At 38.4% G+C, this 71,920-nt stretch overlaps 3 protein-coding genes and 1 pseudogene across 19 annotated transcripts; all 4 read right to left on the bottom strand.

Annotated features, from left to right (window-relative positions):
- Positions 1-33,351: 33,351 nt before the first annotated feature.
- MUTE (basic helix-loop-helix (bHLH) DNA-binding superfamily protein) lies at positions 33,352-36,010 on the bottom strand. Its single transcript, XM_088966178.1, has 3 exons — positions 35,665-36,010; positions 35,183-35,569; positions 33,352-33,656 (listed from the first exon to the last, which is right to left on the bottom strand). The coding sequence occupies exons 1-3, from the start codon at positions 35,758-35,760 to the stop codon at positions 33,567-33,569; spliced, it is 573 nt and encodes a 190-aa protein (XP_088822304.1). The 5' UTR covers positions 35,761-36,010; the 3' UTR covers positions 33,352-33,566.
- Positions 36,011-37,707: 1,697 nt separating this feature from the next.
- On the bottom strand, positions 37,708-50,216 carry LOC148879354 (dual specificity protein phosphatase 1-like). Of its 14 annotated transcripts, none has more exons than XR_016104200.1 (7): positions 50,083-50,216; positions 45,170-45,290; positions 44,906-45,050; positions 43,681-43,801; positions 40,790-40,935; positions 38,742-39,227; positions 37,708-37,936 (listed from the first exon to the last, which is right to left on the bottom strand). XR_016104200.1 is itself a non-coding variant. In XM_088960866.1 (7 exons), the coding sequence occupies exons 2-6, from the start codon at positions 45,275-45,277 to the stop codon at positions 39,160-39,162; spliced, it is 588 nt and encodes a 195-aa protein (XP_088816992.1). In that variant the 5' UTR covers positions 45,278-45,290; positions 50,083-50,216; the 3' UTR covers positions 37,708-37,936; position 39,159. The 14 variants fall into 14 exon arrangements, 8 of the variants coding, with proteins under 8 accessions (XP_088816992.1, XP_088816990.1, XP_088816991.1 ...); XR_016104196.1 differs by having other exon boundaries at positions 45,170-45,279; positions 50,083-50,214; XR_016104197.1 differs by having other exon boundaries at positions 38,895-39,227; positions 45,170-45,279; positions 50,083-50,214.
- Positions 49,539-62,695, bottom strand: LOC148879353 (dual specificity protein phosphatase 1B-like). Of its 3 annotated transcripts, none has more exons than XR_016104202.1 (7): positions 62,310-62,695; positions 60,823-61,068; positions 60,532-60,676; positions 58,936-59,056; positions 58,020-58,165; positions 50,420-50,559; positions 49,539-50,216 (listed from the first exon to the last, which is right to left on the bottom strand). XR_016104202.1 is itself a non-coding variant. In XM_088960872.1 (6 exons), the coding sequence occupies exons 2-6, from the start codon at positions 60,928-60,930 to the stop codon at positions 50,480-50,482; spliced, it is 600 nt and encodes a 199-aa protein (XP_088816998.1). In that variant the 5' UTR covers positions 60,931-61,068; positions 62,310-62,612; the 3' UTR covers positions 50,291-50,479. The 3 variants fall into 3 exon arrangements, 1 of the variants encoding a protein (XP_088816998.1); XR_016104203.1 differs by having other exon boundaries at positions 62,016-62,327; XM_088960872.1 differs by lacking the exon at positions 49,539-50,216 and having other exon boundaries at positions 50,291-50,559; positions 62,310-62,612.
- A 4,111-nt stretch (positions 62,696-66,806) lies between these two features.
- On the bottom strand, positions 66,807-68,729 carry LOC148879352 (putative aspartic proteinase GIP2 pseudogene; annotated as a pseudogene). Its single transcript, XR_016104195.1, has one exon. The product of XR_016104195.1 is annotated as a putative aspartic proteinase GIP2 pseudogene (transcript).
- Between the last annotated feature and the right edge of the window lie 3,191 nt (positions 68,730-71,920).

The raw sequence follows: 71,920 nt of genomic DNA, 5'->3' as shown, positions 1-71,920 counted from the left end.
GTTGTGGACTGATGTTTGCTCTTTTATCAGAAAATGGCAAACGGATCATTTGCAAAGCTTCTTGACGACAACAAGCTTAAGAGCCCAAACTATGCCGACTGGTACAAAAAACTTATGCTAGTCCTAGCTTCTGAAAAGCTGGACAAAGTGGCAAAGAATCCTGCTCTAGAGCGTCCGGGTGACAGGGCTTCTGAGGCCCAAAGGAGAGACTATCAGGAATGGGAGGAGAAAAACTCCCTTGCCCGGTGTTACATCATAGCCTCCTTGGACAACCCAATACAGAGGTAGTTCAATCAGATCGAACTTGCCAAGGACATATTGGACAGTCTTAGGACGATGTATGAAGAGCAGAATCATTCTACTTGACAAAAGGTCTTAAAACAGTTCATGACCGCACAAATGACCAAGGGCCAACAAGTTCACGACCATTGTCTTCGGATGATGGGATACATCAATAAACTGGAGACTCTTGGATCCAGGCTAGACCTTGCAACCCAGATAAATGCTATCCTTAATTCTTTGCCTCCTTCCTTTACTCCGTTCATTATGAATTATAATATGAACAAGCTGAATGTCAACTTGCAAGAGCTCAGCAATATGTTGCAAAGAGCCAAAGAACTGATTAGAAAGGATGAGCCTGTAGTTATGCTTGTTGAAGCTAGCAAGACAGGCAAGAGAAAGAGGAAGGCAAAGAAGCATCAGAAGAAAGCCACTAAGGGTAAGAAGCATAAGAAAGATAAAGCATCGGATGCCTGTCACTTCTACAAGAAGACCAACCACTGGAAAATGAACTGTCCTGCCTACCTAGAATCCAAGAAAGGTAATTTTGAAACTTGTGCTATAGAAACCAATTTATTGGTAGCTTCTGTGTCCTGGTGTATTGACTTCGGGGCTTCAACTCATGCGTGTAACTCACTGCAGGAGTTCAAGGTAAGCAGAAGGCTGAGTGAAGGAGAAGTCACACTCTACTTGGGGACTACTGCAACTATTGCACCCGCGGCCATAGGAACCGTGGAACTACTGTTTAGAGAAGGAACAAGTACTAAAAGATTGTCTTTATGTACAAAATTTAAGGAGAAATTTGATTTCTGTCTCAAAACTGTGTGCAAATGATTATTCTATCTTCTTTAGTAATACGATTATTATTAAAAGAAATAACAGATTCATCGCATACGGGGAACTAGGGAATGGTCTCTATGTTCTACATCCTTCTCTAGAAATTAACATAACCGAAACTACGTCGGTTGAAATCCCCAAGAAGAGAACCCGTGATATAGTTAATCCCACGTGTCTGTGGCATTACCGACTTGGCCATATCGGTTTTGACCGAATCACAAAGTTGGTAAAGGATGGTCCTTTGGATTTTCTAACTGTAGAAGATCTTCCCACCTGTGAGCCTTGCCTACAAGGCAAGATGACGAAATGGCCATTTAACGGTAAGCCTGAAAGATGTACAGGCACACTTGACCTAATACATACTGATGTATGTGGTCCCTTGAGTGTTAGGACATGAAATCAACACGTGTATTTCATCACCTTTACAGATGATTTTTCACGATATGGTTACATGTACCTAATGAGACACAAGTCTGAATCCTTTGAAAAGTTCAAAGAGTTTAGACAAGAGGTTGAGAAACAGTTAGGGAGAGAAATTAAAGCCTTTCGATCAGATCGAGGTGGCGAGTTTCTCTCTGACGAATTCAGGGACTACTTAAAGGACAATGGGATAGTATCACAATTAGCTCCTCCTATTACACCACAACTTAACGATATTTCAAAGAGGAGGAATAGGACCTTATTGGATATGGTCTGGTTGCTTCACATACACTCAGAGTTACCCACATCCTTTTGGGGTTACGCATTAGAGATTGTGATTTATGTGCTGAATCGGGTTCCAACCAAATCAGTTCTGAACACTCCATATGAACTTTGGACCGGAAAGAAACCGAGTATCAAACACTTGAAGATTTGGGGTTGTCCAGCACACGTTAAAAGAAAGAGTGCAGACAAGTTGGAATCCAAGACCAGTCGTTGCCTATTTGTAGGCTACCCAAAAGGATCTGTAGGTTACCTATTCTATGACCAAAGTGAGCAGAAAGTGTTCTGCAGTTGAAATGCACAATTCTTGGAAACCGATTTCATCTTGGACACCCATTGTCAGGAAGTTGTTCTTGATGAGGAGAGCTCAGGAGCAGTGGGAGATGTCCCATAAGTTCCGGGTAGTGGCCAACCTAGAAGATCCACTCGGGTATCCAGGCCACCAGTCCGTTATGGTTATGACCAGGATAGTTACCTGGTGGAAACCTTGACTAGTGAGAAGGATCCCGTGACTTACGCAAAAGCTATGTTGGACATAGATTCCCAAAAGTGGGTGGAGGCCATGAGAGCAGAGATGGACTCAATGGAGATTAATGGAGTCTGGACTCTAGTAGATCCACCCTTCGGGGTAAAAGCAATCGGTTGCAAATGGATTTACAAGAGGAAGAAGGGCCCCGATGGTAGGGTTGGGACCTTCAAAGCTCGTCTGGTGGCGAAAGGGTACACTCAGAAAGAGGGCATCGACTATGAGAAAACCTTTTGCCTGTGGCCATGCTTAAATCCATTAGGTCCTGCTAGCTATAGCAGCATACCATGATTATGAGATTTAGCAGATTGATGTCAAAACTGCATTCCTGAATAGAGATCTTACTGAAGATATCTATATGCAGCAGCCGCAAGGCTTCATTGCTGCAGGTCAGGAAAACATGGTACGTAAACTTAATAGATCCATTTAAGGACTTAAGCAAGCTTCTAGAAGTTGGAACATCCGTTTTGACTCTGTTGTCAAATCGTTTGACTTCGAGCAGAATTCGAATGAACCCTGTGTCTACAGGAAGTATAGTGGAGATAAGGTTACCTTCTTGGTTCTGTATGTAGATGACATTCTACTCATTGGGAATAATGTAGGAATGTTAATTACGGTGAAAGTATGGCTTTCACAGCAATTCTCCATGAAAGATCTTGGAGAAGCCTCCTATATACTAGGTCTTCGACTCTATAGAGATAGATCGAAGCAGATAATAGGATTATCCCAATCTGCCTACATTGACAAAATAGTCAAAAGATACAGCATGGAAAACTCCAAGAAAGGAAATGTTCCTTTTCGGCACGGAGTTACTCTCTCCAAGAAGATGTCTCCCAAGACTTCTGAGGAGATTGATGGCATGAAAGACGTTCCCTATGCCTCCGCCATAGAAAGCATCATGTATGCCATGCAGTGCACTCGTCCTGACATTGCTCAGGCAGTGAATGTAGTAAGTAGATTTCAGGCCAACCCAGGGCAGGAGCACTGGACTGCTATGAAAAACATACTTAAGTACCTTCGAAGGACAAAAGAGTTTTGTCTAGTATTCGATGGTAGCTCACTACAGATCCAAGGGTATACAGATGCCGATTTCCAATTGGATCCAGATGATAGAAAGTCTACATCTGGATATGTTTTCACGATAGGATCGTGTGTTGTTTGCTGGAAAAGCAGCAAACAGGGGTCCACTACAGACTCCACGACCGAGGCCGAGTACATTGCCACAAGTGAGGCTGCCAAAGAAGCCGTGTGGATGAAGAAATTCGTTCACGAGTTGGGAGTAGTCCCGTCCAGCACATTACCTATCCCATTGTTGTGTGACAACAATGGAGCCATTGCTCAGGCTAAGGAGCCACGAGCCAACTCGAAGTCAAAGCACATCTAGAGGAAGTACTACGTATTGTGGGAGATTGTTGGTAGAGGGTACGTCCTGATTCAGAAGGTAGCGTCAGCGGAAAATGTAGCAGACCCATTGATGAAGCCACTTTCATAGTAAGTGTTTGAGATACACATGGAAAGCATGGGACTCCGACTTGTATCTGATTGGACCTAAGTGCAAGTGGGAGTTGTTAGACAGTTTTGTATGCCCTTAGCTTCAATCAAGATGATGTGCTTTATGATTTTATTGTAAATGAATAAAAGTGCATATTTGATTCATGTTCCATTGGTATGTTTCTGTGTAATACCCTTAAACTGGACACTTAACAGGATTCGTGTTAGTTTAGAATGTTCACAGCTAGTGGGTCAGTCTGGGGAGACCTACCCTGACAAAGCTGACACTGTGGTGCCACCAAGTCGGTTGGGGTGGCCTGTCTCAGCTGCCAGGGTGAGACCCTAGGCACATACAGTGTAGTATTAATTGAATCTTTGAACTGGACCAGATTTCTAGTATTGCCATGGACCTTGGGGATTGATGGGCAAAAACTAGAAAATTACACCCGACCCCTAAACTCGATTATGATGCTACACTAGGTGTCGGATTGGGTTGTGTTTGATATACCAATCAGTGAGATCCTTAGCGGGGGTCAAAACCTGGGTATGTTGGGACAGTCTGATAATTCATCTGAGTGGGTGATCATAGTGATAGGATCAACTCATTTGTCGGACAAAGGTAATGATCGAGGATGCACTCTCACTGATGGAAACCAAGACTGTTGGCAGCCAATTTCAATCATTGAGATTTGTTTTGCAAAATATATTTTATATGAGATATAAAAATATATATATTATGGTTTCGAAATGATTTGCGTAAGGTTTTAATTCCCGGGATCCATATAAGCAGAGAGTGCAACACTGTTCCTTGCAGCCGAGGGAGAGGTCCTCTCTTGTCGGGCAGTGTATGATCATTATGGGCTGAGAATTTAAGTGTAAGACCATTGAGGATAATGCCTGATGGGCTAATCTTGCATTTGCCCACAGTCCCTGGGTGTTACAAGGTGGCTTGGCCCAGGGACCACTTAGGGTAAGTGTTGGGCCCATAGAGCCCATAAGATGGGTTTCGGAGCTGCACTGTCCATAACAGTGTATTCGGCCAGGCCTTGTAACAAATGCTGGGCTAAACCCATGTGGCTGATGTGTAAATCATCGTTTGGGTCCCACGCAATATAAGGAAGCCCAACTGAGCAGCAGTTTGGAAGGCTAAGTGAGTACATAACTCTAAATGGGCCTTAAGCCCATTTCGAACTAGGCTGATTTGTTCAGTCAATTAAAAATGGGCGAATTCTGTGATGGATCAGCTGATAGGATTGGGCCCAGACCCTATCCACTTAGAAAGTCCATGATCTAAATGAGATTTAGATCTGGAAGCCTCCTAATTAGATTAGAAGATGGCTGATCTGATCTGCAGATAAGATAAGGGTTATCCCTTATCACTTAAAGGGACTTCTAATCCAAATATGATTTGGATCAGCAACTCCTAATGGGATTAGGAGCTGATCCCTTTAAGATTATAAAAGGAGGAGGGGGCGGCAGTCTTTAGACATGCAATCCATAACTCCTGTCTTCAGAGCTGAAATCACAAGAAGAGAGAATTATGCACCCTGCGAATACTCTCTTGCCGCCTCCTTCCTGCAACTGCCACCTCCATTTGTTCGATCTCCTACTCTCTACAGGAGTAATCAAGATTTGATCTTGATATTTATCTTTTGGGAAAAGATTGATTGGAGCTATATTCACAAGTCATCCTGTTGATTCTTGCGAAGGGTCAAGTTCTTTTGGAAGAACACTACTGATTCTACTCCATCCTGCATTGCACCATCTTCAGTGGGAGCAGATTTTGGATCCTTCCTTGGGCGTGAACACCTTCATTGGGAGATACTATTTCTCTGTATCAGGTACATCCTCCCTCTTACTCCTTTTGGTTCAGATCTGGTTTGGTTAATGGTTCAAGATTGATCCTTGAAAAATATGTTTTTCTAAAATAGGGAATTAGATTCCCTACAAAGATGGAAGAAATTTTTGAAATTTGCCCCCTCTTATTCCGCATTCTTTGGGCGTCCATGTGATGGATATCCTATCCCTTTAGCTATGGCCTATGGGAGTATCTACGTACCCCAAGACTATGTCTTTCAGACTAGGCTCTATGCCTCTTGTTTGTTAGTTTTCTTTTAATTGGGGCCTGCATTGCAGGGGCTTAGTCATAAACTATCAGGTTCGAGCTCGATTTGAATTAGAGACTTGAGCCCGAGCTCGAGCTCGGTTTGAGTCAAAAGCTTAGAAGTTCAAGCTTGGCCATCTTTAATTACAGGTCTCTCAAGTAGTTGAGGTGTTGAGTTGAGGTTCCAAGTCGAGGTCTCCCTCAATTGCTGAGGTGCCAAATCGTGGTCTCCCTCAACTACTGAAGTGTCAAGTTGATGTTTCCTTAGCAGGTGAAGTGTCGAGCTAAGGTCTCACTTAGTTGACAAGGTGTCGAGCTGAGGTCTCCCTCAATTGTCAAGTTGCTGAGACAAGATCTCCCTTAGTGACCGAGGTGCCGAGTTGAGGTCTCCCTTAGTGGTTGAGGTGTCATCTAGCTCGAGCTCGATTCGAATTAGAGACTTGAGCTTGAGCTCAAAAGTTCGAGCTCGGCTCAGATCAAACTCGACTACCTTTGATTATGAGTCCCCTAATAGTTGAGGTGCCGAGCTGAGGTCTCCCTCAGTTGGAGAGAGAGTGACATTCTTGTAATTTATAAGGAGAGAGAGAGAGAGAGAAAGAGAGAGAGAGAGAGAGAGAGAGAGAGAGAGAGAGTTGGTAGGAGAGAGAGTGTGACAATCTTGTAATTTGAAAGAAAAAAATCAAGAGAGGGGGAGATGGCATTCTTGTAATTTGTAAGAGAGAGAGAGAGTTGATAGGAGAGAGAGTGTAACATTCTTGTAATTTTAATGAAAAAAAGGCAAAAGAGAGAGAGTTGGTAGACAGTGACATTCTTGTAATTTCTGTGAAAAAGGCAAAAAATACTATTAGATTCCATTTCATTTAGGCCTTCTTATGTACAAATTTCAGCTTAATATATTTATATAGATCTTTAGAAACATAAAAAAAAGTCAAAAGTTGCAACTTTTACGATGTGGAAAAATAAATGCTCTAACATAAAGTGTCATGTGGATCTATAATGGGTTACGTGCGTGCCATTTTTATTATAAACGGTTTATTGAATAAATCTTTAGTACATGATTGTAAATATAAAAATACAAAATAGATGTCATTAGGGGTCCATGACTCAGTGGTAGAGCATTTAATTGTAGAGCAGGAAGTCACCGGTTTGAACCCAATTGGGCCCTTTGCCAATATAACTTTTCCTTTCGCCATTCTTTCCTATACAATCACGTTTGGAACCCAAACACTTTTTTTCTTATACTTTTAATTTGAACATTTCTTTCTTTACCAACGGACTCCTTGCTGTTGCTGGCGAATCCAGATCTGCTGGCCACGCTCATGCAACCATACATTTGGAACATCGGTTTCTTAAATTATCCTATCATTTAGTTAATTGACAAACTGTGCCCTTACTATTTAATTATTGTCTTAAACCACTCCTATTGTTTCTGACAATTGTCATTTAATTAGAAATGATGAAATCTCCCATTTGCCCTTAGCCTCTACCTCATTTAACCTAATTCAAAATCTCCCATTCCTTCGATTCAACTGTTATCATCCCCAACTTCATGACGGGAACATTGTGCGTGGACAACTCCTTGTACTTCTTTTCTTCCACTCCTTATACCCCTTTTTCTAATTCTATCTCTCCATCTCTCTCTACATTACCCCCAAATGCCCATCCCAACACCGTTTTTACTACTACAACTCGTTTTGCAGCAACATACCTGGACAAAACTGGCAGATGAGAATGAAATTACAGCCCATTTAGTCCACCATGGCCCATTGTTTGGAAAACTAGATCAATCATGGCATGTTGCTGGTGGGTTATGGCACCAAGGGGTTCTCCATTCTCAAGCTTGGCTACAAGCCGTATTGGACCATGGAGGAAGGAATGGGGAGAGCAGGGGTACTACTACCTTTGCAGGGGCAAGTAAAGAGTCGCCAGAGAGAACGAAGGCATTGTTTTAGCTCTCAAAAATACTCTCAAATAGTTAAGAGAGAACATCTATTGCTTTTCCTCTAGAGACGAAGACATCAATGTTGGAAATATGGGGTCACAGAAACTTGAGGAAAAGCTCTGAGGCATGCCTAAAGATACTATCTTTAGAACGTTATTTTTTCCCACTCAAGTTTATTGAGTTTGCTATTGGGTTACAAGCAAATTCGTTCCCATGACACAACAAAGCCTTGGGCGAGAGTTTACAACCAGCAAAGTTGAAGATTCTCAAAAGAAACGTTGTGTGAAACAGTAACAGATCAAACAAAGAGAGATAAGAGTGATTTTTGAAAAGCTTGTGTGTGTATTTGCTTGATTCACGCTCCTTTAATAATTTTTGAAGGGTCATGGAACAGAGGAAGGTGTTGGTTCAAAAAAAGGCTCATTGAATAGTCACAATTTCAAACATTATGACTATTAAAAAGGTAGTTAACAGTTAATGATTGTTAACTTTGAATAGTGCCTCTTAATCACAATTGATCAAATTGTGTCCATTGAAACATTAATGGTCAACCTCACACCAAAAGTCAAGTCCGCCATTCATAAGCCACGTGGGTGCGCATGAAGTGCGGGCAAAGTGCACCTCTAAAGTTTACTTACTACAAATACAATATCAAGTCTAGTACAAAGCATAGCATACATCAAACTTTCTACTGCACTAGCATACTCAAGTTGTTTAATTGCTCTACCAGAATTTTGTACTAGCTTAATACTAGAGTCATATGGTGTGTTATATTCTTTAAATCTTAAATGTTTAAATTTCTCAAATGTTCTTTCAATATAATGTGATTGGCTTAATGCATAACTCCTACTATGTTTTTTAACTTTTCTTCCCAATGTGGTATCTACTTCTCCTAAATCTTTCATCTCAAAGGCAGAAGATAAGTAGTTTTTAGTTTCATTTATGTCAATCATATTAGTACTCATAATAAGCATGTCATTATGTCATCAACATAAAGACATACAATGACACCATAATTCTTAGTAAACTTTGAGTAAATGCATCTGCCAACACTATTATGTTTAGAACCAAAAGCTAGAATGCAAGAGTTAAATTTCTCATGCCATTGTTTGGGTGCTTATTTTAAACTATATAGTGACTTAACTAGTTTATAGACTTCCTTTTCATTTCCAGAAAGGACAAATCCCTTTGATTGTTCCATATAGACTTTTTCATTTAAATCACCATTTAAGAAAGCAGTTTTAACATCAATTTGATGAATAGATAAGTGATAAGTGGATGATAGTGGTATAAGTGTTCTAATAGAAGTTGTTCTAGACACTGGTGCATAGGTGTCAAAATAGTCAATCCCTTCTTTTTGACTGAATCCTTTAGCTACCAATCTAGCCTTAAAAATTTGTACAAATCTATCAATATTGTATTTTCTTCTAAACACTCATTTACATTTGATTGTTTTTTGTCCTAGAGGCAAGTCCATTAGTACCCATGTGTTATTTGACATTATTGAATCTTTTTCATCGTTTATACCTTTCTTCCAAAAGACAGCATCTCTAGATGTCATGGCTTCAGTATAGGTCTTTGGATCATTTTCAATGTTTAGTACAATGGGTATCTTATTTAAAATCTTTTCTCTATCAGCCTCAACCAAGAATACAACTGACTGAGTAGAGATAAACAGTATCTAAGTGTTTCTCTATTTTTTGTCTTTGACTTCTTCTAGGTTCCATTGTAGGTGATACAGTTGTCATTTCTTCTTTAAGTTTCATTGTTACCAATAGGTATTGAGATATGAGTTTCTCTTCCTAGTTTTCTACCATTTTCTATGGATTCATAGTTTATTTTCAAAGAATTCAACATCTATAGTTTCAACTATTATGTTAGACTCTAAAACTAAAATCCTATAGGCCTTGCTATATTCTACATATCCAACAAACTTACTTCTTTTTGCTCTGAGTCCTAACTTGGTTCTTTCAGGGTCTGAAACTCTGTAATATGTTAAGCACCCCCCACATTTATAATAAATCTAGAAACAATTCTATTATGTAAATGCAGGCCATTAGGAGTGCTTCCCTCAATAGGTTTAAGGGTGTATTAGATTTCATCAGTATACAATTTATCATTTCTATAAGTGTTCTATTTTTCCTTTCATCTAGGCCATTCTATTGAAAGGTATAAGGAGAAGAACTTTGATATACTATTCCATATTCTTCATAGAAATAATTAAACTCATTCTTAAAGTAGTCAACACCCCTATCACTTCTAAGGATTTTAATTTTCTTCTCCAATTAATTTTCAACTTCAGTTTTATATAATTTAAACATGTCAAAAGCTTCATCATTAGTTCTCATAAGTAGACCTATTCGTGGGCCGGGTCGGGCTTTAACTCTTCATAAACAAGATTATGTTAGGCCCAAGCCCAAGCCTAGCCCAACCAACGGGCCTACAACTTGGGCCTGAGCCTGGCCCTAATAAAAATCCCAAAGCCCGGGCCCGAGCTTGAAGCCTGGCCTAACAAAAAGATAGATCGGTGCTTGTGTTTGTGTTCGCTGCCGATGCCTGTGTCTGTGTTTGTGTTCGCTGCCGACCAAACAATAAGAGAGGAATAGAACAAAAGGGCAAAGAGAAATGACTCATTGCCGGTGCCCGAGTTCATGTCTGATAAATGAAATGGACTAAGATTCTAAGAGTGAGAAGGAGAAATGAGAAGAGGAACAACCAAACAATGAAAAGAGAGAGAAAGAGAGAGAGAGAGAGAGAGAGAGTTGGTGCCTTAGTTTGCATGACTCGCATCTGATAAATGAACTACTGAGATCGATTATGAGAGAGAAGGAGAACTGAGAAGAGGAACGAGAGAGAGAGAGAGAGAAAGAGAGAGAGAGAGAGAGAGAGAGAGAAAGAGAGAGAGAGAGAGAGAGAGAGAGGACTCACTAGTCACCGTTGGAATTCATTGGTTGTGCCGGTTTTGTCTTCCTGAGAATGTTTGGCTATGTGAGACAGTGACTGAGAAGGGAGTTTGTTCGGCTAAGAAAAAGAGATGAGTGATAAGAAAGGGATTGAGAAGAGAGAGATTAATATTTAGGGTTAGGGTTTAACTTATACGAAAGTCAGGCCGGACTGGGCTTTTTTAACAAATCCCAAGCCCAGCCCACAAAATAGTCGGTCTCGGGCTTTTAGGCTCGAGGTCAAGCCCGCGGGCTAAATTACATGCTCAAGCCCATCCGAGAGCTAGGCCGGCCCACTGAGCTACCCGGCCCATGAATAGTTCTACTCATAAGGTAGACATAGGTGTATCTTGAAAAATCATCAATAAAGGTTATGAAATATCTCTTACCTCCTCTAGTTAATACACCGTTGAGTTCACAAATATCAAAATAAATTAGTTCTACAAGTTGAGAAATTCTCTCAACACTTGGGAAAGGTTTATTGGCCATTTAAAATTTTACACATATCTCACATTTTTCATTTAATTCATTACTATAAGCAATTAAACTAAGTTTATTCATGTTTTTTATGGATCTAAAATTCAACTGTGCTAATCTATCATGCCATAAAGAGAAAGAATCAATAATATAAGCAGAACATTTTCCTTCATTAATACTCAGTTTGGACATAACATTACAACCATATACCTTTTCAACAAACATCCCATTCTTCACAAGATTAGTGTGAACATGCCACTAAAATTGGGTGTTGCTTCATGCTTAGAGAAGAGCCACCACCCATTAATGACTTGAACAAGGGAGTGATGGGCCTCCCTAGTTTGGAAAAAAAAAAACAAAACAATGATCCTAATCCAAGACAAGGACATGATTCTAGGCACCAAAGGGAGGGAGAGGGAAGGTGTTAAGCATCCCTCGCCCTTTCTTATCTCGTGAATGCCAAACCTAAACACTAATATTAAAATTCAAAACTAAATCAATATAGAGAAGGCTTCCTCTAATTCAATAAAGATGTTAACATGGAGAGAGTGTTCTCTTACATGGTTCAGTCTCATCTTTCCCTCTTTCTGGGTGTGAAAAGCCCTTAGAGGAGCAAAAGGGTGGGTGTGTACTAGGGGTGATCATTTCAGCCCGGCCCGCACAAGCCCGACCTGGAATTTACAGGCTTGGGCATGGGTTTTGTGTTCAGGCCCACATCAGGCCTGCAAATTTTAGGGTTGGGATTGGGCTTAATACTTTAAACCCAGCCCGACCCGCATATATTTAAACTTACACATTTTGTGTATAATGTATACATATGTATACATGTTATTTTATATTATATTATATATTTTATATATAAATATTATAACATGACATGTATAATTTATATTATATGTAATATTTTATATTATATTATGTATAAAATAAGTTTATGTGTGTTATGTCATTTAATATATAGATATGTAATGTTTTATATATGACTGACATTGGCACGGAATCAGGCTCGGCCCAACCCGGGCCCATATAGACCTGGGCAAAGGCTTATGTTTCAAGCCCGGAACCCCAGGCCGGGCTGGACCCGAACCAAATCTATAGCCCTTATCATAAGTGCAAAGACTGGCCCGGCCCAACCCATGATCACCCATAGTGTCTACACACCCTCCCTCTCTTTATCAAAGGCCTTCCACATTCCTACTTGAGGTAGAGAGAGAAAGGACCATGAGGAAACTTCCCTCTAAATTAGATTTACAAAATTAAAGGGGATGAGATCCAAATGTGCTACATGCTTGAAAATCACAGAAAATCGGCCTAGAAATTTTCAATTGAGAAAAGTATGAAAAGAGATTAAAACAACAAAAACAACAAAAAAATCCAATCAGCCATACTAATTCATTTTCGAACAAATTAATCAACAAAATATAATCATAGAAATCAGCCTAAACATTTTTCTATTGGCAAAAAACATAAAAAAATAATCATAAAATAAGGAGCTATAAATTCTATTGAATAGTTACCTCACTTGTGGCTTATCTTTCAAAATGGTAGAATTGTTGTGGGAAAGGCTTCATTGGACGAACTGATAAGTGTGTTCCTTTTTCAATTGACAGTAGGAAGAACCTGAAAGGGTTATGTTGAACTCACTTGAGTGTGCGGCTATAGGGCTAGAGCTGAACTTCCCCTCTTCTTTCCAGCATTCTTTCTTCTTGGGGAGGTTGAGAGTGAGCAAGGAGATTGGGTAATTCGATGGTAGAGATGCTAAGTGAGAGGAGGGAGAGGACGGTGTGGAGGGAGATTTCAGTGATCTAGGGCTATGAATGAGTGTGTGAAAGAAGAGAGGGGAATGTTTGGTGGTGGACTGAGAGATGAGTGAATGAATAAGGGAGAGTGGGAGATGGTGGTCCTATTTGCCTGGAAGAGTCGATCTTTCTCCTCTCTCTTTCTTTCTTCTTCTTGCTTCTTCTTGTTCGTTCTCTTCTTTTTTTAGTTTTTTTGGGTTAGATTGAATGGGGTGGAGGATGTCCAAAGTTTAATGGTTATTAGGTTCAGGTTAAAATGTAAGAGGGAGGAGGAGGAAGCTCTTGATCATGGAGGTTGGGGATGAGACGAAGAAGAAGATGAGAAGGAGGAGATGCATGCTGGTTCGTTTGGTTTTCATGGGGCTTTCATGGTGGAGGAAGGTGGAGGAAGATAATGAGAGAGAGGGAGAGATCTTGGTTTGGTGGTGGGAGATGAGTGTGAGAGAGCTTCAGGGAGAAGGAGATTGATGGGGAAGGTGGTTCATTTCAGGTGAGAGCTTTGAGAACCATGGAGGTTGGAGGAAGAAGAGAGGAAGAAGAAGAGAGGGAGAGTTCGATTGGAGCTTAGGAGAGAAGGGGTGTGGGAGAATGAAGAAGCCTTGGAGGGAGGGTTCAATTCAATCTTTTAGTCTAGGTTTTTTTTTTCTTTTTCTTTTTTTATTGTTTTTTTGTTTAAACCGAATGGAGTTGGTTTGGTTTGGTTTGTTGGAACCAAATTTGAGACAACCTAGTTAGGGTTTAGTTTGGGGCTTGTTAGGGTTTTTAGGGTTTAGGAAAATTAGTCTTAAAAGGATGGAAGGTTGGGATGCTTTGGTTCTAATTTAGCAAGTGGGGCTTTCCTAGAGTTTCCTCATTTTTCCTTTTTCCCTCTTTTTTATTTTTCCTCATTGTCCTCCGAATGGGGAAAGTTTTCAAATTAAAATTCAATTTTTAAATTCATAATAGCTTGACCGAAATTTTGAGAGGGAAATGGAGAGGGGGAGGCTAGGGTTTTGGGGTGTGGAAGTGAGGGTTAGGCTGATCCTAGGGTGGAGAAGAAAGGGGGGCTCAAATCTAGGGCTAGGATTGATTCTAGGTTTAGTAGGGGCTTTGGGTGATTTTCAAAAGTGTGTAGGGTCCTAATTGAAAATATGTAGGGGGGTTTTGTAATGAAAGGGCAAGTCTAAGGGGTATGATGTGTAGGATTCAAGGGTTGGGATTAAAACTCAAGATGTTAGGGTTTATCTCGAACAATGAGATCGCAAGAATTGGAATCTTCATAGATGGAGGGGTAAAATGGGGAATTTTGTAACAAAGTTTTTCAGGGGGTTCTAAGGTGTCTAAAAAGGAAAATGATGGGGTTTGACGGCCTCGAGGGGTGTGTCAAAGTGAGAAATTATGATTTGGAGTGTGTTAACCAATTTGGGCCGTCGAAACGAGATTTTTCCTGATTTTGGGTTTAAAAATTGGAGGAGGATTTATCCGGGTGTTTAAGAATGTGATGGCGCGATCTTTGTGTATCAGAGGGTGTACCGCTATGCAAATCTTAAAATAGGAGAATAGTGGCCAATGAGAGCCTTTGATTTGGAATCTTTATAGATAAAGGGGGTTTTGATAGGTTTTGGAGGTGTCAGATGATGTATAGCGATGGATATCTTAAATTTTGAGAGTATCGAGCGACAAGGATGGTCTATTTGGGATCTTTTTAAACGATGGGCAAAGTGGTTATTTTAGGGTTTGAAATGTGGTGGGTCGTCGATCGAGAGGTTTTGATAGGGTTTGGAGGAATCGGATGATGCATGACAATGGATATCTTAAATTTGGAGAGTGTCGGGTGATGTGGATAATCCATTTGGGATCTTTTTAGGTGAAAGGGTAAAATGGTCATTGGAGGGTCTGAAATGTGACAGATGGTCAATAAGAAGGTTTATGAGGGTTTTGATATAGTTTGGAGTCCTGGATAGTGTGTTGCAATGGAAATCCTGGATTTGAGTAGTGATGGCCAATAAGGATCATTGATTTAGAATCTTTTAAATGAAGGGTAAAAATGTAATTTTAAGTTCTAACATTGTATGGATGGTTGATCGGGAAGTTAATGGAGGTATTAGTAGGTTTTGAAGGTCCTAGATGATGCATCTCATGAAGATCTTTGATTTAGAAAATGGTGGCCAATAGGGATTGTCGATTTAAAATCTTTTTGGATGAAGGGCAAAATGAACATCTTGAGGTCTGAAGTTGGACAAATGGTTGATCGGGAAGTTAATGGAGGTTTTGGGGGTCTTAGATGATGTGTCTCGATGAAGATCTTGGATTCAGAGAATGGCGATCGATAAGAATAGTCGGTTTGGAATCTTTTTGAACGAAGGAGCAAAATGATCATTTTTGGGTCTAAAATTTGGTGGACGATCAATCAGGGGTCTGATAGAGGTTTTAAGAAGATTTGAGTGTCTTGAGGGAGTTTTCATGATAGATATCTATGATTTTGATAGTAGCGAGCAATGAGAATGGTTGATTTGGAGTCTTTGCGTTCGAAGGATAAAACAGACATTTTTAGGTCTGAAATTTTCTAGGTGGACAATCAGGTGGTTGATGAAAGTTTTGGTGAGGTTTATGTGTCTTAGGAGAGGTGTTATGGTAGAGATCTAAGTTTTTGAGAGTAATGAGTGACAAGAATGTTTGATTTGGAATCTTTAGATACAAGGGGTAAAATGGAGACTCTTGGATCTAAAATTTGGGCGGTGAGTATAACGGGGTCCTTGAAGTCTAATGGAAGTGTCTGATGGATTTAGAGGTTTGGGAATCATGAGGATCTAAGTTATGAGTATTTTGGCTAATAAGGGGGCTTGAAATGAAATTTTGGGTTGATTGATGGGTAAATAAGGGAATTTGAAGTTGACTTAGGTGGAGTGGCATGGATTTGAATTACCAGGTTGTTGTGAGGGATTGATCTTGTTTGGGATGTGTGGATCATAGGTTTTAGGCTCGAGAATTGTCGTAATGTTAGGTTCATTGAAATGGAATCTTTGATGAATAAATGGCAAAATCAAGGGATTTAAGGTTGAAATTTGGCATAATTAGATAATAAACAGATTTGTTTCATGTGATGGAGTCTGATCAGGTAACGTGGTGTGGCATAATTGGGATCATCGAAAGGGAATCTTGTGGATTTGATGGTGGAGTTGAGGTTATCTGAGTTGAAATTTAGTTTCCTAGGGTTTTGGCATATTCTAAAGATGTTAGTAAGGTTTGATCAGGCACTTGGAGTATAGAAAGTGGGTTAGAGAGGGGACCGAGCAAAAATTGGGTGTTGACAATTAGTTTATCGGATTCAAAGACAACTTTGAATCCCCTCATACAAACAATATTACTAAGACCAAGTTTTTTCTAATGTCAAGAACATGGAGCACATTCAAGAGAGTTAATGTCTTTTCGGAGGTGAAGTTCAATTCCATGTTGCCCCTTCCAGTAACTTTGGCACATGTTTGGTTTTCCATCTGTACCTCTTGGTCCTTAATCACTTCTTCATATGTCTTGAATAATGACTTGTCCTTACAAACATGGATTACGGTGCCTGAATTAAACCACCATCCAGAAGATGATTCCACCATATTGACTTCAGTAATCATGGCCACTAGATTGTCTTCCATCATGTTTACGGACTTGGTTCCACCTTTTTGATGTCGGTAAACTCGGGCATAGTGCCCCTTCTTTCCACAAACATAACATCATCTTTTCTTATTTGTTGCTCTTCTTGAAGTTCGCGTCCTTCTTTACTTGTAATGCAAGATTAGTCTTCTCCGATCCGTTTTTCACAAAATTAACCTTAGAGTTTAGCATACCAGCCAAGGTCTTATCTCTATTGTCTCTAATCCGAGATTCTTCTTCAATACGAAGGTGTTGCTGAATTTGCTAAAAGGTAAGTTCTTCTGCCCTGTGCAGAAGCTTCTTCCTATATTCCTTCCAAGATAGTGGAAGTTTGACAACTATTGCTCCCATTTGGAAAGATTCAGAAACAATGATATCAATGGATCAGATTCTATTGACTATCACTTGTAGTTCATGAACTTGCTCCATTATGGGCTTATGGTCGTTCTTGGTGAAGTCAAAGTATTCTATAATAAGATTATTATTCATACCTGCTTCAGCACCTTGTATTTGAATTTCAAAGCCTTCAAAATTTCTTTTAGAGATGAGAGTTCCTTGTAGAAGTTGTAAAGCCGGTTTGATAAGGCATTCAGTATATGTCATCGGCACAAAAGTGAATCATCTTCTCATTTTGCTCTTTCCTTCTATAGCTTTTTAGTGTCATTGTCAATGTGTTTATTAAGTTGTTGCAAATTCAAATCTAGGAGATAATACAGTTTCAATGTGCTTAGAAAGAAGATCATCTTGTCTTGCCATCGACTGAAATTTGCTTAATCAAACTAGTCAAGTTAAACAAGGTCTTGGTTCATTATCTTGATCGAAATCATTCTTGCTTCCGCCTTCATTACAGAATAACGTTCTAAAATTGTTGAAAATATGGGGTCACAGAAACTTGGAGGAAAAGTTCTGGGGCATGCCTAAAGACACTATCTTTAGAATGTTATTTGCTCTCACTCAGATTTACTGAGTTTGTTGTTGGGTTACTGGCAAATCCGTTCCTAGGATATAACAAAGCCTTGGGCAAGAGTCTGTAACTAGCAAAGTTGAAGATTCTTCGAAGAAACCTTTTGTGAGACAATAACATATCGAATAGAGAGAGACAAGAGTGATTTTTAAAAAGCTTGTGTGTGCATTTGCTTGATCCACACTCCTTAAATAATTTCTGAAGTCATGGAGCAGAGGAAGGTGTTGATTTAGAAAAGGTTCCATGAGCAATCACAATTTCAAACATTATGATTGTTAAAAAGGCAGTTAACAGTTAATGACTGTTAACTTTGAATAATGCTTCTTGGTCACACCTGATTGAATCGTGATCGTTGAAACATCAACAGTCAGCCTCGCACCAAAAGTCAAAGCTACCATTCGCAAACCACACGGGTACGCTCAAAGTGCGAGCAAAGTGTGCCTCTAGAGCACCTCATTGCACTGCACACATGTGCATACACATACGAGCAAATTGCGCCTCTAAAACGCCTCATTGCGTTGCACACGTGTGCACGCATGTTGCATAGTAGCAAGCCTCTATACTCTCATTTTTATTTCTAAGGAGTGTAAATAAGCTTCTATTTATAAAACTCAAAACAAGTTTTGTAATTTTCCAATGTGGGACAAGTTGAAAACGGGTTTTAGTAAGAGAAAAAATTATTTTCCAAGACATGTATGCAGGTGTGTTTTTCATGTAATTGATCAATCAAATGCCATTGGATTTAATCTATAATGAGATTAAAATCCAACAATCAAGTCCTGTTGCAACTTGGATAAAGCATTCAACAGCAACACCTCTTTTGTGCTTGCGGTTTCAAGCGGAAGCGTGGCAAACATCGTTGGAGGTGTATCTGCCATTAACGACGGTGTTGGGCTCTTGAGGTTGCTTGCACTGTGACATATTGTTCATGTTGTTACGGATCGAACCCTCGGTTACACGAACACCGAACAACACAAATCCACCAGATTTCATGGTAGCACTGAAGCCGGCCTCTGCATAAGTACGGTAGGTCAGAAGTTGCAGGGGCAACCATTGCAAGCAATGGTAATGGTGCTCCTCTACTCCGACACTTTTTTCATTTGAATTAACTTGTGACGAGGTTGAATCCTAGTGCTCTCTCTCTCTCAACGGACGTTGGAGATGATCGGTTTTAATGGTGATGGAATCTAGAGGCGGCAAGGTATCCTAGCTCTCTCTCTCTCTCTCAACGGATGCCGGAACTGGTGGGGATTCGTTTTGTGTATTGGATTTTTTAAAAAAATTATATATCACGTGTGGTATCATGTGTATGGATTTTGACAAAACATTGACGGATGTTAACCGTAGGGGTAGAGTTAGTCAATTCTAAGAAAACTTAGGAATACTCTAAGGTGGTGTTTGGCATCGATGTCGTTGCTCCAGAAAACAGTGACACATCAGTGCCATATTAGAAAAATCGGTGCTCCAGAAAACGGTAACATGTTTGGAACCGTTTTCTATAAAAAAAATGGTGCTCCAAACTACACCTTAGAAATTGAGAAGGCGTAGTCTAAGGAATGCCAAATTTGCCACTTTCTCAATTTGGAGCTCGTTACTACCAATGAAAACATAATGTTGCAGTGACATGGACTTCCTATAATGAATACCAATACTAAAAACAGATATGAAGCATTGTTACTGATGGAGCGCAATCCGGCCGGTCTTAGCTGTCAACGAACTCGCCTCTGAGCTGGAGCGTCGAGGAGCCTGAAACGGGAAAGAAGAGAGCTCCGAGGGGAACCCAGTCTGATAACTCTGAAGCTCAAGTCAGTAATCTCTCAAAGGCAGAGTGTAGACCAGATAGCGCAAAGTTCACATACCTTGTTTGTTGGGGGCAGGGGGTTCTTATAATCACTTCGCGCACTCGCTCCGAGGCCCTTGTCAGGTCGGGTATGATTACTCTTGCGTCCGTCAATTCGGTCGTCGTCCTTTCTGCTGGGACAGAACTGCCATTGCCTAACCGCCTCTCTAACTGGAGATGGCGGTGTCAAGTGGCAGTGGCAGGTGGCCGTTTTAGAGTGCGGCCGTCAAGCGTCAGATCCCAAGTTAGTCGGGTGCGGCGCCCTCGGGTACGGACTTCCTCAGTGTCAGGCATGATACGACTTGTTTGGTTTTGGTGCCCAGAAGGTGATGCGGATTGGTGAACGAGGCGAAGTCTTGAGTTCGGAGGTATGTATAGGGCGGGCCAGTTCGGCGAGGTGTATCCCGAACTGCTACAAGGTTGGCCAGTTCGGCGAGGTATATCCCGAACTGATAAGGTAGGCCAGTTCGGCGTGTACCCCAAACTGTTTACAAGGTTGGCCAGTTCGGCGAGTTGTATCCCGAACTTTTACAAGGTTGGCTAGTTCGGCGAGGTGTCCGAACTGTTACAAGATCGGCCAGTTCGGCGAGGTGTATCCCGAACTGTTACAAGGTAGGCCAGCTCGGATTACTTTCTGGTTTGGGGCCAAGGGTGAGTTCGGGCCCCTAGTAGGGAGTTCGGTCCACTGGTGTCCCCTTGGTGTTCGCTCTTTAGGCTTGCTTTTGTGTCGAATTGTTGTCTTTTCCACGTGTCGCATAACTGTGAGGTTGGGCCAAATCTTCCTTCATCAATTGCCCCCCACTCCTCGTGCCAAGGGTCTTGCCCTGGTGCGGGGAGTTTTGCGAGGTGGTAGGTGGATTTGTCCCATCCTTTGAATCTTGACTGCGCAAGTTGCTTTTGCGAGGGTTCTTCGGTTTCCGAGAAGGCGGGAAACTGACGGCGCGTTTTGAATTTCAAAAATTCACGTCGCTGGGACGTGACAGCGGGTCAAAAAAACGCGTTCCACTGCTGGACGTGCGCTGGCATTTGTTAGGGAGACGTGCGGCATAGTCAGTTTTAGAAAGACGTGTGTCAGCGCGACGTCGGTTTCAAAAAGACGTGCGCTGATGTTTCACTTTTTTCGGAAAGATGTGCGCCAATCACATCTCGACCTCAGGGGATGTGCGGTCAGCGCAAATGTGGGCCGTCGGATCACCTTTGATCTGCACGGTCGGTTCTTGGTTACTGTAGCTATAAATAGTGGGGGACCCCAATCGATTTGTCACTTCTGCGATTTGCCTATTGAGCTCGCGTCCAACTTTTCAACCCGCGTTCAAGTTTCTTCAGCTCGCGTCTAGGCTGGTTACATAGCCTCCAAGGTTTTTTGGCTTGTTCCCATCTCCGGAGCCTTCAAAACTCTCTTCCGGTGAGTACTTTCCTAAATCCACCTCCTTTCCTCAATGTCTAGATTTGATAGCTCAGATGACTCTTCAAGTAGGACTGACGTAGGTTCTACAAACTGAGTCGTATCCCCTGACTGCCTCAGTGATCCTGAGGTGGAATCCGAGGACTATGAACCAGTAGGCCGAGCCGCTTCAGGCAGTTTGGCGTCTACCTCTCGCCGAGGTCGGATGCTAGACCGGTTTGGTCCCTCGATCATGAGGCCTAGGGGGTATTCATATTTTATTCCTTCAGGTAGCTTTCCTTAGGAACACGGTCCTGATGAGATCATGATTTTTTCGAGAGCAGCTCGCTGCGGGGTTGCGACTTCCTTTCCACCCCCTTCTCGTCGAAGTCATAAACCACTTCGGTGTCACCATTGGCCAACTTCATCCGAACTCTATTCGGAACCTGGTGGGGATAGTCTCCCTTTTTTGCGAGCAGAATTTCCCTTTAGACTTAGAGATATTCTCCTCCATCTTGATGCTCAAGAGACAGGCGGGTTCTCTTCCTGGGGGAAGACGGGCGTATTACCTTTCTCCTCACCCGGGCTTTAAGCTTCTACATGATCTTCCTAATAAAGTCCTGACGTGGAAGCGGGACTACTTCGGTGTGCGAAGTGCACAAGGATGGCCCTTTCAGACCGGGTGGGGTGAGGCTGCTCCTGATTCAGGTGGTACTCTCGACAAAGAGACGGTGAAGGGCCTCTGGAAATGGGCACAACTAGGTTTGAAGTGCCATTACTACTTAACGGAGGCCAAGCTTATTGCGGTCGGCCTGAGTTCGGGTAGATTTCTAGTTCTGCGATTTCTTGTTGCTTTGTTCCTTTATTTTTTCTGATGTTGAACTCGTTTTTGCAGGTGTGATGGACATGGAGAGAACTCGTGGGGGCGTCTGTTCCAAGGTATGAAGAGGAGGAAGCGGGTCACCAAGCGAACTCGTACCGAGCTGCCCCGGAAGAGGAGCCTCAAGTTCCAGACAACACGCTGGAGGATCTGCCTAGGGAGCCCGAGGTGACTCCACCGATGCATGAAGCTGTCGGGGCGCCTTACGCTGAGACCACTTATACGGGCGCTCCTGCATACTCAAGTGCTCCTGCTCACTCTGGGTCTGCTCATACGCGGGCTGGGCCCTCGGGTTCGGGAGCTCAAGGGGAGTTCAGGAGCATGTTGACGCCGAACTACGCTCTTCAGAAGAGTAGGGAGGCTACTTTCCCTGAGGAGATCGCGACGTGGACCGATCTTCCTTTGAACCAGGTCGCCTGCCGCGCCGTAACTCATGCTATGGTGGTAAGTCAGATTTCGTCTGCCTTTTTCATTTTCTGTCGCTTTTGCTGTCATTGCTCACTTGTTTCTTTTGGTAGGTGAATTCTTCAATTCATGCCTTAGCAGCCCAAGTGGAGAGGAGCTCGCAACAGGCGCGAGCTGCTGAGGCTGCCGCTCATGCTGCTAAAGAGGCTTTCCGTACTGCAGAGACGAATACCCGAGCTGCTGAGGTGGCCGCTTATGGGGGTCGTAATGGCCAGGCAGGCGAGGTCTCTGTGTGATGCCGAGGCCATGGGGGTCGTTGTCAAGCACATGGCAGACTTGAAGTTGGATTTGCAGCATCAAGTCGAATATCTTCAGGAGGACATCAGGGAGAAAACGCAGATTTTTTCCCAAGGCATTGAAGATGCCAAGAAGAAGGTCGTTGAAGACTACATTGCCTCTCCGCGTTTTGACGATCTGATGGTGGATTCTTACAGGAGGGGGTTCAAACTGAGCCGATGGATGATCCAGAACACGTACCCCAACCTTGACGTTAGTGCCATATCCACTTCGCATATAACTCAGGAGATGGCCAATGCTGCCGATGGCGAGCCGAACTCTGAAGGAGAGGCAGGGCCTTCGGGTGTTGTTGAAGTGCCTTCTGATTGCGAAGAAGTAGATCCGGGCATGTAACAAATTTTTTTTTGTAAGTGCCTTCTGATGGCCAATGTACTGTTTCTTGCAATGGAATAGATAATCTTTTTGCCCACATGTTCCTTTTTCCCGAACTGTTTCTTTGTCGAGCTGATAATATGCCACTTGTCCGGGTTATTATACTTTCGTGACCTGTTTTGCCGCGAGTCTTTCGCAGCGAACTGATTTTTTGTCGAGCTGATAGTATGCCCTTTTCTTTGCATGTTTACACCAATGTTCCTCTTGGCTCTGCATCGTGGCCCATAGGACCTGATTTCGTCCACTTCGTTTGGCGGTTTATAGGTAGTATCGCCTTAAGTTTACGATATTCCATGCTCGAGGTACTTGTTTGCCTTCCAAGGTTTCGAGCTCGTATGCACCCCTGAGCGCTCTCTTTACTTTATAGGGCCCTTCCCAGTTTGGTCCAAGTTTGCCCACGCCAGGTTCGGGCACCATAATCTTACGAAGGACCAGGTCGCCGACTCGGAAGCTTTGTTGCTTTACTCTGGCATTGTAGTAGCGAGCTACCTGCTGCTGGTAGGCCGCTGTCCGGATATGCACGAGGTCCCTTACCTCGTCCAGTAGGTCAAGGTTGGTACGTAACTCATCTTCATTTGTCCGATCGTCGTACGTTTCTAGTTGCAATGTTGGTACTTCGATTTCCGCCGGGATCACTGCTTCAGTGTCGTAGGTGAGGTTTGAAGGGGGTTTCTCCCATGGTGGTTTTTTCTGTAGTTCGGTGAGCCCACAAGACACTTGGTAGCTCTTTGGCCCACAGTCCCTTAGCTCGATCCAGACGTGCTTTCAGTCCGCGCAGGATGGCTCTGTTCATTACTTCCGTCTGACCATTTGCCTGTGGGTGCGTGATTGATGTGAAGTTTTGTCGAATCCACATGTTCTGGCACCACTCTTGGAACTTGATATCCTCGAACTGTTTTCCGTTGTCGGAAATTAGTATCCGAGGTAACCCAAAACGACATACTATGTTCTTCCAAAAGAAGTTCTGTATGTTCCGGGTCGTAACAGTTGCTAGAGGTTCGGCTTCTATCCACTTCGTGAAGTAATCTAGTGCAACAACTAGGAATTTTCTTCCACTTGTTGCTGGCGGGAATGGTCCCAGGAGGTCAATGCCCCATTGTGCAAAGGGCCACGGGCTGGCGAGGTATTTTAGGTCGGAAGCAGGCTAATGGTGGATATTGGCGTGTTTCTGATACTTGTCGCATTTTCTGACGAGCTCGACGACTTCTGCCTTCATCGTTGGCCAATAGTATCATTGTCGAAGTGCTTTTTGGGCGAGTGCTCTGCCCCCCAAGTGTCCGCCGCACAGGCCTTCGTGAGTGTCGCGGAGTACGAACTCGGCTTCGGCAGGTCGTAGGCAACTGAAGTAGAGGAGCGTGTAGGACCGTCGGTATAACCGTTCGTCTATTATGACGTATTTGGCTGCCTGGCGCTGCACCTTCTTGGTCGCATTGCGTTCTACAGGGAGGGTTCCGTCTATCAGGAAGCTCGTGAGTGGGTCGATCCAGCTCGGCTCTGCTTCGATGACAGGAGTGACCTCCTCTGCCGCCCCGAGAATACTAGGCCGAGGTAAATCCTCTATGTACACGGTTCTCACGTTGTTGTGACTTGTGCTGGCTAACCGGGACAGAGCATCGGCCTCAGTGTTCTCTAACCTCGGAATTTGCCTGATGAAGTGTGACTGGAAGTCGAGCAGGGCCTCTTTTACTTTCGCCAAATATGCGATCATGGAGAGCTCGCGTGCTTCACACTCGCCCATAACTTGGTTGATTACGAGCTGGGAATCGCTGTAGATGACCAAGTGCTTTGCCTTTACCTTTCGCGCTAAGTTCAGCCTGGCAATCAGTGCTTCGTACTCTGCCTCATTGTTGGATGCCGCGAACTCAAAGCATAGTGCGTATTCTAATTTTGTGCCGCCCGGGCCGCATAAGACTATTCCATCCCCACTGCCTTGCTGGTTCGAGGAACCATCCACGTGAAGGATCCAGGGCTCCTCATCCCAGTTCGCATTTCGCCTGACCAGGAGAGATGCCACACTGGCTGCTACTTCACGGGGTTCAGACTCTATTGGCTCGGGAGCTCTGGGTTCGCCCGAACTGGGGACCTCGGGCTAGACCTGTAGGGCTTCGTTGCTGAAAGTGCACTCGGCGATAAAATCTGCCAGAGCTTGGGCCTTAATTGCGGTCCGGGGTTTGTACTGGAGATCGTACTCGTTGAGTTCGACGGCCCATTTCGTCAGCCTACCGGAGACCTCGGGCTTCAGCAAAACTTGTCTTAGGGGTTTGTCGATTAAGACAACGACGATGTGAGCTTGGAAGTATGTGCGAAGTTTCCAAGCTGACATCACTAGTGCGTAGGCAATTTTTTCTATCTGCGGGTACCTTGTTTCTACTCCCTGCAGAATTTTACTAACATAATAGACGGGCCACTGGACCCAATCTACTTGCTTTACTAATACTGAACTGATCACTTCGTCGCTCGCCAAGAGGTACAGTTCTAGGACTTCGCCCTCCTCGGGTTTGGCTAAGGTTGGTACGGTGGCGAGGTAAGTCTTTAGCTCGTCGAACGCGAGCTGGCAATCTCAGGTCCATTCGAACCCTTTGCTTTTGATTGCCTTGAAGAAAGGCAGGCAGCGGTTTTCTGACTTGGACATGAACATGAAGCGGCTCAGATCGGCTATGCGGCCGTTTAGCCTTTGAACTTCTTTTAGTTTCTGAGGTGGTCTCATATCAAGGATGGCCTTTATTTTGTCCGGGTTGGCCTCAATGCCGTGCCGGTTAACAATATACCCTAGGAACTTACCCGAGGTAACACCGAATACACAATTGTTTGGGTTTAGTCTCATGTTATACTGACGCAGAATTTGGAAGACAAAATCCAAGTCTCTTATTAATTCTCGCGAAAACTGTGTTTTGACGACCATGTCGTCTACATAACATTCGATTTCCGTGCCAATTAAAGGCCAAAAAAGTTTATTTACAAGTCTTTGAAAGGTCGCACCAACATTCTTTGGTCCGAAGGGCATGACCTTGTAACAGTACAGGCCAAACTCGGTAATGAAGCTAGTTTTTTCTTGGTCGGACTGGTCCATCTTAATCTGGTTGTAGCCTGAGTAGGCGTCCTGGAAGCTTAGCAGCTCGTGTCCCGAGGTCGCGTCCACGAGGTGGTCAATTCGGGGTAGGGGGAAGCAGTCTTTTGGGCAAGCTCGGTTTAGATCGGTGTAGTCGACGCACATGCACCACTTGCCGTTGGCTTTTTTCACCAGCACTGGGTTGGCTACCCAGCTCGGGTAATGAACTTCCCTTATGAAGTTCGCTGCGATGAGCTTTTCGACTTCGTCATCGACCGCACTCCAGTGCTCCGGGGCTAAGTTGCGTTCCTTCTGTCTAATGGGTCTGACTACAGGGTCAGTGTTAAGCTTGTGAGTTATGAGGCCAGGGTCAATACCGGGCATATCTGTCGTGGACCATGCAAAAATATCTAAATTTTGGAGTAAGAAACTCACCAGTTCAGTTCGCAAAGGCTCTTTGACGGAGGCGCTGATCTGTAGAGTTCGCGTTGAATCTATAGCCGAGGTCGGGACTGCGACTGTTTCCCTAGTGGGCGAAGCTCGTTCCTCGCCCTGCTCCGCAGGTAGCTCTAGTTCGAGGTCGTCGGCTGCCTTGTTTTTTCCCTTTAGGGTGGCAACATAGCATTTGCGGGATTCGAGTTGGTTGCCCCACGCTACCCCCACACCGAAGTCCGTGGGGAACTTTATTGCCAGATAATAGGTGGAGACCACTGCACGCAGAATATGCATAATTGGTCGCCCTATTATGGCGTTGTATGGGGAGGGGGTCGCGACCACCAGGAAATCGTGGTTGAGTCTTACCGTGCACGGCCATGTGCCGATTTCCACAAGTACTGTTATTTTTTCCAAGGGCCTGACTTCTTCTCCACTGAAGCCTACCAGAGGAGTGTGAGCGGGTTTCAAATCGCTTTTCTGCAACTGCAATTGGTCGAATGCCGATTTGAATAGTATGTCCGCCGAACTGCCTGAGTCGACCAACACGCGCCGGACTTCGAAGTTGCTGATCCTTAGCTTTATGACGAGCGTGTCGTCGTGGGGGTAGTGAACACCTCGCGCATCGTCTTCTGTAAAAAAGATTGGTTCTTCCTTCTTCGGCCTCTTGGGAGGGTTCTGCTCCTCTCGGGCTGCTTCGCGAACTGACGTCCTTGCTGCCGCCGAAGTGCATCCTGCCACCACCAAACCGCCCACTATCATGTGGATGGTTCCCCGGACTGGCCTTTCTTCTAGGGGAGGTCGCTGCAAGACTTCAGTCGGTCTGTTGCTTGGCTCGGGGACATCCTTCCCATATTCTCCTTATCGACCTGCTTTATTACTATTGTCATAGTGTACAAAATTCTTAAGTACCCGCGACGGATGAGTCAATCTATCTCGTCGCGGAGATTATTACATTGTTCGGTGCTATGACCATGATCTTTATGAAAACTACAATATAAATTTTTGTTCCTCTCATTGGGATTGCTCTTCAGGCGAGGTGGTCACTTTACGTAAGTCACGTCCTTGATCGTCATCAGAATCTCAGTGTGCCTTGCGTTCAATGACATAATTCATCCGAAGTGATAAGGGAGCTCAAAACAGCTGGTATTACCTGTCAAATATATAATAAAATAATAGTTAAATGGTATTGGAAGGTAGTTTAAGAATTTTGCCGTTTTCTTTTTTAACTAGTTTTACAGTGACGCATTCACACTATAGTCCGGACAAGACATAGGATGCAGGAGGCTTATCTCTCAGACGGACTGGACATAGGATGCAAGAGGCTTATCACATACGATAATACACAAATTATTGATACCAGGATTGGATTGGAATGAATGGCCAAAATGGGGGAACACCGAACACGATGGTCGATGGGCACGCACAACACAAAGACAAGCCCAAAACTGTTTGCCTGACCGAACCCATGTAATGACCAAAATGTCCTCACATTTTGTGCCAGAGTGCCGAAGTTGTACCCCTCAAGGCCTCAGTGAGTTACTGACATGACCTAGTCTATAGGTGCTAGTAACCCCAAAAAACCAAGTACAACGAATCATGTCATCATTCCTCAACTCAATAGGTTTAGGGTGAGCTTGTTTCCTTTATTATAAACAAAGATCAGATAACACGGTAGCGGAGCAGTGGTTGCACCTGCACCCTCATAGTCAGTCATAGTCTTCCGCCGTTTAGTAACTGGAAGTGTGGCGTATGTAGGTAAAATAAAATCATAACCCATTGATCAAGATTTAAAATGCCTCTACACCATATGATGGGTATTCGTTTAAGATTGATGATGTGGAAGAATCAAAGATAATTTGTGTTGGGTAGTACTTTTACATCCAGTAATTTTTAAGTTTTTACAAAGTCAGTCAGTGCCAAGTACTGTACTTGGGAACAAGAGGTAATTTGGTCATTTTGTATAGAAGTCCTGAATTTCAGATACCGGATTCCGGGAAAACCAGAACGCGTCACGCGTGAGATGGGGAGAACGGAACATCCAGCCCAGCCCAGCTTTTGTCTTTTCTACACTGTACTCGGTACTCGTATAGAAGAAATGGGGATGAACGAGTTTAGTCGCATAGGCATAGCCGATAAGCCGAGGCCGAGCCAAGCGAAGCCGAATTAAAGGGTAGGTCAGTAAATAGCAACACGTAGAAGTAGAAAACCTAGATAAAAATAAAATAAAATAAAATAGTTTAAGGATAAAGAAGACTTAACGATGACGGTAGCTCCTTTTAACGGCGAAAATTGGGAGACATGGAAAAGTTCAATTTCTGACTATTGACTCTCTCCCCTTTATGGCCTTCTCTCTCTCTCTCAATGACACAATACACAAACACAATATACAGCCTACGCCTACTATCATAGACCAAAACTTTTAGTTGGGATGAGTTGGGATTATAGGGGTTAGGCTTCACCGAATCCAAATCAAATGGGTTCCACTTCCACACTAGAATTAGTGGGATTTGGAGTGATACATCATGATATGAGGTCAATCAGACTAGATAGAATAAGAGGGCCCAACCTATAACTATGCATGTTCCTCTATGTTGGCTTTGAGAGTTTGGGTGGACCGGTGGACTTGGCTTATTCGGTATGTAGCATCTGCTACCATCAGTTACATAGGAGACTGTGAAATTAATGTCGATAGTGAGCTGTAGTTTCATTATCAAATGAAACCAGTTGCCTATTTAATAAATGGGCCTCATAATTAGGCCAACGCTCCCATGAGAGAGGACCATTTCAGCTCTGCCCTTTGTTTAATACACAAGTTGGATATACGAAAAGTAGGTATTTATAATTTTCAAATTCCTAAGATGATAAAATTAAAACAAGACGGATGGAAAGGCTGTTGGCATTACAATTAATAATGTCTGGCATATCATGAGTTCATGACTCGTTGGGCCTAACTCTCTGCTTAACAAATGAGTTTCCAGAGTAGGTTGGAGCCCATTGGGCTTATCAGAACAATTTACCATGGGCAGACTAATTCGCCCAGCACAGAGAATGGTGATTAACAAGCAAAACATAGCTAGTAGACAACAACTACTCTCCATTTCAACCACAATCCAAACAAAATCAATAGATATTCAGTTTAGAGACGCGATCGAACCGAGACTGTTACAGATTATGAGCTTCTCGTCCATAGTTTTCAAAATCAGACCGGATCGGACAGTCAGACCGGAAAAACTGAGAACTAGTCAGGTGATCAGTTTCGGTTTTTCCCAAAATCATTGATTTTGGTCAGCAAACAGTTGATTCGGACAGTTAACCATTCAAACAGTTTTAACCATTTTTTATTATTTTTTTAATTTTTTTTTGTCAGAACGGGCCGACCATTCGACTTGGTAATTGAACCCTGATCGGTTCGACCTCCGAGTCATTTTTAAAAACCATGCTCCCATCCCACCAGAATATCTTGTTTTGAATAAAAATAGGACGATTTAAAAGGTCTGAAGATGCACAGTAAGTTAGCTTCTTCATATAAAACAAGAACAAACTAGCTAGCCTACTGAATTTTAAACTCAACTCTCCTTCATCTTTCTCCACAAATATTCTAGGTCAACTATTCCAAACCGTTGAATCAATACAACCAAGTCACACATGACTCATTCATCAGTCAATCCAATTTTTGCTCCTACAAACCAAGTAGTAAATTAGGGAAAACATTTTTATCTCCTCTCTCTCTCTCTCTTCTCTTTTTTTTTTCTCTCCTTGGAGGAAGTGAGCGCATTTTATGCTCCATCTCACTTTTAGGATTACTTGGTCAATAGGTGCATTTTATGCTCCATCTTAATAGTTGCCTCTTGATTTGAGAATTTTTTATCATGTTCTTGGAGTTTTACTTCTATAGCATTGATGAACTTAGAAATCATTTCTTCCAAATTACTCTTCTTTTCTTGTGGGGGCGGCTGTTGTTGGAATCCCATGGGTGCTTTTTGCTGGTTGTTGTTCCATGAAAAATTTGGATGATTTCTCCGCCCTAGGTTGTATGTGTTTGAGTAGGGGTTGAAATTCGGCATGCTAGTATGGGGGATAAAATTAGCATGCTCATGTGAAGCAAAAAGATTACCTAATAAACAGTCAGAATTAGTATGTCCTATTTGACCACAGAAATCACATGGGATGCTAGATGATGTATTCATTGCTACAATATTAAAAGTATCAATTTTTTTTATTCAGACTAGCAAGTTGGGCAGATACGACTGCAAGGGAATCGATGTGGTGTACTCCCCTTCGATCGATTCGATCATTATTCCACTCGTAGCTGTTCGACACCATCTCTTCCACTAGATCATAAGCTTCCTCTTGTGTTTTTCTCATGATTGTGCCACCTGCAGCTGCATCAATAATGGAGCGACAGGATGGAGTAATACCATTATAAAAAGTTTGAATTTGATGCCAAACTGGTATTCCATGGTGAGGATACTTCCCAAGCATCTCTTTAAATAAAGAAAAAGAAAAAAATCCAAATTAACCAAGGTTAACAAGTTCTAATATTATTTTAGGATTAAATCCCCAGCAATGGTGCCAAAAACTTGATAGCTATGATTATAACCCTAGCAAGTGCACTAGTTATCAAGTAGTATAAAAATATCGTTCCCACGAGGATTTAACAAAATAAGTATTAGAACTACAGCCTTCCTTAATTATTTGGACAATCGAAATTCAGATCCAACAACAAGAACTACTAAAAATAAAAAATAGAAAAAAGAAAATAAAAACAAGGGTAATCAATAACTGAATATGCAACGATTAATTGAAATCACTAGGACCATTAGTCTGCCTAACCATTCCAACGAATATTAATGGATGAGATTAACCAAGATAATTTGTCATTCCCATAAGCTGAAGTTTTTCCAATTTTATTTAATATTCTTTTCCAATATATATTAAACCTACTTCTATCAAGTCACCCCTCGATCCCTCGACTAGAGTTCTTAAGATAGAAATGCATTAAGTGCAAGAAAAACTTATGTATTCAGATGAATCATTTGTATATATCCCTATATACCATTCAATTCACACCATGAATTATGTGGTCTAATATATGAATTCCTCTCCCGATTCATTCATAAAACCTAATCAATTAAGAGATGGCCAATCCTAATCACATTAAGCTAATAATTCATAGACTATATGGAAATCACGATCTTGGATAAATCATATTGATAAAAATATATCCATTATCATTGTTAGACTTTCCACAGCCCTAGCTAAAAACAAATCAGTTCATGATAAAGGAAATAAAGCAAACAAGAGGAAAGAAAGAACTCATGAATTCGCCCATGGTGCTGAGATCTCCTCTTCTCCTTGCCGCCACCTCCTTCTTGAAGCTTTCTTGATTTGCTAATTGATTGCTCCTCTACCTTCTTGATGCCTCTTTAGTCCGCCCCTCATCCCTTTATATAGCTTAAAGGGGAGGGGGTGGTCTCCAACTCCTTCTTGGAGTTTATCTTTCAAAAATAGAAAGTCCTAGTCTAATACTGGTATCATCTCTTTATCTAGTTATCTCAATCTCTTTATCTTTCTAGGATTACATCACAAATTTAAATTTGATAGGACTCTTCTCAGTTTCTTGTTCTTGCATTCGTATTAGGCTTCCTCTGTGAATTGGGCTGCTACAAGGCTTTTCTGTAAGTTGGGCTTCAGCTGCGAATTGGGCCTTCCTGCGAAATTCCAAAACATGAAAGTTGTAGATTTCTCTCTTATCTTTCCAATGAGTCTTAAATCAGCCTAATCGGATCTCGGATACGAGAGTTAGGCCCAAATTACTAAATGATGCTGAAACTGTGAAAAATCATCCGATTTGCCTTGCTTTTCTCCTGATGCCTTCTTTCATATCCTGAACCGAAATACAAGAAATATGAGTCCAAATAAGCACTAATTCAGTATAAAAGACTGAATATTTGGGGATAAAAATACGATAACTTTTATTCTCATCACTCCCATCCCGCCAGAATATCTTGTTTTATTCTCATCACTCTCATAACTTCTTCATATAAACGTCCACACTTTGAGGTATTAGGTTATCAAAAGCATGCTTAAACCAACTTTTGCTCTCTCTCTCTCTCTCTCTCTCTCTCTCTCTCTCTCTCTCTACTAATTTTTCTAGGAGCAGGCTTTGCAATATAGGTTAGCAGATTTCCATATCTCAAAGGATTTTTTAAATACATAGTCAAAGCCATTTATTAACCTTTAATTTTCCAGTTACAATTATTTTGGAGAAGAATTCTGAAGTTAGTTCATACTTCTCAGAGAATCATTTAATCTAAAAGGTTAAACTGTTAAGTGAGGTCCTTGAATAGGTTTTATTCTCTAACATGCCCCCTCACACTAAAGCCCATTAGATTTAAAGCATGGACAGCATAAGTCGACCCATATCTTGTGCTGAAACTTAATTAATTATAATCGGGGTGACAAAAATCAAACACTAGACCAATTGGTCAAAATGGCAGAACCATTCAACTTAAAAGGTTAAGCTGTTAAGTGAGTTCATTGAATAGGTTTTAGTATCTAACAATACTCAACTGTTTAATACTAGTAGGAAAACTATTGATAAAGAGTGACAAAGTATGACTCACGTGATAATTGAGTTCTCATATTCTTTCCGTCTATGATATGATGGGTGGCATGGTGTGCCCTTTGTTTAATTGGGCTAACTTGTTTTGTTGGTGTTCTTCAAATCTGGTTTTAGAATTATTAAAAAATAAGGAAGATCTCTTGCTTTTTCTAAAATGGGGTCTAATCGCAAATGCTGCTGGTTGAATCAAATTCCACAGACGTGTATGATGTTACTGAAGGGCTTAATTAATTTCCATGGTATATTCCTCCCTTGTAAGGGATTCAAGATATATAAGCCAGTCCAATCCAGCTCCGATCTATTCATGGTGCAAAATATATAACAAGCAAGAACTTGATTTCATTTCTCATAAGTTGGTATATGGTTGCATACGTTGTCTTATATATACTTGGTTATGGTTAAGTAGATAAAGCATCTAAAGAACATATATTCATAGAGAAACAGACTCATCAGGTTCTTTTGACTCCCATTTGTATCGAATTAAAACCTAACCATTTAACTATCACTTGACCTGTAAAAACTATCTATCATCTCAATTCATCACAGAAGTAAGATCTTCGCAGAAGCTTTGCTGAACCTCATTCGCTAGGTCTTCCACACTGAGCTGGCATTCCAGTCCAATCTGTTTCACAAGAGGAAGGCTCCAAATTATTACTACTGATTTCACTAAATGCCTCAGCAAGGTTCTAATGAATAATAAAGGTGGGAATTCTTTATATAGAAACCCAATTTATTTAGCTAGCTAGCTAGCTAGGAACATCATCTGGTAATACCAATGGAAACAAAAGTAGAAATGAAGAACTAATGCAGTGCAGGACAATTGTAAGTTCATAAAGATAAAAAAAAAGTAGAAATTCATTAAATAGTTTGAGTGGTTTTTAGAACCAAACCATGTTGTATGGATTTTAATTTAATTATAGTAATTTATGATACAGTACATATATCGATAATTGGTTTGGGAATTTGATGTATCCATGCGTAGTAAAATGAATATTATTTCTATCTGCAATTAAAATGATTATATGTTCTACTGATATTCAATTAATATGCATTTATAACGTATCAGCTGGCTGTAGTTCATATGACAAGGCAAGCCTCCTACAATGCATATAGATACAGACAATGTACTAACAGATACTCTCTTCTATTTACCTCGACCTTGTATTCTCCTCCAATTTGTATTATTTTTATTATTTATTTTATATATATATATATATATATGAAGGAAAATCTATAAAAAGAAAATTAAATATATGCATATATTAAATATTAGCTTCTAGAGATTTTTTTTTCTTTTACATCAATCATTTCAGTACTGTGATCATGATTCTAAAGCATTAAAGTCAAAATAAACAAGGAAATTTCTCCTAACAAATGAAAAATCATGTTGGAAGAGAAGTAGTCTCGCTTCTAATAAAGGTGCAATTAGACACCATTTTCTACTTTTGTTTGAAAAGGGGTCAAGGGGCCATTACGAGCCCAATGTTGGTCACAGCTATCTAACGTCTTGGGAGGGATGAACTGGACCTAAACCATTTTCAAAAAAGAACACACACACCAAACTCACCTATCTGCCTATCTGTGCTTCATTTCTTCTTTAAACATCTGTAGAAGAGTAGGCTGGAAAACAAAATTCCATATAGATAAAATGATATTTATAGTCAAATTTCACCGAATAAACCCCAATAATCAACTATTGTGTTCATCATAAAATCAAGCATTTACCCAATTATATATGAAAAAAAACAAAGTGACATTCTATCATAATCTAATGTTTTTTGGTAGAAAATCTAATAGAGAATAATATGGGATATAAGGTCAAAAGAGATATTTGCTTTCTTTTTCGTTTTTTTCCGATGGGAAAACAACGTTAAGATAGATTGGATAACGTAACAATTGTTCAAGGAGTAGCAACATTCGATTGTTTGGGCTTCATTAGCCATGCAATTTTGCATGACTAGGTGCAACTACCAGTGCAAATAGTTGTAAGTTTTCTTACATGGAATTCTAGTTATAACCAGCCTGAAGGTATGGATTCTTTCCAAATTGATTTACTTAATAGATTAGGATGTAGTAATTAAGATAAAGAAATTAGTACGCTTAAGAGCTCTATATATTAGTTCTATATCAGTATCGATCGCGTCAAACCTTAATAACAAAAGAGTACAGAACCGTGTCTTCCATGCTACTGATGTTGAGATGGAGTATCTCAAACGCAAGTTTTTCCAGGATAGTAATAATCTTGACAATTTGGCCTGGAATTCGCCTGGAAATTGTTCTCAGGATAACGTTTGAGCCGGAGAGTTTTGCCTCAACGTCCGCAACTGGAGAGTTGCAGCATGCTCCAAGTTCTTTAACATTTTCGAATACAAACGGACTGTCAGGTGGGGGAGGAGTGAGTTGCAGTGGCCGTGGGCTAGGGCTAGGGCTAGGGCTCAAGCTCTTTCTTTTCTTCTTAGACTCCAAAGACTGTAGAACTTGGTGCAACTCCTTGATGAACTCTATAACCCCACCTATAATGGATGCTTGGTCTCCCTTAATAGACATAAACAAATCAAAGTTCAGAAAGTGAAAGGGAGATACAGGAAAATCAAAGTTATATATATATATATAGAGAGAGAGAGAGAGACCTTTTTGACATAGAAACATGGGGTCAAGGAGCGTAAAACCTTGAGATGCTCGTTCATTTGCTTTCTTCTGTTCCTCTCCACGGCTATATGGGACATATTTGCGTGATGGGATTCTCTGCTATTCCTCTTCTGCCTTTGGGATGTTTGCTCTTCTTTATTCTTATAAAATCGTATCGTGGGCACAATTCAGTCAGTTCATGATTTTATATACTTGCAACTGTGGACGCGGGAATAAGTGAAGTGTGTGTCATGCATCTACCAATCTCTAGAACTCGCCTTGCTTTCCTTCAAGTCCCGATTTTCTGCCCATACAAACTCTGTCCACGTTTATTCACACATCCCAGCCACACATCAAGAATATTTCATCCTCCTATATAATACTGTGCAGTGGGTGATATTCCCAATTCACAGGGATAATATTTTCTGAACAGACGTGGGCAGAATTTGTGTGGGCAGGCGATCATGAGTCCTTTCTTAATAAATGCTTATGTTGCACTCTCGTGAGACACCCCCTCTCTCTCTCTCCTCTCTCTCTCTCTCGTATTACATCTCACGTTTATTATCTTGGCTTCATTACGTGAGCAACGTGAGACAAAAGGGAGCAAGAACTATCGAGCTGCTCATCTATCTCATGCCCATGGCCTGTTTCATTTCATTATGCCACGTGCATGGCATGATCAGACTCTTATTAACTGACTAAGCTTCCATTTGTTAATAACAAGCTTTAGGTGAAGGTGATGCAAATAGGAAAAGACCCCAAACCGAACCGACCCCTACCCCTAGGTTGAGTACTTTGGCTTCGTATTTTGGATTTTAAGCTAGCCAACAAATAAAACAAGTGAAGCGAAGCCGATTGAGTTGATTGGTTAACTAGTAAATCACATATTCGGATTGGATTCCCTTAGCTTGTGGGATAGCTCAGGAAGGATTTCATCAAGTGATACGAAGCAACTACTTTTGTATAGCCGTGAAAAGTGGTTTCATACGAAAGTTGTCAATGGAAATTGCTTGCTTCTTAGTGGAACCAGTAATACAAATAGATAGTTAGATAATAGCAAGTCAAATGAGAAAATACCCGTGAAGGAAATGGGACTGAATGTACAATCCCCCTTCACATGCAAATTAAATGGTGTAAAATCATTTATTGCTCCATGGGATGGATCATCGTCAACACCAAAGCCTCTTCTAGCTGCTAAGCTCAAACACTTATTCCATGTTTGATGGGCGGAAGATTGTGGGATATTCCTATAGAGATACAGGTCTTATTTCCCAATACTTTAACAGCCAAGAGCCCCACTACATGGAAATGGATTGAAGAGAAAATAGATTGGCTTAAAATCCCTAAATACCACACCCCCCCCCCCAAAAAAAAAAGAATCCTAGGATATAACTAACGCAAAATCACTTTCAAAATGCTCTACAGTCTACACTCAAATATAACCGAGAGATAAGAGCTAAAAACAAATAAATAAAATAGACAATTTCCAAATAATGATCCAACAGAGACCATACCATACCATTTCTGACATGTAATGAGATCGCTGCTGTCTGATTTAACATTTCATTAATTAATTAATTATTTTCTTTTATCTGAACAAAACAAATATCCGACATTTATTGGAGATGTTTCATTCTGAAGACATCCAAATAGGCAATCAAGGTCATTTAACCAGCTTAGACACACTATTCTGATCGGATGAAAAGAGGCTTTTTAATGGACCCACTGGCTACAGGGGATGCACGTAATAATGCAGACTCTCCTGTTACCAGCAAATCCTTAGCATGTATATATGTATATATGTCGACGTAGCAGTAGCACTTTATCAAGATTTTTCGCCATGATAAACAGTCCAAATTTTAATTTCAGTTATCGGACTTCTCTCGAAGAGATAGTGAAGCCAACTTTGAACTCTTTTTAAGCAGGCAGCTGTAAGATAGCAGGTTCATCTCAGTTCAACTCAGAGCAGCTGAGAGGTCAGAAACTTGTTATAACTTAACACCATTAATTTCGATGAAATTGGAATAAATCATCGCCCGAAAATGTAAACAGAAATTGTCTAATTCAGCTTTGCTTATTTAATCTCCTTGGGCATTGACCATTGTCTGTTTACAAGAATCATATTCATAAATAGATTTGATTGGCATAGATGACCAGCTAAGTACCCTGGAATCATGAAATAGTGAAAACATTGCTTGAAAATACACAAGGTCCCATGTTAAGTTGTGCACGTTCATTCACCCGTCTCTCCATCTTCATTTGCCATATCAATCGCTGCATAGGGAAAATGAACAGTTAATTATTGAGAAATAAAATCATTTAAAGCCACTAGATGACTAGAGGATGATTTGAGTGTAGAAAACAAAAATATCGTTCAAATATACTGCCTATGATGATTAGAACTACAAAAACAACTGCTTCCTCCAAAGATTAGTACCGAAATTGAATCATTAATATATTTTACCATAACCAGCTTTGACTGAAGATGAATATAAATTTGAAACTGTGCCTGAACACAAGTAGGCAGAAAAATTTGCAGTTCATGAATGTAATCGTGCAGGATCTACATGAAGCCATACTCAAGACTAATTGGTCTAGCTATGCTGACACATGGATATGATGCCCACGAGTTCACAACTGCGCCCCATAGAACACCCCCACATGCACATCTCAGCGTGAATTGGGAACATTTCCCTTACTTGTCATTGGGAGATGTTATCAATACACGGTTGGGATGTTGTGTGGGGCGCTTGTGGGGAGCAGATGCGAATTAGATGCCCAGACCTGGGACTTGGCACACCACCTTTTTAAGGAAAAAATTGAGATGTCTAAATTTCACAGCTTGGGCTGTCAACAGGGCTTTACATGCATGACACGTTAGTTCACATAGACTCCTTGTAGTAGTATCAGTGCTGGATTTGTTGCCGGGTGAACTACGTTTCCTCACACACCCTGTTGACAACCCAGGCTGTCTAATTTAGACAGCCAAAGTTTTCTCCTTTTTTTAATATGCCGATATTGTTCTAATAGGAAGCCAACAAGAAACATTGGCACTAAATACTCTTAAACAACGTATTACCATAAGAAAGCTGAGTCCAACTATGGTCCTGAAGAGATATCTAACTTGAAAAACTGATAACCAATCAACAAGTATTCATTCAAATTGACGTGCATATCCGTTTGGCTTAAGATAACATTGAAATTGCCAGGAGAGGAAAAACACATGTAGCACCTTCATTGGCAAGGTTCTCTCAATTTTGATTTATATATGACCATGTCCCTATGTCATGACTGTTGTGTCATACGCCTGTGGAGTGTTGACACCTGAATACTTGGCATTTGTGCCCACATACTATGATAAAACTGCTTACAAGAATGAATCTCAGACTCAATGCACGTAAGCATATAGGGCAATGGAGATTTCTCCACCTGTAAAAGAAATTAGGTGAAAGATCTTGGTTGGCACCATAGGCCTGCCTGGAAAACCTATATTCACCTTAGCAAGTTGGCACAATCTGCTTGCTTATCAAAAAACCATCAAGTGATGTCCACAAAAGAGAAACACCTATAAAACCAGAAAATGATAGTGAAGGGAAAAAAATCAGTATGAGACATGACTAACAGCTTGGAACTACTGCTCTCCAGGGCATTGTTATAGTAGCTAGTATTGTGCACTACAATATCTAGTTTGAGGGGAATGAAAGAGAGAGAGGCATAAGTGTCTGTCTGACCCCAAAACATTGGGACTGATGAAAATTGGTCCACCTATTGGTAGGATATATGGGCACATTATATGTTGGACAATATTCAAGCAAATTATGTATAATATTTTAGATGCATTCCATTAACATCCCAAAGAGGAAATAAAATTAGAAATGAAAAGAATCCTTACATGATACTTAAAATATAGAAAATCCAAGTCAACATGATTTTAAAGGGGCATTACCATGGATTAAAATATCAATATGCCCAATAAAACTGGGTATCGCTGCATATTGATATCACCAATACATTCATTTTTATTTTTATTTTTTTACTTCTTTTGTTTTCTAATATTGGGGGTTGAGGTCCATATCTCTAAAGACCCAAATTTTATAAAAAGGCCTTTGTAATGGTGTATCTATGCATATATGGTACACCGCTACAGATTCGATATACCTCAATACAGGTGTATTGTATTGACATTTTAATCCTTGGGCATTACTTGTTAGAAATTGCATACACCAAGTTTCAACATGAAGTTGCAATATCTTTAATAGGATTAGTTAATACATTAGGTGTTTGTTAAAGTGGATATGTACCAAATCCATCAGAACTTAGCATTAAGATTACTTTAGAAGTTCTAATAAAATAAGAAATCAGGAAGGACTTAACTGATTGAGGTCAATTTCTGAATTGAATTTGGCTTGGAAATGTTACATAAATACTCTTACTCGTCTATTTCCCTTTTTATTTTGTTACTTCTTTTATCTTAGAAATTGTAGCAATTGAGCAACCTATTATTTCCAAGTATTTAGATCTGGTATGGTGAAGAATGAAGATATTGCAACTCAGGTACAAAACTACTAATAAGTGGTTCAGATAAAATCTGTTGGTAATTATTGCCTATATTTAGTGCTGTTTTGTTATGATCTACAGGCTTGTTGGGCTACAACACGTGTTCTTCCTTAGTTGTTAACCAACTAACTAGAGAAGTAGAGATCTATTTGGAACATGGATATGCAATTTATTATATCTGGTTAATTTAAGTTGACCTATAGCAGTTATAACTAGATTACTTGATGTGGTTACATGGTGTTCTATGATCATACATAAATTGAGGGAGATAAGAGAGTAATTGGTTTAAGGATTCAGTTTCTTTCCACTGACAACTTTTAGTCCAGGGTTGCACTATATCACTTCTAGCAGTTGATATAAATAATTAAGTATAGGTCATAAAAGGTTCAAAACGACAAATGTAATTTCGTGGGTAAGAAGAAATAGTAATTAACAGAGCTCCGTTGATGCATTATAGATATTCAAGGCTCAGATAGAAAACTATGCATGAAATTGACAAATGTAAGCTCTGAACACACTTCAAACAAGTATGGCATCAAACTGAAAGACATTCTGTTAAGCATATTATACCTGTAAGGGACTTCTCAAAGTTGTGTAGCTGCATCATGAAACCAGGGTTAGGAGCTGCTTGTGCCCTTTTACTTTTTACATGTTCTAGAGCTTGAGATAGACCCATGTGATGTTTTTTCATCAAATAAGCAACAATTATTGTGACACTACAAGATAAACTCAACTCAATTACTATCTTCCTAAAAGCTAAGAATCCAACATAGAATATAAATCCTCAATTCCCTTCAAAAATTTTACTTAATTGATTGTAAGTATCGAGAAAAAAAAGTACTCGTTAAGGGCCTTGTAGAGTCCAGGGCTTTTCCCATAATATGTAAAAAGTTTAGCATAAAAAAAGAGGAAAAAATATCCAGCAACATGGTGGTATCAGTAAGTGGTTTTTCAAAGAGCGTTGCACATGGAGATGGGCACTCTGGAAAAATCAATACCTATGGAAACTTTTAGGAAAGAACATGTAATCATGAACAGAAGTAATTACTTGTTTTCTTGCTTGAGTGACTAGAAATAATGTATAAGAACTAAGAAATGTTAAGAAAACTATTTTTGTCATCTATATTAAGAACTAAAAAGTATTTCCTCCATGCATCAAGAACTGGTGTGATACAAAATCACCAAGGAGAGAAAAAGACACTATGACAAGTATCCCCTGCCCTAAGAGAAGTTCAAAAAAGACCACTGTCCGATGCATATACTCTTCTAATCCCAAATATATGAACAACCCAACATCCCGAGTAGGAAAAACAGGCACCCTTATCATTTCACACCAACCAAAAACACCTAAATCTTCAACTCCCCAGCTTCAAACGCTATGCCATCTAAAGTAGGTCCCATGCTATAGCCTATAGACTTCTTCAACATAACAAAATAAAAGTCAGAACCACCTTAACTCATTACCTCCTACAAAAGCCTCAAAACAGGTACCTCCATCCCCTTCCTAATTATATCTCCCCCTCTTCATAGAATATTATGGGAAATTATGGAATTTATATCACACATTAGTAACTATCCATATTTTAGTCTTTTGGAATGATAAAAATTTCAAAGGGGCTTCTCAGAGCAAGTTCAACTTCCAATCCATGATTGCAACTTTTGTTATAGTATATACTATAGGATATACAGAAATTTAATAGAGATTATATTTTGAATGGTTACAAATTTGGCTGTTGCTCAGTTGGTAAAGTGGGATTGATTTGAGTTTTTAGCGGTGCCTCTCTTTCTTCTTTTTCTGTTTTCTGCTCTGTTTGAGGACTGAATGCCTTCGACAATTTCTAGACACCAGAAATAAATCCCTTTTTCTTCAACAATGCAGATGCATCTCAGAGTTATGTCATACCTCTTGATCAACCTTTTGTATTCAAATTTCTTCACTCCAATGATTCAATCACCTTTTGATAGAAAATTACAGGATTTTTAATTGTAGAAAATGGGATATTTATCACATGTTAATCAAAATAGGACCTGATTTCTTAACTTGTCCTCATACAATTGTTTTTCAATTTAAGATGCAAAATGTGCCAACAGCTAATTGTCTAGATAAAATAGTTCATTCTCTTTGCTTAATGTGTTCATTACTCTGTTGCTCTTTATATTCTTCCTCTGTTCGCTTATTTATTTTGGATATATTATGTCATAGTGAATTGTGAATTGTTCACTTGCACTTGCATACAAAGTCTGTAGTTATTGTCTCCTTGAAAAAGTTAATCCAACTATGTTGCATCTTAGTTGGAAAGGATCAGTTATAGGGGACTGACTTCGAGCACAGCCATTGCTATGTTTGCATCTTAGGCTGTGTTTGGTTGCAGTGCAATTTTATTTGCACTAGTACAAATACATAGGAGTGCAAATGAAAAAAAATGCATTTTCTCAGTTAATTTTGTTTTGGGTTTTATTTTATTCTTCTTCATGTCTTAATTTACTTCATTTATATTGCAATCAAACAAAATAAGCTAAAGTTTGAAATAAAAATAGGTTAGAATTTACACTCAAATCATTTGCACTGCCATGGTTTTGCATCAGTGCAAATTTATTTGCATTGCAACCAAACACAGCCTTAATTGCGAAGGTTGTGATATATTTGATGCTTCAATTTACAAAAATGCATTCCTATGCTTTGTCAACAATCACCAATGGTAAGCCGTTCTTCTAGCCCATAATTTTCTTGTCAGTTTGGCTAGTTGGTTTGATCAAATTATCCTTGGAGAAAGGAGAACATAAAATTGCCTCATATAATGCATCTCTTAAGGTAGGACATCTAATTAATCTCAATTTAACTTTAATCTGTCTATTTGCAACTTAAAATTAGAGAAATCATCATCATGTAAAGCACACAAAACCACAAACATCTTTGTAGGTGTTTCTCTGTTACATTAATCTTTATCTTCACCAGCATTTAGTAGACCATATCCAAAAAAAACTTGCATTTGCATGTGCATGCGTTTCCTTTTTTTTTTTTTTGATTGGAAACAGTAACTTTCATTAAAACAATATATAAAAAAAATTCAATGTCAACCACTCACAGCACGAGTATTGATCCCATATTTTATCCCAAGGTTTACAACACAGCCCAAAAAAGGTTCTCCCTAATGATCCCCTGCTTTGCCAAAGTATCAATCAAACCATTTGTTGACCTCCTTGTCCAATTAAAGTGTGTGCATGTGTATTTATGTGTCTTTGCCGAGGAAACTGCATATTTACATCAATTACAACACTGATCTGAGCTCCTCTTCATTCTAAGATAAGATTGTAAAAAGGAAGTATAATATTGTGGATGTAAGGACAATTACTTAAATATCACTACCCAGCACTTAAACCTCTTGCACATTTTGCTTAAAGACCACAAGAAAAGAGGCCTTTTGAAAGAAGACAACGCAGGCAAAGAAAGAAATATTCACCTTCTTGATTTTCCCATAAAACAATGAACTAACACACCACCACCCATTCTCTTAGCTTCATCAATAAACTTGAAGCAGGCATCAAAATGCTGAGCTATATCTGTTTCTTCCGTGTCAGACACTACAACAAATTACAGATAGCAAAATAAGAATGAATGAAGTTTCCAGTATTCCATGATTACAATTACATCATGACAGTACAAGCAAAAATATCAAAGAGAACTGCTACTGAAGTAAACCAACCAAATAGAAGATTCGCCAACATAAGAAAATTTCTACAAGGATCTCATTAGGAAAAATCACCATGATTAGGGGTGCAAGTTGGGTACCTAATTTGAAGAATTTACACTGCATTGGGCCTGGCCAAAGATATTCAAATTTTTAAAAAATGTTCAACCCAAGCCCATCCAAGTTGCAATCCTAATCTTGATACATTATGTGCAAATTGCATTCTTTTCTTCCATTACTGGCTTTTGAAGTTGGTGATATCACAGCTTTCTTGCATGTGAAAAACTGCTATTTGGGCTGAAGCATGCCACTTGGAAAGAGGGTTATGCAGATAAACATAAGATCCTGCTGAGGAATTCCACATCAGCTGTCACATTTAACAAAAAAAATGTAGCAACAAAACTTCAAGCTCTACTGTCTTCCATTTCATGGGTCGAGTTGTATTGGGCTCTCTGAAATTAGGTCTAACTCTTCTGACCCTTTTATTTTCCCTTCCTTCTCTTTTCTTTTGGCATATTTTCCTCTTTGTTTCAGATAAAAAATTATAAAAAGGAAACCTTTGAAATACAATATCAAGGGTACATGAATCACATGCCAGACTCTTTTATATGTTAGCATAAATCATATCCATTGCATCATCAAAGGTGATATCTATATGCAAAATCACTAATATTATAACTAAGCATTTAGATAAGAAAAAAATATCTTCAGGATTTAACATTTTTAATCAGTCAAGAAAAGAAACACTTTATAGTTATCATCATCATTGTCAGGTGCCAATGTTTCTATCCGATCTCAGAATCAAGGAAGCAAACAGGAACAGGATACACCGTAAAGATGAATAGATTTAGAGGATTAGTTAGCATATAAGGCTAAAGGTACGCTCAAGGTAATTTATGGATGGGTAACAGATTTAATTAGCTAGAACATAACATATCGGTAAACATAAATCAAGAAGCATCACTTTTAAGGGATCAAAATTTGAAGGATTGCTCACCTTCAATTACTTTATATATGAATTCATTTGCATGTGACAGATAGCCCAGCCCTAATAAATTTCCCACGGTTAATATGTGAGTGATATTCATACTTTTCAGTGCATTCCTATTAGATGCAGCTCCAAGAGAACCCAGAAAGAGGCCCTGAGATATCCAAGAAAAAGACTAATAAGAGATTCAGTATTGGTCGTACATTAATCCCAGATAGATAAGACAAACAAATGAGTAATAAAAGATATGGTACTACATCTAAATTAAATCACCTCTTCAATTTTGCACGGAATATTGTCATCTTTTACAGATCTTGTTGCATATAATGCCCTTGTAAGTGCCAGTATTTTGTCTTTATATGCTTCATCAATATTATCCATTGCTATTAAGTTCCTTCTCCAATAAGCGCACAAAGTCGTCAGGAAGTAAAGCTAAAGCACCTACTGCGATTCAGAACTTTTCTTGAAGTTTGTCAGTTTCAAGTTTGCAGAAGAAAAAACAGAACCGGACTGTAATGTCCCAGTAAGGTTAAAGTTTGTATTCTCAGAACTCCACGGGCATACGGATAAGAAACGCTATCCCCACTAGGAAAGCTAAACTGTTTGTTTGGGAACTGAATGGGGAGGCACAGAAAGATCTAAAGCAGCCATGATAAACGTCATTTTGTTCCTATTAACAGCCTAAACTACAATGCCTTTCAATCTTTTGCTTTTCTTCCCAAATCCCACCTAAAGAAGATCTAATTGTGAGTACCGAATGAATCTATTGACATAACAGGAATCGATGTCAAATAGATCGCATTTAACAAGACAAATTTTGCTCAATTTAAAAATTAAACTTGATACTAAAATTAAGAAACTACAACAAGTATGAGAAGAAACACTACCTGCACTCAGCTTTGAATTTGCAAATCGCCGCAGCTAGCTTGTAAGAAATACTAGCAGGATGCGTATTTAGCGCACATCAGATGGTGCGTTCGTGATTCGCAACCATGATACGCAATGCTGTGAAATGCCAGCGTCGTTGCCAAACACAGAAACACCTTCCTCAGTAGAGTACCTCAGCGTGGCAATGGTACTTGTTGGGCCCCAACGAATAAAAATAAAGAAATTACTCGAAAGGTAATAAAAAGGAACCTGCTGCGTTTGAATTGCTCATTGCTGGAGCGGTAATTGGATATGGTTTCCCATGGGACCCGAATCTCTAAAATGTTTTCAAATAATAGTATTTTTTAAATAAATTTATTTAAAATAAATAAAATTTTAAATTATAAATAATGTTTTAAATATGTTTTGATATACATATAATATAAATAATATGATAGTATATTTAATATAAATAACATTATATATATATAATTGGGGTCGAGTCAGGGCGGGGCAGGGACCTCAATCTCCATCCTTGACCCCGACCCTGACCTCGACTGGAGATTCCTATTAATCTCCATCCCCGTCCCCACCCCGCCAAAAAGGGTAGTCGAGTCCCTGTCAGGGATAGGGAAAGTTGTCATCCCTAAAAGTGTGTTCTAATAAATGACCCTAATAGAAACACATAGGAGTATATAATTGTTTTATATTTTCAGCTTTTTAAATAATTAATACTTATTCATATTTTATATATTATTTTTAATAACTTTTTTATAATACAAAAATAACAATAATTAATTTCAATTAGATTTATTTATCAAACTAATGAAACCGGCCAACTCGATTAACTCGACTCAAGTTGGTCAGTTTTCTATTATTTTAGGTTGGCTTTGGTTAAAAAATTTCCCAATTCAACCAAATTGGGTCACTTTCACTTTAGCCATTTGTAAATCAACCAAAGTCGAATGACCTAACCATGGATATATATTAATATTGTATTTTTTAAATGTAATTTTTAATATGAAAAAGTGAGAATTTTCTCATATTTCTTTGTAAAAAGTGTTTTATATCATAAATCTAAATTTTAAATTTATTTTTTAATAATCTCACTATAATTTTTAAGTTTAAACCTTTTGAACAGACTAACCAAACCAAAAAACCGACCCAAACCGATACAACTTGAGTGGGTCAATTTTCACAAAAGGTTAGTTGGTTTCAACTGACCAACTCTTTGACCTAACTAGGTCAATTTGGTTGGCCAAATAACCTACGACCAAACTAAACCAACTCATGAAAACTCAGAATTTCAACTAAATTAATAGTATTATCTCTGATAAATAACAATAGTTTAATCTCCAATAGTTATTGAAAATTTATAGCAACAATAAATAATTATTAAAAATATATTGATAATGAAAAAAAAAAGAATAATTATAGAATAAGTACTAAAAATATATTAACTTAGTCAATAAATAGTATAATATCAAATAAGATTTTAATCTCTAATAAATATTAATCAATAACTAATAACAAAAATACAATAACTACAATAAGTACAATAAATTACATTTAAAAATTTTAATAATAGTAATTTAATCTCCAATAATTATTGAAAGTTTTTTGTTAAATAACAAAACAAAATAAATTTATACATAATCATTGAAAATACATTTATCACAAAAGAAAATAAATATTAATTTTAGTATATATAATTATATAATAAATACATATTAAGAGTTTAAAATTATTATTAATGAATATTAATTTTTGAAAGTTATTGTCTCAAATTATTATTTGATATAAGTGAATTTAATTATTTACAATATTATGCAAAAGTATAAATTATTATTAATTTCAATATTATGTTATAATTATTTTTCTACTTTTTAGATTATTTTAAATTTATTACATAATTTCTTTATTTTATCTATTTAAAACCTAGTTATGTTAAATATTTTATTATTTAATTACTTAAATAACATATAAAATATTTAAAATTTAAAATATTAATTAATTAATGAATTTAATTATCCATAAAATCATAATTTATACTATTATTACATAATTTCATTATTAATTTTTTAATATATTAAATTATTATTATTTTCAATATTATGTTATAATTATTTTTCTACTTTGAAGAATTTGTTTTAAATTTATTACATTATTCTTTTTTATTTTAACTATTTAAAATCTAGTTATGATAAATATTTAGTTATTTAAATTAATAATCTGGAAAACATTTAAATTATTTAAATTGATAATCCCGAAAAATTATATTTAAATTGTTAGTACAGAATTTCGTGATATATTTTGTAAAAATATAAATTATATTTTGTGTTTTTAATAAATATTTTAAAGTTATTAAATAACTTTGTTAGAATATTTAAATAATTATGAAATTTTTTTAATCCAAACTTTCTTTAGATAGATATAGATAAAAAGTAGGGGAGAGGATAAATAGGAATTAGAGATAATTTAGAAGATAAATAGGAATTAGAGGTAATTTTGGAGAAAGTGGGTGAGGTTAGGAGTAATTTTAAGAGAATATATTATTTAGGTTATTGGGAAAGTGCATCTAATTGGTTGTTTCAAAAATGACATGGAATTAAAAAAATAAAATTATTCAAAAAAAGAGAAAATTTATTGACCACTTTGTATTTGAAATGTGGAAATTATCAAATTAGATGGATTTACAAGTTCAGTTCTGCCATTTGCTAGCAGTCTATCACTTTTTTTATGGTCTTTGTTTCTCCATCTCACCTCACGTCAAGCTTGAAACTCCTCATTCATCTTTCACTTTAGGCGAATGGCATGTTGAGACTATTAGTTTACTTTATTCAATTACAAGTTGTAGGTATACAATACTCGCTCAGACCCTTAGAGAACATAGACATCAAAAACTAACACCACAAAGTCACGTGCGAGCAACCCACAGCTAACCCTCATGCTACGATAAACCCACAATACACCATAAACTCTACGATGAACTCACAACATGTATCGCAATACCGCGATAAACCCACAGTTCATCGAGTCAACTCGGTGCCTGAACTAAATAAAACAACAATCGAACCCATCCAAGGACCTCAAGCCTACTCAAACGTGCGATGAACCTATGTCCACCAAAGCGTGTGATAACCCGGTGGCTTACAAGCCCACTTGCGACCTAGATCAAGATGAATCCAGGTCAAGCCCATGGTGAGGCCCGCGTGCGCCCGAAGGCACATGGAGCCTACAACAGCAAAAGACGTAACGGGAATGCCGCGTGGAGTCAACAAAGCGCCGCCCGTTGAGCAGTGACATCATCAATGCCATGTAAGTTTAGTTAAACCGCACAGAAGGTAATAGCACGTGAATAATGAAAGATCTTGCGGAGAAGGAAAGCTGATCCTCAGAAAATCTTTACGAGACACATGGCAAAACCCTAGTGACGCACTTAATGATTGATAGCAAATCTAATATTCCCTCCGATAGGAGACAAGCATCTTTATCTCCTACATTTTAGGATCCCACAGTCTCTCCCATAAATAAAGATCCTCCTCGTACTGAAAGGGATCCATTTGATCCTTAACATTTAACACCCAGCACTCAAGCACACACTCTCTCTCTATGTTCCCTTGCCTCAACATCCCAAACCCCATAAGCTTATTCCCTATTCACCAGCCTCTCTGTCTTTCAAAGAGACCACTCCCCAACCAAGTCTTACCCTACCTACACAAGTTTACAACTTTTTATTGATCCAGGATTCAATAAGAGGAAATAATTCTTGCAATTTCCTAAAAAATCATAGATGTTATTCATTTCTGAATTCTGATCTCTCTCAAAAACAAAATAAAATAATGCACACATTACACAAGAATTGCTTTTCTTTGCTGTAAAATGAGAGAAAAAATAACACACTACACACATCAAACAAAATTCCTCTCTCACAATAATTAATTCCACAAAACTATCTCCTTTAGTTTCAAAAATCGACCAACGGCCCGGCCGTAAACATAAAGAGAGAGAGAGAGAATTCCTATTTCCTATTTCCTATTTCCTATACCTTATTTTTAAGGCAAGATCAAGATGCATGAAATCTGGGTCGGTTCACGGTTTGGCAAGGGTGGCAGTCGATGTGCTCGTGGTCTTGGTGGAGCCAAATAGCCAATAGACACTAGACAGGGATCTCATATTATTAGAAGACGCTTGGATGTGGAAATTCCGAAATTGTTCCAATGAACAAACATAAAAAAAAAAAAAAAAAAAAAGGCTTGTGAAGCAACATTTGATTCATTCATGGAAGACGAGTTTTTTCTCATATGAAATTTTCCTACCGTATATCTGGCACATAGAATGATGAAGAGATAATATGGTCAATCAGCACCGTTCATCATATGGGGGACCCTTTAATTGGCCATTCGTCGTTTCACTCCTCTGTCCACAAACAATCGCATTCACAGTTTCACACCTGAGTTCATAGATTCATTAGATTGGTTAATAAGATTGTGACTAGAGTACCTACATTCATTCACGCTTACACTCTTTAATCAAATCGATATTGCTTATTGTCATTCTCTTCTATCTATATATAAATTTTTTGTACAGGGAAAAGGTCTGGTTCGTATGGCCAGAGCTACACAAATGGAAAGTGGATTGGCTGTAAATGCTGACCTTATGAATTCAATCACCAACAGAAACGGAGCAAGATTACGAGATCAGACAAGTGCAGTTTTAGAGCTCCATGTCACAAGTACAACTGTGTGCATCCTTTCTTTCATTCTTCTCATCTTCATTCACCATAGCATCATTCACTACATGGTTGGAAAATGAGCAAATAAATAGGGGAATATTATAAAAAGCTCTCAATGCTACTAGAGACTGATTTGAGCAAACAAAACAGTGTAACCCCTTCAATTAATACTGCTCATAGGAAATTTGAACTAGAAATTACGTAACTATTTGCTTCCAAAAATTTATTTCCAGATATCGTTATGAAATATAATCTCTTAAACAGTTTTGAGTGTTAGTGTTACGGTACAAGGGTATTTTGGTCTTTTGGTTTATCTAGTTGAAAGTGAAAGGTCTTCTTTGTTCAAATTTAAGTTATGTGTCACATCACTTATAAGGGACAATACTGTCTTTTCGTAACTTAACCTATTCACACAAAGTGGGTCACTTTTTCCACAACAGCTGAACCCTTTCTTTTCTTCTCTTCTCTTCTCTTCTTCTTCTTCTTCTTCTCCTCATACTTTAGGTCTGAACTGAATAAGATTGATTTACATGGTATTAGAGCGAATGTAACAAGTTCAGACCTGCTCGTTTTTTTTTGTCTGATTTACCCAATTTTTTTTATCACCCTTTTCTCTAGGGTTTTACAGATTTCTCAAGAATCACTGGGAGATTAGGGAAAGGCTGCAAAGGAGTGATCGTTTTTCTCTGTAGGAGGCCTTCATGCCTCTGGTTTGTGGTGATTGGTAGAAAGCTCTCTATTTGATGGTACGAAGAGAACAAATTTCAGTCGAGTACAGGTTGGTTTTGCAATGTGCAGTGCAGGTGTTTGATTTAACGGATGAATGATTACAGCTCTTGTATTAGGTCTGTGATGTGTATTTGAAGAAATCAGTGGTGCTGAAAGTGAGTTAGGGTTTTGTGGTGGTGCGTGAAGTTGTGCTGAATAGTCAAAGGTGAATACTTTGTTTACAATAGTGATTTCTTTGTGAAGTAAGGTGAACTAGTTAAGATGGCATCGACTGGAGATGAGAATGACAATAAAATAGGTGTTATGGTTTCTCCACATTACCTAAATGTTCAAATGACATCTATTAAGTTGAATTGTGAGAATTATGTGTCGTGGGCAAAATTTGTGGAGATTTTAAAAGCCAAGAAAAAGTCTCATCTGATTCTTTAGGGTTCAGTGATTGGGAACAAGAGGATGCACAAATCATGACCTGGTTGTGGAATAACATGGAACCTAAAATCAGTGTGAATTTTATGTTCCTAGATACAACTAAAGAAATCTGGGACTATGCTAAAAAACTTAACTTCGGCCAAGATAATACGATTAGGGTATATCAGCTGTACCAATAGTACTTTAATCTGAAGCAAGGTAACCAAAGCTTGGAGAAATACTATGTAAGCATGAGGAATATCATAAATGAGCTGAATGTATATCATCCTCTGACTCCAAATGTTCAAGTTCAGCAATAAGAGCGAGAGCAACTTAATATGACAAGGTTCCTAGTGGGTCTAAAGGCTGAATATGAATTTGTTCAAGCACAAATATTGAGGGTGTTCAACTCTTCCCTCCCTTGAAGAAATGTTTGCCCATCTTCGAAGGATATCTATTGAGTCTACAGAGTCTTCTCTCTCAGACAAATTTGATTTTGTGGTGACTAGAGGGGGAGGTCATGGAAATAGAGGTGGAGGTAGTGGTCGTGGGTTTCCAAGAAACCGAGGTGGTTTGTTTAATCAGTCTGGTGGCCGTAGTGGTGGTTGAGAGTTAGGGGGAGGTCGTGGTAGAGAAAGGAGTAATGCAACTAGAAAATGCACATACTATGGATTAGAGGGGCACACTGTTAATTTCTACTATGATTTACATGGTCCACCCAACACTTTGGCTAACCATGATGTGACTGGTGGTAGTGGTACAGTTAGTCAAGGTTCAAAGTATCAACATGTCGGCCAATCATTCCAAAACCCCTCCAATGCACCCCTACAATGGGTGTCTTGTAGGTTTGACCGGTTCAAGGGGTAGAGGAGACCTAAACTGGCCCCCTGAACCAGTTATGAAAAAAATAAAAAAATGGACCAAAATGTGTATTGATTCGCCCAATACGCCCCTACCGACGTATCGGGCATATCAATATTTTAAACCTTGCAATTAGTGAAAATCAACAAATTGGTTAGACTCCTTCCACGTCTATTGGTGCTTCTGGGAAGGAGATGGTGAGTGTACCATGTGAGGTATATGAGAAATTCCTTCAAACATCTTCTCAACAGAACACAACTACTCTTGCCCATTCAGGTATGACTTATTTGGCTTCCAAACCTTCACACTTGATCATTGACTTTGGAGCCCCGGATCATATGTCTGGGACTCCAAATGTATTTTCTTTTCTTTCTCAGTCTTCCACATCCCAAACAGTTACCCTTGCTAATGGTTCTATTTTTTCCATTTGTGGTGTTGGTGATGTTAATCTTACCTCCTTATCTTTATCATATATTTTATATGTTCCCAAGTTCCTGTTTAACTTTATGTTTGTTAGTAGATTAACCAAGTCACTTAATTGCTCTATAACCTTTTATCTCTCTTCTTGTGTGTTTTAGGATTTCAAGACGGTAATGAAAATTGGTGGAGGGAATGAGGCAGGTGGACTGTATTACCTTGATAGTGTTGGTCCACCAATAGTATTCCAGTTGTCTCTTACTCCTCTCTAATGGCACTATAGACTTGGTCATCCATCTCTCAAGGCTTTAAAGTTGTTGGTTCCGTCCTTAAGCCATCTTTTATCGTTGGTTGAGTTGTGTCAGCTTGGAAAACACCATAGTCTTTTTTTAGTCCAAGAGTTGATAGTCGTGTCTTGAGTGATCTTTCTTTAATCCATTTTGATGTTTCGGGTCCAAATAGAGTAATGTCCTACAATGGTTATATGTATTTTGTATTTTTTGTTGATGACTTTTCAAGGATGATATAGCTCTATCTTATGAAAGATCATAGTGAACTGTTCTCCATGTTTCAAAAATTTTATGTTGAAATTCGTAATCAATTTGAAGTTCATATTAAAATTCTTCTCTCCGATAATCTACTTGAAACTGCTCGGTCCATGATGCTTAATATGAATTGTCCCAAAGCATTTTTGGAGTGATGCTGTCCTAACATCATGCTTTCTCATTAATCAGATGCCCATGTCCATCATTGGAAGCCAATCCCCTTTCTCAGTTTTGTTTCCCACTGTCTCCGTTTCCTCTTACCCCGAGAGTCTTTGCGTGTTTTTGTTTTATTCAAAATTTGGGGCCTGGTTTAGACAAGTTAGATGCACATGCTACTAAATGCATCTTTCTTGGATACGCCAAGACTCAAAAGGGTACAGGTGCTATAATCCTAACTCTAATAAGTCATTTGTGTGTATTCATAAAAAAAATAAATAAATAAGTCATTTGTGTGTTCTGATGCCACTTTCTTTGAATCAGACCCATTTTTCTCGGGCAATGAGGTCCCTTCTCCTTCCCCCGTAGTTCCACTTCTTGTTCTAGTTGAGGACCCTCTTCCCATGGTTCTTGTTCCAGTTGCGGATCCCTCTCCCGTGCAGGTTACTACTGAGAGGCCACCAATTCAACAAGTATATACTCACAAAAGAGTACAGGCCCCTCCTCCAATTCAGCCCTTATCGACAGATCCTGTGGTTGCACCTCCTCCCCCGGACCTTGATCTTCCTATTGCATTACAGAAATGTAAACGTAGTTGTAAATCTCATCATATTTCTCACTATGTTTCAGTTATTCACCTTTCTGCTTCCCATCACCATTTTATCTCTTTGTTATCCTCTGTTTCCACTCCCAAAACTGTTCAGGAACCTCTTACCTCTCTAGAGTGGCAACAAGCTATGGAAGAGGAATTGTCTATTTTACAACACAATAATATGTGGGAACTTACTACTCTCCCTCCTAGTAAACATGTTGTTGGATGTAAGTGGGTCTACATAGTGAAATACCTTCCAGATGGCAGTGTGGAATGATTAAAGGCCAGGCTAGTGGCCAAGGGCTATTCTCAATTGTATGGTGTGGACTATATGGAGACAGTTTCTCCTATAGCTAAAATTGGTTCAGTGCGGGTATTGATTTCATTAGCAACAATGTATGGCTGGCCTCTCTTGCAACTTGACATCAAGAATGTCTTCCTGCATGGTGATCTAGCTAAGGAGGTATATATGGAGCAACCACCAGGGTTTGTGGCTCAGGGGGAGGATGGTAAGGTCTGTCGACTTAAAAAGGCAATTTATGAGCTGAAACAATCTCCGCATGCATGATTTGGTAGATTTAGTGAAGTAGTGAAGAAATTTGGGATGAAACTGTGTCAGGTAGATCATTCCATGTTCAGCCATGACTCAAAAGATGGAAAAATCTTGCTAGTAGTGTATGTGGATGATATTGCCATAGCTGTGAGTGACAATAATGGGATTGACAGGTTGAAGAACTTCCTTCATGATCACTTCAACACAAAAGATATGTGTAAGCTGAAGTACTTCCTAAGAATAGAAGTTGCAAGGTCAAGCCATGGAATCAACTTATGTCAAAGGAAATATGTCATTGACCTACTTGAAGAAACAGGGTTGTTAGGTGCTAAACTAACCGAAACACCTATGGAACCAAATGCTAAGTTGAGTGTGGATGTAGGTGAGGAATTTGATCACCTTGGAAGGCACAAGAGGTTGGTGGGAAAACTGAACTATCTAACTATCACACGACTAGATATATCATTTGTTGTAAGTATGGTGAGTCAATTTATGCAACATCCTCGAATTCCTCATTGGGAAGCAATTCTAAGAATTGTTAGGTATCTTAAGGGTGCTCCAATTCATGATCTACTATACAAGGGTGGAGGAACTCTTGAGATAGAAGGATATATAGATGTTGATTGGGCTAGTTCTGTATTAGACAGGAGATCAACTACAGGATATTGTATTTTCCTTGGTGAAAATTTGGTAACTTGAAAGAACAAGAAACAAACAGTGGTGGCAAGGAGCAGTGCTGAAGCTGAATACAGGGCTACAACTCATATTACATGTGAACTAGTATGTTTGAATAATTTGCTACAAGAGATGGGATTCTCAGTTGACAAACTCATAAGACTATACTGTGATAACCAAGCTGCTATACATATCTCTTCTAATCCAATCTTTCATGAGAGAACAAAGCATATTGAAGTCAATTGCCATTTTGTAAGAGAAAAAGTGATTAGTGGAGTGATAACTACATCTCATGTAAGCTCAGGAAACCAGTGGGTAGATCTCTTTACAAAGGGACTGTCTCGGGGCAGAGTAGATTACATATGTGACAAGCGGGGATTATATGACATATACTCTCTAACTTGAGGGGAAGTGTTAGTGTCAACAGTACAGGGGTATTTTGATCTTTTGGTTTATCTAGTTGAAAGTCAAAGATCTTCTCCCATAGATGAAAAGTGGGTCGGCTATCTTTCTGTAACTTACCTATTCACCAAAGATACAAAGTGGGTCGGCTAGAACCCTTCTTCTTCTTCTTCTTCTTCTTCTTCATGTCTAAACTTAATAAGATTGATTTACATCGAGTATGTATGGTCCTACATTAGAAACTCCAGGAAGGTGCTACTTATTGATGTGGTCACTTGTGTTCGGGCACATTTTAATAACTATGATTCATCTTAACATAAAATCATGGTTGAGAGGAAAAGGAGGCCAATAAGTGTAGGAAATGGGGAAGCAAGATAATAGATCTGTATGAACACCTCTCGGTGGCCACTATTAGTGTTTCTTTTAGACTGGAGTAAAGACCACTATTACTAGTTAAGAAGCTAGGAAAAGCAGAGATCCAAGTTGGTACCATGGACAAATAGATCTTAGTAAGGGTGGCAACAAGCCAGGTTTTGCACGAGCTACTCAAGCTCAGCTTGTGAAAAGCATGGCTCGGCTCAATTCCAATCGAGCTTGAGCCCAATTCGGTGGTCGATTATTAGACGAGTCGAGCTCGAGCCTACTAGAGCCCAGTTCGTGAGCCGACTTGAATATATATATATATATATATATATGATATTTAGTATACATAATATATATAATAAAAATATTATAATTATTAATTATTATAATTATTATTTTTTAAATATAAAATAAATATATATATAATTTTATTTTTATAAAATATTTTTTCTAAATATTTTTATAATAAAATAATTATAAAATAAGCCGAGCCGAGATGAGCTCGAGCTCAAGGTTCTGCCTCGAACCGATCTCAAGCTCGAGCCTTGTAGATTATTTGTGATGTGCTGAAGTATTTTAGGAATTTTAAGACCCTTTTGTGTTGTTTTACAATAAGACTTAGGAGGTCAAATAGTCTTTAAGGATTTCTAAGAATGCAAGTAGTTTACTTTTATTCTTAACGTTCTTAGTACGTTATACTCCTTTTCTTTATAATAATTAATTCTTTAAATAAAAAATATAATCCTTTTTGCATATTTTTTCACTTTTTCTCATTTTACTTCTTTTCCTTGTAAAAGAGAGATCTCATGAAGCTTCAGCGGTTCAGCCTAATGCCTTCAGTCTTGCACCTCATGTTTTGAGAGATTCTAGCACCTTGTCCCACGTCTTTACCTTTAAAACAATGAAGAGAGAGACAGAGATGCGCATATTGTGTTCAATACAAATACTAGCAAGGAATCTGGGGCCTATGAAATACTTCAACCCCAAGGATCAAAATATCAATACACTGAAATATTGGGCATATCATTCCAAGGTCATGGATACACTGAAATACACAGGGTTTGAGGGTTTTGAACATTTGGGATGATAGAAGGCATCCCTCTAAGCCTTCTTGAGAATTATCAGCTGGTAAAAAAAGAGTATCATTCTGTCAATATGCACCGATACCCAATTTTTTGGAGTACTGATATTTTGATCCTTCTTCATCCCTATTGGGAGTAGGTCTTGTCTTCATGAATGAAACCTCTTTATGCTGGAGAATAAAATGCATCTCTGGATTCCTTAGCTTTAAGGTGACTAACAACATGTACTTCAAACAATTCATATTTCTTCCTCACCCTTTGTACAGAACTGTTTTTATGATTGTTTGTACAGTGACAACTGACAACCTAATACAAGGGTAGGCGCCTTTCCCTCTTTTATTAAACTTTTGAGCATTTAAATATATCCCTGCATTCCTATTTTATTATGTATTTCCTTTACCAGAGTTCAATGGGCAACACAAATGTTGGTTTATTAACATAGTGTACAAAAGACTGAAACCCTTTCCTTAGATGAATGAAAATGTCTTGTTTAGTTGCACATTATAAAGCATAGACTGTAATAACGAAGTATGGGTTCCCTGTAGAAAATGTCCACCTTAGAGACCAACAATGTCCTTTGATGGACATTGCGACAGTAACCATCAGACTTCTATGGATTCAGAAGAGATAATCACAACTGAGACTGAGAAATACACAACATTTATGTATTTGAGCTCAACACACCTCAAACAAGTATGAGTTCAAGCTGAAAGCAAATGTCTATCAATCACAATATACCTTTAAGTGTTTTCTCAAAGTTCTGCAGCTGTAACATGAAACCAGGATTAGGAGCTGCTTGTGGCCGTTTACTCCTAACATGCTCCAGAGCTTGAGATAGATCCATATGATATTTTTTCATCAAATAAGCAACAACAACTGTGACACTACAGGATGACAAAATTGATTTGTTATTTTTAACCAGTGTAAACTGTTAAAAGAAAAAATACATACAAATTTACTCAGCTATGGATTTTTTTCCTTATCAATTTTTTTGATAAGGAAATAAAAAATATGTATTCAAATAAAAAAGAAAATAAGATGATATAAATGAAATAGTTTTTTTCTTATCAATTTTTAATAGATGATAATAAAAAAAATTCTTATCAATTTAAAAGATTATAGCATAGTCAAGGATTAAAGTTTCAACTCAATGGCAGAATTATTGAGAAGACTTTGAAGACAATGATAGAAAAATCAAAATATAGATGAAACCCATTAGACAAGAGTATGCAAAATTTTACACAAGGATTACTTCTTTGTATGGTTAAATGACAAGAAATAACATACAATTCATGAAACAAAAGCTACTTGGAGTCCATATCAAGAGATATGGAGTATTATCTTATTGATATGTAAATTATATAGCAAGTTCAACAAAGAGTGAACAGGATACTAGACGTCCACATGTGTCTTTGTGCATATGGTTGTAGCTCTCATCTCAATTAAACTGAAAATTTGTGTAAATTGCATTCTTATCTTCTAATCATTCAAAAAAATATCAAAAGAATAAAACCAATAACATGATTCTCAAGGACAGACTTTGAAATATCATTATCCATGACTGACACTGACAATTTTCTATGCATTTGTCCAATATCTAAAAGAAGATAAATCCCTTGAAATTAATGAAAACAGACAGAAACAGAAAAATTACCTTCTTGATCTTCCCATAAAACAATGAACTAACACTCCACCACCCTTCTTTCTTGCTCTGTCAATGAAATCAAAACACTCTTCAAAATGCTGAGCTATATCAGTCTCTTCTCTGTCAGCCACTACAACAAATTACAGGGAACAAGATCAATATTCATAACTTTTCAATGCCGCATGCTTGTAATGGCGTAGCATTCACAACCATCTAATACAACAAAGCAGAAAGCCCAGTAGAAGATCAAGTAGTAGAAACAGGAGATGGCCATCAAAATGCTTTCATTAGGAAAAGTTATCCTAATAATGTAATATGTTACATGCATTCTCTTTCTGGTGCTAGAGTCTCCAGAGTATGCAATTACAGGAGATTCTGCCACACAAAGGGCTAACCAGCTCCAGATAAGATGGAAAATTACAGCCAAAATAAAGGGCACTTTGGATAAGCTACTTGTATCTTTTTCTTATCCATAGCTATTCTCCACAAGTTACAGCATCATTAGCTCATAAATAATTCCTAGTTTGTAAATAAACAAGTCAGAAAGTGAATCTTAATTTACTTTGCTTCTGGTTGAAGGATGCAACATGAAGAAAAGATTGACAAGCTAAACACTGCTTGGGTAAAACATCAGTTGCTGCATGTAACAAAATATGCTTGAACAGAAGTTTGTGCACTCCGTTCTTTTTATCTATTTATCTATGTTTTAAGACAGAATGTCTGGGATCATATACCAAATTTGGAAGCACCTGAATATCTGACATCACAAGGGTAACTTAATTCCATGACAGATTTTTTTATATGCCAAGCCCAACAACATTCTATGCTCATTGAAGGTTACCTCAATATGCAAAACCATAAGACTTTTAGTCAAACATTTCTGATAAAACAAGAATAACTTTAGGTTTTAAAATTTTTAATTATTGAATAAAAAACACCTTCTGCTTATCAACAAATTGTGCCCATTATCATTGTTCCAAATAACATACACATAATCAAGGAAGTCAGAACAGGATGTAAAGACCAATAGATTGAAGTGATGGTTAGCCTATAAAGCTAAAATTATACTGAAGAAAATACATGCAATAAATTATTTCTTTCTTACCTAGATCAACTTTAGTTTGGGTGCTAGGATATGATAGTCCATATAAATAGGGATGTCAACAGGTGCAGGTTTGCCTCAACTTGGAGCAACTTGGGTGTGAATCCAACCCATCTAAATAAAGAGAAGATATGAACCTGCCCCTCCTTGTCCCATATATGGTACACCTATACTCAACCAAGCTTATATTTACAAATACCTCAATGTCACATTGCCACCATGTCAACATGCTGGGTTTAGCACAGGCCACATTAACTGGAAACTCGATTAAGGCTGGCTGACCCAACCCTAACCCAATAGGGTCAGGTCAGTATGGGTTTACCACTTGACCAGACCCACTGGCTTCCCTACATACAAAGAAAGAAGTACTACTTAAGGGATCAAATTACAACCCTAACCCAATAGGTCAGGTCAGTATGAACATACCACTTAACCAGACCCACTGACCCCTACATACAAAAAAAGCACGACTTAAGGGATCAAAATACAAGGAACTACACTACCTTCAATTATCTTATATATGAAATCTTTTGCGTTGGACAGGTAGACCAACCCCAATAAATTTCCTACAGTCAATAAGTGAGTGATATTCAAACTTTTCAACGCATTCCTGTTGGATGCAGCTCCAAGAGATCCCAAAAATAGGCCCTGAGGTAGTGAAGAAAAAGATTCAAAGGATTGAGTATGCATTGTTAATAAAATCTAGCTAAACAACAAGAAGAAATCAATAATCAAACGAAACATAGATTGAGAAAATAAATTATAAAATATGTGACAAAAATCTAATTAATTACCTCTTCAATTTCACATGGAGCACTGTCCTCTTTTATATATTTTGCTGCATATAATGCCTGTGTAAGTGATGCTATTTTGTTTCTACATATTTCATCAATATGATCCATTGCCAGAACGAGAATCTTCCTTTGCAAAATAAATAAAAGGCTATCAAGGGTTGAATTCTGCTACTGCTTTCAGAACTTTATTCTATTGAAGTTTCCCAGGGAAAGCTCTGAAGACAACGACAATTGATCTGCTATGTCCTGCATGTTAGAAATTGGATTCTTAAAACTACATGGAATTGCAGCAAATAAATTCTATCTCCACTCAAACCAGGATATTTTCAAAATTAACCAATAAAAGAAGATTGTTAAATAAAAAAATCCAATGCCATTACAAGGTAGAGGCTACAGTTACTAATAGATGAAATGCTAACAACAAAATTTAGCAAGCAATTATTACTAAGAAGAAAAACCAGAGCCTACGATTGGAACTAGTAATTCAATGTATAGGACTTTCACAACTTCAAGAAGCCCAAAACCCTCAATTCAAAAAAAACAAAGGTGGCAAATTAAGTTCTATTTATATCTTAAATTCAATGTATAGGACTTTCACAACTTCAAGAGGAAAACAAAGGTGGCAAATTAAGTTCTATTTATATCTTCAAATTGTTCAATCCATCTTTTTGAATGGTCAATCCATCAAGAAAGAACTAGCACCCTTGCAAATTCAATGCACAGAGTGCCCAACACCTTCAGAAGCTTTCCTATTCTTCTCTTTGCGAACTCCAAAAACAGCATCAAAAGAGGCATTTCAACAAAATATGCCTATAAGCTTCAAGGCTCCGTTTTCGGAGGCACACGATCACCTTAGATCGTCTCTAGTCCACTTGACTTTTCTTTCAGCGACTCCTCTAATCAATATGTTGCTAAAAAAAGAAGAAGAAAAGAAATAAAGAAAGACTTAATAGAAAAGTTCACCTCTTGATCTTTGTCATCCGGAAAAACAAAGAACTCCTACAGAGAAGGCACATGATCAAGTAATACTGAATTAAATAAATACATACAGATTTTACGTTAGATCTACGGGCATAATCATTTTGATGCGATAGATCAAAACTAACAAGCGTCTAAACACAATAATCCCCGTTACTAATCAAAATTGTGTAGAGCAATCCAGCAAAAGAAAAGAAAGGCCTTCTTCAGTACACCTTTTGGTCTCCAATTAGCTTCATTCCAACATGAGAACACAAGGGTTTAATGACAGAGCAGATTTCAAAGATGTGGGAAGCAACAAGTTTCATTTAAAAAGTCTATCAGAACATACAACGATATATGGTCGGAGGATCACAGTATGATTCTCGATAGCAACATTTAAGAAAGAAAGGAAAAGAAGAATGTTTAATAAGTGAAACAAGAAACTTAGAAGAGCCTTGCGAAAGAACTAAAAGAGCAAATTCTCAGTTGCAACGTAAGTAAGTTAGAGAAGTGGGCACCGAACTCACATGGAACCAATGGTCTGCGACACTCGATCTCAGAAGTTTTTCACTTGTGAAGAAGGAAGTACAACACAGCAAACCGGAATTTTTCTGGCTTTTATTACAGGAAGGAGAAGGACTAGTAATATTATATCAGCTCCTTTCCAGCTCCAGACGAGTTTCGATACTTCGATCGAGGGAGATGATATACAGAGCAAAAAACCCAAGGACTCGGAGAAATAAAAAAGAGAAGAAGATTCAACGTCGGAACTTGGAAGAAAAGTGGTCCTATTTTGTCGCGAGTCGGCACACAACCATCTAGACCTCCACGTTTAATCATGTCGCAAAGTATAGTAACTAGATAGACGCGAATCTACTGCGTACCCGAAGAAACCGACAAAATACAGCAAAGGTGCCATCATCCATGATACAATCTCCCTTCAATGAACATGCCTCCCATGTGCCATGTAGGTGCAAAACGGGTAAATGTGCCAAGTCGTACCGTGCATCGAGTGAAAGTTATTTATTTAAAAAAATTCATAAAAAAAATAAAATTTTAATTTTATATGAATCTTGATAATTGTTTATGTATACCATAATTAAATAAATTAGTATAATAAAATTAAAAAATTATTTATTTTATTAATATATTATATATTATATATTATTATATAATTATAATTTATATAATATATATAAAAATAATATACATGGGTCGTGTCTAGTTGGGCTGTGGATTGGGCAGTATTGGCATGCGGGCCATGGGCGACACAACCTGTTTGATGGTACCGTGCCGACCCGGCCCATGGACCTAAAACTCCAGGCCCAACATGGCCCGCATAGTCGTGTCGGGCCTAGCATGGCTCGTAGACCGTCATGCCAGGCCAAAGGCATGGCCTGATTTATACCTCTATTAAACAAATAATGGACCCCATCAATAATAGTAAGGGAAAATTCCCGATTAGTACCTTGTACTTCGGGCCTAGTGTCACTTTGGTCCTTTAAAATGTGAGAATTTAGTACTTAAACTTTCAAAACATGAAATCTAGTACTTGTTAACTAGTTGTTGACGAGTCGTTAAGTGGCATTTAAAATGACACCAATGTCTTTCAAGTGTCATCTAATTTTCTTTGTCAACCATCCAAATATTGACAAAAATTTAACAGTTTCAAATCCTTACCTCTTCTATAAGTTAGGGTCACCAGAATGACCACTCAAACTTGACTCCAACTTTTTTTGAATGGAAAAAGGCAAGGATTTGGGATTGTTAATTTTTTTGTCAATGTTTAGATGGTCGATAAAGAAAATTAAATAACACTTGAAGAGCATTTGTATCTTTTTCAAATGCTACTTAACGACTGGTTAACAATTAGTTAATAACAGATATTGAATTGTCAGCACTAATTAGGAATTTTCACCAATTTAGAAAAATAAGAAAAGTTTTTTTTTGGTTGATTTCTCTACGACAATTTTGATTACTAATCAATATTAACTTTAGGCATTTCTTTGTGCAACTATATAATAAAAGTCGCCTAGTAAGTAGTTCACCATAAAAATATAGATACAAATAAAATTATTTGATTCTGGTGATTTTTTATTTAGCTAACGTGGATCCAATCTTTTTAAAGGTGAGTTAATCAAATCCAAAAGTTCTTGGGTGAACTTCTGAATTTTATATAAACTTTTTTTAGAATCTTTTTTTACTTGCATATAGTGTAATTTGTGTGAAATTTTGAGTTTTATATATTTTGGGGAATTTTGAATTTTATATAAACTTATAAAATAAATATTATAAAAGAAAAACTTTGATGAAAATATTTGGATAAAATACATATACTCACCCTATACGTTGGGGTAGTGATACTTAATGTCCGTGAACTTTCATTTGTGACAAAAAGCTACCCTATGCTTCAAGATTCAGGTGTTGTTCGGTACTCTTTACATCTCGTGGATGGACCATTTCGGTCCACGCCATGAGATGAAAGTAGCATTTGGTTCATTGTGGATGGGACTAGTCTACATTATCTCGTGGACCAGTCTTGTTCACACTCTAATTTCTCGGCAATGGCTTCTTCTCATAGATGGATTTCTTCCATAGGTTGTCTTTGATAAAGTGTTTCACGCACAATATCTATAACCCTACATCTTGTTCAAGGTCTCATCCGCCAAACCTTTGTTGTTGTGCTCCACCGCCACCGCTTCTGCATGCTCCACCGCCTCTGTTGTGCTCCACTGCCTCTGCGTGCTCCACTGCCTCTGTTGTGCTCCACCGATGCTGTCCAAGTTCTTCATTGAAGGTAAGACCCATGTTGCATCCTTTTTTGATCTTTAACAACATCCTCTCTCTCTTTTTTTTTTTTTTCTCTTCACCGAACCTCTACGTTGCTTTCCTATTTTTTTTATTATTTTTTTTGTTTCTTTCTAGGTTTTGCATTGGTGAGTTGGTGGTCACAATCTCCAGCATGCGTGTTCTTTAGTTTTCGGTATTGCGCTGTAGTCTTTTTCTTTCCTTTCTCTCTTTTATTCTTCTCCTATTATATTGATCATCTTTTCTTCCATTATTTAACTTTATTACAAATTTTAGATTTATTTTTATTCAATGAAAAACAGGTAGAAAATACTTAAAACCAAATTATACCTATGAATTTGCACAAAATTCCACTGATCACATTTTCCTGTGATTCAAACAGTGCTTTGCATTATTACTGCTTGTGAATAGAATTGGTCATATGACACAATAATATCAACTACAAGAATTTATATTGGAAAAATAAAAGAAAACAAAAAATCAATTATAGTGATGAAATAAAATACTTATTTAGGTGCAATAGGATGATACTCACTCATATGAGAGTAGAGTTGGGTCACCAATAGGATAATACTCCCTATTAACCTCCGCCACCTGCTTTGCAGATGAGAGCAGAGCTAGTTTTCAAATATGAAAGTTACTATTTTCAAGTCCACAGAACTTATTAGGCAAAGCACAAACAAACTCATTTACCATTGGGAATGTCAACATCAATGAAATAATATTTTTTTATATTTAATATATATTTTTAATTATTTTACTATTGTTTTATAAAAAATGATATTTCTTTGTTAATATTAATTCATTGATGCATTTTTTTAAATATTTATCATACAAAATGCAAAAATTACATATTTATAATTAAGTGTGTATATCATTAATTCCATGTACATGAGATACATGGTCCACACCACACTACAGAAACACCACTATGTGTGTGGACTGATCATATCCACACAGGTTGTCCACAGTTTAAAACAGTTATGGACTGTGATGTGGTGTGGATTGATCCTACCACAAGGTGTCCACACCCACCAATTTCTCATCCACACTACAGAACACCTGCTCAAATACTCTTATTCCCATGAGCATTTTTTATGAGACCATCTAATCCTCTCCTTTATTGTATATCTGTGGATGCTCTATCTCTTTTAACTCTCCTTCATCTCCTCTTAAACAAATAAAAATAACAAAATGAAAGAAGATGAAAAAAAAAAAATTCGAAACTTGAATTTTGAAGCATCCACAGGTATTAAAGTATGCAAAGATCATTTCATAGGCTCGTAGATGAGAAAGTATGCAAGAAGAGTAGGCCAGTAGGGCCAGAGAAGGGTCTTGTATTTTTATGTACAGGAGCAGTTTAGATTTTGAAAATTCAACCCTTGCTAGCTTTCAAGAAATTACAAGTTGGAAAGCTTGAGGAGATAGGAAGAGTATAAAACTTACAAAATCCTCCCCCAACCCCACCCGTTACCATCCTTATGAGTACTATCCAAACTCAATCGGGACTATTAGTGCAAACAACCAACACACTCGTGACAGTCTAGATTGCCAATTTAGTGTATATGGTGGCTGAGTTTGGAACAGGTAAAGCGTGCATTTGTGCAATAAAGAATAAAGATGATTATCAAAAGCCAACTTGCTTTTGTTTGAAAAAACAAAAAACATGGCTCAGATTTCAGAAACATTTGTTGCATTTTAAAGAAACAAATGAAAACAATAACATAAATATAAAACACACCCTTAATTACTTTTTTAAGGTTCATCAAGTATCACTTTATAAAAATTAAGGATTTTTGGACTGTACTCCCTTTCAGAAATCTTTTTTGCAGCCAAATTAATAAAAAAAGTGTGTAAGACAAAACACCATGAGAAAATTGAGATTCCGCGTCTGCCTAACTAAATTTAACAAAAAAGAATATGAATAATTAAATACACTTACGTGGATAAATAGCTTCTTCCTAAACTAACAAGGCATAATTCTCTAACTAAATTTTAAAATAGATCGCCGGCCCAAAGGAATACAAACCTAAGCACGTGGCGGGGGCCCAATATTATTCCTTTAAACCAGGGCCCAATATTAGTCGTGTCTTGGGTTCACGACTTTGTTGTGGACCTTTTGTCTATTCTCCGTTGCGCGCTATAGAAGAAAATAAGGACCTTCCTCCTTGGCCGAAAAAATAGACACCTAAAATACGAAACAAGCAAATACAGAATTCATAATAATTTATATTTGAGATTATCATTAGAAGTAAAATTGAAGTTGGCACAACTGGTCTGCTTGATCAGTAGTAAAGAACTGAACCCAACCCTTTTCATCCCCAGATCAAACTGAAGTAGATTATCCTCCATCTGGTATCCTCCTATCACGATCGAGGTCCTAGGATTGGCCCCACCATCCACGAACCCCAAACACACCACCTCTTCCTCCTTCTCCCCAACCATCCTGACCATTGAATTCGCCCCGAAGATTCTCCAAAATATGTCATCTCTTTCCATCACCAGATCAATGGTTGGAACAGCCGGTCCCACTCTCGTACTGAAAACATCGTTTGATGCGTAGCATACGCTGAAAGGCTTCAATGGGTCTGTCATGGTGAGATTCAGTGAAGCTGCCTCGGTGATAAAAGCGGCCGTCAAGGCTTTGTATATCGAAGTTTCCATCGTGGTGTAGGGAACGACGGTGCTGATTTTGGTCCCACCAAAACCGTTCTGATCAATGGCCAGAAGCGTCTTGTTTAATTCTAGGGCCTTTCCGTTAACTTTGACGGATGTGACTCCTATGAAGTACTGATCGGACGGATGTCCCACGTAGGTAATGACGGTGTTTCCCACCGGATTAAGAAGGAGAGGAGTATAAATTAGGAATTTGGAGAGGTCAATTTCGGGAAGGAACACGTAGGGACCGCCGGTAGCGAAGAACGCGACACCAGGAGATGTTGCAGAACTGGACAAACATAGAGCAAACAAGTAAGGCGAAGAGAAGGCAGTGCTAACCTGCGCCGGGAGGGAAAAGTTCGACCGACCCAATGCGGCTAACCCGGTGACGCCCTGTGCGAGACCTTTGAGCAGAGAAGTTGGAGAGCAGGAGAACACAAAATCACTTATCAGTGCGAGTCGGCCGGGGTTGTGTCCGTCGGTGGTAGGCAAGGCGAGCGAGTCGATGAGAGCTTCGGCTACGGTGGTTTCCCGAGTTACTGAGTTTTCAGGGAAGAGTGAACAGGAGTCGTTAGCGCAGCCGGGCCCCGGTGCATGGAAGCAACTGGAGCAAGCGAGGGAGTTGAGAGAAACGCAAAGGGATGAGTTACAGGGGATGGGTTGATAAGTTTGGGAATCGTAGTTGTTGTCGCAGTCAATCCAACTGAAAGAGGCACCGAGGTCGAGGAGCAATTTAACGGGTTTGAGGGGGGTTTTCTGGTTAACAGTAATGGTGTACTGGAGAGTAGATGGGTCTTTGGTAATGGGTGTGAGAAGGGCAGTCGGCAGAGATAAAGCGGAAGAGTAGGACAAGAAGAAGAAGAAGAAGAGAGACATGATTCCAAAGTGTTCAACTCTAATGGCTTAATTCTCTCTTTTTAAAAGTTAAGTAATAAGGAGGACGTATTGAGTCTATTGACGTAATTTGAAGTAGGTACGACCGCCAATTACAGTTTGAAACAGGGTAAATAAATGCAAAGCCTATGCAGCAGCTGTGAGTGTACAGCAGATCTGGACTCCAGCGATTTGACTCCTCGACCTCGACTCGACACGTAAATGGTAGTAGGTTAGTAGCACATAAATTGGAGTTGTGGCCCAAAGCCAAGACAACTCAACTTGCTTATCGTAAGCAAACGGTTCTCGCTTTTTTGATGCATTTAACGACAGACATTAATCTTTTTTCTGGGACGGGATCTGTTCCTCACAAATGGGCGCCTCACAGGTATACACCGTGCATTGAAAAATCTCCCGTGAATAATAATTAACAAATACAGGAAATGTTACCGATGCGAGGCGCTTCACCTTTGAGAGCAGATTTTTTTTCTCGTTGCCAATGACCGTATGATCAATGAGATGGATGTAATGATGTACAAGGGACACGGCCCTACGTTTTATTGATAACATCTCCATGAATAGAATAATAAATAGAAGTATAAAGTATTCTCCATGTGTGATCAGGATATACTGTTAGGTCAGTGTGAGGCGCCCGTGAGCAGATCCGGACTCTTTTATCGTGGATTCCATCATTTGTCTCGAGGCTGCGTTTGAAATGGGGTAAAAGTTAAGGTCAGTTCAATTTTATTGGTGTTTGGAAGAAGTGTATAATGATGGAAAATTTCACCCGATTCAATTTTGCATGCGTTTTGGATGGAATGGAGTTTTATGTCATGAATAGCCGTAAAACCTCATTAAAAGTGAAGTTTTACATAAATACTATATTGAGAAAATCAATGTAAAATTTTATACTAATTATATCATGTTTTTAAAAAATGCAACAATCATTTCTTCATGGTTCAGTGTAAAATATCATCGTTATACTCACCAACTTGAGCCGACTCAAATGACCGGTTGTCAAGGTCTGTCTTTTTATTGGATTAATTGGAAATAGAACTAGGGAGATTGATGAGTTCAATAAGTATTGCTATGTTTGGTTCTATGTGCATTTATTGAAAAAACGTTGACACATCAATGCCACATAGGCATTGGCGTTTATTGCATATGAAACAAGACTGAAATAACTATTTGGTTTCACCGTTTATCAAATAAATGGTAGAAAATTAAAACGCTTTGATCTTTGTGCATGGGGAATTTGGAGAAACATCAAATTCTCATTTTCCCCCAATGCCCCAACGTTTCTTGAAACCAAATGCTGATGTGGCATACTTTAATGGGTATTAATCTAAGGTGGAGAGCAAAAAACGTTTAAAGTGAAATCCAACCAAACAACAAAAACAAGAAATGTTTAAAGTGAAAAAGCACAAATAAATGTTTAAAGTGAAAAAGTACAAACAAATGGCCTATTCATAAACACCCATGGAATCAAACACATACTATATGTTTCGTTTCATTCATGTCATTTGACAGGTTTTGATACAGTGCTAGTGTTTCTTGATTGACACATGCATCTATCTCACAGCCAAGGTTTAAAATTTTGATACGATACGTCCAATACGGGATACGGGCGTAGCATATCTTTCAAAACCAGATACGAGATACGCATGAAAATCGGATGTCTCATCTTTTTTTCATGCGTATTGGACTCGTATTGGACCATATCAAGGCATACCGGGGGCATATCGGGGCATATTGAGGGTGTATTGGGGTGTATCAGTAGTGTATCGACGAAAAAGATACAACAAAATCTGAAAAAAAAGGAGAAAAACAAGCTTCTTTTCCATGAAATAAGCCTTCTTTCACCCCTAAATGATTCTAAAATTCCAAAATTCATTCCTAGATTGCTAGATTTCCAAAAATTTGTAAGAAACAAGTGTGAATCATTATTTTTTTTTGAAAATTTTTCAAAATTTGAAAAAATCTGGCAAAAATAGGTACATTTTTTTCAAATTTTTATAATATCTTGTGATTTATTTTTTTCTTGAATGTTTAATTTTATGTTGATTTACATTTCTTACATTCAAAATCACAATTTTTTGTGTTATTAATAAATTTATGGAAATTTCATGAAGATATTTAGGGAAAATATAAATTAATAAAAAATTTGAAAATGTAATTTTTCTTTGCATATAAAGACTAAATATGTTAGATCTATGGATTTATCTATCATATCCATATAGCAATTGAAATTTCTTCGTTAGTATTTTTTTTTAGAATTAAAAATAAATAATAATTAATTATATTTTATCATTTGATCACAACAATTGAATATATTATAATTCTATGGATGATCTATCATATCCACAAACCAATTGAAATTTCTTATTTAATATATTTTTATTTTTATATTTTTAAAATTAAAAAATAAATAAATAATTAATTATATTTTATCATTTGATCACAATGATTAAATATATTATAATTCTATGGATGATCTATCATATCCACAAAACAATTGAAATTTCTTCTTTAATAACTATTTTTTTAATATATTATATAATGTTTATTTATTTTCTATATTTTTTGAAAATAAATAATAAATAATTATTAATTATATTTTCACTTAAAAGTTGTGCCAATGTATGTTTTATGGTGGGATAGGAGAGTTGAGTTTTTCCCATCCCATAAAACATTAAAACTTAAGAATTATAATTTATAAATTATAGTTAAGCATAGGATTTTTAATTAAATTATAATTAACTATAATATATTTCTTCATAAACCATTAAAATATATTAATTTAATGCATATATATCTCATTGAGGTCTTATATTTAGTGTTATTGATTTTTTTTATGACTTATTAATTATTTATAATATTTTCAATCGTATTTATGCATATCTTAGTTTTTCTCCAATATACATGCATATCCAAAAAGTATTCCAATACATCTCTTAAAATTACCTTTCCAATATACTCACATTTCGGATACTTTGAACTTGCTCACAACCAAGGCCTCTCTACAAACAATGGGTGCCGATATATTTTTAGCTTAATTTGCTGGAACCTTCTCTAAAGTTTATGGTAGTCGTTAAAACTTTCCCTATTTTCTTTTTGTCAATGGCACTATGGCAGGAAATCGAGTTAGTGCTCACAAGAACATGGTTACACCAATCGCATATTCCCTTCCATCCTTGCATCGGGAATATCTCCCATATTAATATGGAGATATTCTAAATGTATGGTGTAAAAAAGCTGTGCGAACAGTGTGATCACAGTCTTCTAAGCACCGAAGAACTTTATATTTTTATTAAAAAACTGCTACTAGAAAACAACAACCAAAGAAAAACAGAGAACATCGACACAAAAAACAAAACCAACCAAATTGAAACTGAGAATAAGGGGGCTTCTGAGCATCCTTGATCAAACAGCTCCCTTGCACCATCATCGAACTATGGAGCCAAGTGGCAAAGAGGGGAGGAAGAAAGAAAAGAGCGAACCTCATTTACTTGCAGCGAGAAAACGAATAGTCATTCGTTGACACTATATTTGGCGATGGTATTTGGGCGCCAAACTAAATCACCACTGTTGTCACATCGTCTGCATCGTGGTTGCAGAAAAAAATCTGTTTTCTGCAACCACGAATAACAATCCACCATGTCATTTAACGTAATGGAGCAGTGGAAAGGAATATTTAACGGCGGTTTTGACTGAAATGAATAATTCATTATTTTGTTAAAATTTGAATACCCGTCAAACCTTTTTATCATTATTAGATTCCCTTTTTCTTTCTCTGCCT

This window comes from Nelumbo lutea, chromosome 1, assembly GCF_056320005.1.
Source record: "Nelumbo lutea isolate HS-2025 chromosome 1, American lotus-T2T, whole genome shotgun sequence".
NCBI classification, from domain to species: domain Eukaryota; kingdom Viridiplantae; phylum Streptophyta; class Magnoliopsida; order Proteales; family Nelumbonaceae; genus Nelumbo; species Nelumbo lutea.
This window is presented reverse-complemented; position numbering and strand designations above follow the sequence as displayed.

What these genes read in the sequence shown, in the direction of transcription:
- LOC148879354 (XM_088960864.1), bottom strand. An exon ending in CATATATAAAGTAATTGAAG is followed by an intron (nt 43,802 to 44,905) that starts GTGAGCAATCCT and finishes AATTTGTTGTAG; the next exon opens with TGTCTGACACGGAAGAAACA. An exon ending in CTTTGAGAAGTCCCTTACAG is followed by an intron (nt 39,228 to 40,789) that starts GTATAATATGCT and finishes CTGGTTTTATAG; the next exon opens with GTGTTTCTCTTTTGTGGACA.
- LOC148879353 (XM_088960872.1), bottom strand. Translation starts at nt 60,930, where the DNA reads ATGGATCATATTGATGAAATATGTAGAAACAAAATAGCATCACTTACA. An exon ending in TTTATGGGAAGATCAAGAAG is followed by an intron (nt 58,166 to 58,935) that starts GTAATTTTTCTG and finishes GTCATCCTGTAG; the next exon opens with TGTCACAGTTGTTGTTGCTT. An exon ending in CTTTGAGAAAACACTTAAAG is followed by an intron (nt 50,560 to 58,019) that starts GTATATTGTGAT and finishes CCAACCATGTAG; the next exon opens with TGAATGATGCTATGGTGAAT.
- MUTE (XM_088966178.1), bottom strand. Translation starts at nt 35,760, where the DNA reads ATGTCCCATATAGCCGTGGAGAGGAACAGAAGAAAGCAAATGAACGAG. An exon ending in CATGTTTCTATGTCAAAAAG is followed by an intron (nt 35,570 to 35,664) that starts GTCTCTCTCTCT and finishes ATGTCTATTAAG; the next exon opens with GGAGACCAAGCATCCATTAT. An exon ending in TGTACTCTTTTGTTATTAAG is followed by an intron (nt 33,657 to 35,182) that starts GTTTGACGCGAT and finishes CTTGTGAAACAG; the next exon opens with ATTGGACTGGAATGCCAGCT.